This window comes from Schistosoma haematobium, chromosome 1 (assembly GCF_000699445.3).
Source record: "Schistosoma haematobium chromosome 1, whole genome shotgun sequence".
Lineage (NCBI taxonomy): Eukaryota > Metazoa > Platyhelminthes > Trematoda > Strigeidida > Schistosomatidae > Schistosoma > Schistosoma haematobium.
In genome coordinates, this window is record NC_067196.1 from 66,114,393 (window position 1) to 66,186,481 (window position 72,089).

General features: G+C 32.3%; 1 protein-coding gene across 2 annotated transcripts; it reads left to right on the plus strand.

Annotated features, from left to right (window-relative positions):
- Positions 1 to 29,691: 29,691 nt before the first annotated feature.
- Positions 29,692 to 41,134, plus strand: PIM1_1 (ATP-dependent Lon protease pim1; the record flags this gene model as incomplete). Of its 2 annotated transcripts, XM_012939057.3 has the most annotated exons (5): positions 29,800 to 29,884; positions 30,753 to 30,919; positions 33,547 to 33,913; positions 35,252 to 35,450; positions 37,007 to 41,134. In XM_012939057.3, the coding sequence occupies 5 exons, from the start codon at positions 29,800 to 29,802 to the stop codon at positions 38,301 to 38,303; spliced, it is 2,115 nt and encodes a 704-aa protein (XP_012794511.1). In that variant the 3' UTR covers positions 38,304 to 41,134. The 2 variants fall into 2 exon arrangements, with proteins under 2 accessions (XP_051074854.1, XP_012794511.1); XM_051209400.1 differs by having other exon boundaries at positions 29,692 to 29,884; positions 30,753 to 41,134.
- Positions 41,135 to 72,089: the final 30,955 nt, after the last annotated feature.

Genomic DNA, 72,089 nt, shown 5'->3' on the forward strand with positions numbered 1-72,089 from the left:
AGGGATCAATCAATTGTGATTACATCGCAGTCCTACAGGAGGTTAGTCACGGCTCGGATAGCTCAGTGGTAACGACTCTGACTGTGAAGCTGGGTGACACGAGATCGAATCCGCCAGGGAGCACCAGTTCCCTCAAGATTACAGGTACACCTTGCTGACGAGTGCCAAGTAGCACGAAACCCGGGTCCAGGGTTTCCTGTTGACTACCTCCAACCACCATCTAATCTCAGTTATGGATTTCATAATTCGCTCAAATCCAAATGAAATTTAGGCTAGATTGTTAGATTCAATTTTTGCTTGACATATCATTTGTATATTTATTGCAAACTATATGATAATAAACTTGATTATCCTAAATTTCAATATATTCTATGAATTTGTATTCGATGGGGTAGAGAAAATATATAGATCAGGTGGATGATTTTTATGGAGTTTTGTCCTCTCAGCTGGATAGTTTAATTATGAAGCTTTTAGTGTCCTTCTGGACGATATCATCAGAATAAACTTCAGATAAAAGTGAGCTATCTCCGCAATTTGTTCTGTCGACTTTGATCTTGAATCATTCAAGATCAGTTGCTTATTATTATTACTATTATTATTATTGTTAATGATAGTACCAATAATGTTGGTCTACTCTCACAGGCAAATAAAACAATTATAATCGAGTTTAAACTCAGTAAGCAATGGATATTTTGTGATCCATATGGTTTCATGAAGAAATTTCTCCTAGTACAGTCTAGAATTTTTTTTATTATAAAGACTAGATTCATATTTTCAAGTGATAAATATAGAGTTGTGTTTTGTAAAATACATTTTTAGTTAAAGAAGAATACAGCGAAAAATCAGATTACATATGTTAGTAACAAATTTGGCGAAAAGGAGAGTATAATGAATATTTTGCGTGGGTGGATTGTAAGCCTACGCAAGTTGGCCGGATAGCGGTTAGAGCATGTTTTATCTCTCTCGTCGGTATGTATGTATGTGCGTACGTGTAAGTACTCATAGCAGGAATCAACCAGTAGGTGTAATAAAAATAAAGAAATTACTTTTTTTATGTTATAAATTATTGCCAATTTGTATGTGTTTTATATATCAATATTATTGTTGTAGATAAATACTTAACTTACTGTTGTAATAATCAGTCGGTCATTTAAATTTACAAGAACATTGTACATGAATTGAAATTCAATATAGACAACCATATGAATATATCTTCATTGACGTATAAGGTGTAATGATCTAGAGATTCCTAATCAGTAAATATTCTTAGATAACGCTTTGATAGTTAAGCAGATATGTGTTGTTTTAATTTTTATGAAGAATGAGTCAATCAGTATATTGATAATAAATGATAGATATATATTTTCATCCCAACGTTTATTTTCAATAAGTTTTCTTAGAAGAAAAATTGTCTGATAAACTTAATAACTTACAAGTAAATGGATAGTCAAATGAACTGAAAGAAACACATTCTGGTATCAAATAGTAGGTTTGAAGTGTTTCACATTATGTGCACAGCAAGTTGATAGTCAGTATTTTAAACTCAATTAAACGCTTATTTATACCCTAATGACTGTCACCAACAGTACATAAGCCCATTTCAGAAATCAATATGACTTCCGAAAGTTAGTAAACTTTTGGAGTTGGATGTTTTTGCCCCAAATGATGAAGGTATCTTTTGTATATATTGTATATTACGGGAATTCGTCACCATTCGTCATCATTATACCCGTTCAGTTAATATAATCCATGAAGGTGACACTCAGATCCATATCTCGATTAAACAATGTTAGATCTTTATTTCTTAAAGATCATTTAATTGTGTTCTGTTTACAGTAGCTATTTAGTAGTTAATTATATAATAATCTAATATTCACAGTAATTAACAATCATTCATATTTATTGTTTAAAATTCATTTCTCATATCATAGTCAAGTCACATATATTAATGATTAGGCTTTTGAACTGAAATTATACATTGAGTTTATCAATTGTTCTTGAATTGTAATAGAAATGTGGGCTTAGTGACAATGTTTACGTTTACAACTTAAGGGAATGATAAAATAACCACATATTTTACAATAGATATATATGTAATTTTTATAGTTGAATTCATGAGTCAATTGAAGTTAGACCACCATGGAACACCTGGACATTAACACCATTGGGTGCCGACTTAGTGGTCTAGACGTTAAGCATTCTCACGCGTGACTAATTGGTCCTAGGTTCGAATCTCGTGGGGCGGGATCGTAGATGAGCACTGTTGAGAAGTCCCATAATAGGACGAAACGGACTTCCAGTGCTTCGAGGTTTTCCATGATGATCTAGTTTCAATTGACTCATGAATTCAATCATAAGATATTTATGTATTGAATGATTATGAAAAAAATTTAGTAAATAATATAGATGGAAAGATTATTCGTTTTATTTGTCAAATTACTTTTCTTTTGATTTCTTAATAAATTTCTTTAGTTATTCAAATTGTACTATCTATAATAATCACTTTAAATCGATGATAGTTTTTCTGAGATACAATATTTGTATTCATGGTATTTATCAGTCAGAAAGTTTACTTAATAACAATATTAGAATGAAGTTATGTTCAAAGATGGATAGTGGCTAGCAGTGGAATCCAGGACGCGCCACTATCCATCTTTGCTTATAACGCTTGTAAATTAAGGTAATATCGAGGCATACGCACAGTATGCGCATATGCCAATAAGAGACTGATCAATTTCGGTCCTAAAACATCAATGGGAAGATTCAAGTAAAACAATACCAAGTGAAGTTATGTTCAATTGAAAATTAACTCATTTATATATATCTTATCAGATTAATGATAATCTAGTTGTTAAGTAAGAGGTAATATTATTTCATTAAACTATCAACTGTTTCTAAGTCTACTTTCATGATGAATTATAACTGTAAATCAGTATATAACTGTTGTGACGCGTGTGTGAGACTGCAGGGTTTGATAAGCAGCGTATTTATCGGTCGCCTCTGTGACAGTGGACACGTAAACACGGACGGACGACCTAGTGCCCTGATTGGTCCCGCTTTACAGTCTGTCCCAGCCAGTTGAGTGAAGAACGCAAGTCACAGCCTCTGAGTTATGAATCATTATATTTCAAACATACTTTGTTTATATACCAATCAAGCATACCACATCGTACCATAAAATAGGAAACAACATTTACAAAATATTTAACAAGTGAAATAAACATCGGCCAACAGGAAATGTACATTTAAGGTCCAAGGACACCATAGACTTAACACGATAATTATTGGTATATTTTTCCGACTATCCTAACAATAACATTTTATATCAAAAGAATATAATAACCCCCCCCCAAAAAAAAACATTATCTTATTAATATTAAATTTTTAAATAAATCTGTTTTACCAAACATAGTAATTCATTTGATTATTATATTTAGATTTAAAATAATAAATAGTTCATTTGAACAGTCTAATGAAGATCACATGAATTTAATGCATAGGTCTAATCAGACCATGGCCCGAAAATCATTGTTTCTATGAATGATAGCAGATCAGTAAACTTGTCTGAATTTATTCTGTCTGTCTGTATTATAATTATTATTATTACTATTAGTAGTAGAAGTAGGAGTAGTAGTAGGAGTAAGAGTGGAAATAAACAACCTTGAACTTAAAAACTACCTGATAGATATTATTTATATCACACTATTTACAAAATAAATTGACTTACTGTCTTATAAACTTTAAGGTTAAAATAGCAGAATAATTATAGTTCCTTTTTTGTCTAATTGAAGGTAAATTCAAATTAAATTAAATTAGACTAATTATAATTAGATTACAGACTATCTTATTGAGACATTATAACATTTAATAGGTTCTTATGAAAAGGAGGAGATTGAAATGTTGTAAGTGATGATAAGTTTGTGCGTTAACATTTATTTATTAGAGTTTGCACTATACTCGACTATAGAATTTGACAGTTTAATATATAGCAGATGTTCCAAATAATCAGTAATGTTCAAGTGCTATAACTGTTGATACAATTATTGGGATATAGTTGTTCTTATGTTAGACGACTAAATTCCCTGAGTTTTATGAAAAAATTGAATATTGAACAAGTTGACAGTGCCTGTCGTCCTAACATTCAATATCATATGCATTCATACATAATACAATTACATTTTATGCATAATAAAAACACCCTTGTACTTGTGTATGTGCTGACAGGCTATATTTAAATTCTTATCGAATATTTCTAGGATTGGATAGCTGGATATTATAATATGAACTGAGTTTAGTAAGGCATCCATTGAAAACCAGGTGCAACTGGACATACTTTACGTCCTTTATAGCTGATGTTAGTTTTAAGCAAAGAATCTCCATACATACATAATGATAATGATAATAATCATGATAGTAAAATATACTTTCTAAACTTAACAAGATCCTGGCAATATTCCTATTAGTAGTTCTTGCACCATTATAACTATATTTTTATAACTATCCTATGACTTTCGTCTTCATTTTTTCACATTATTATTTCAGTTTTGTATCTCATTTGTAGCTATAAATAAATAATAATAAAATAATAAAGAAAATAATTCTTTATCTTTAAAAATTAAAAAAAAAGAAATAAGAAATATAGTTTTTGTTATCGTCAATTTAAATAGCTACAATGAAATTGTTTTGATGACCGTTTTTTTCTTCTGGTTGGTGACTAGTATTCATTAATGTAGATAATTTACAATTACCAACATTTGTTAGTACTATCGTATGAGTTAAACTATGATAATTTTTATACGTCTGTATATGTGGGTGGACAAATGCGAATCAATTAATACTTATTCAGGTGTGCAGAATTCTGTTCTATAATGCATTTTGAAATTTTTTACTATTGCGAAGGTATAATCAAAATAAAACACAATAAGGCATAATCCTTTCCATATTATAAGTAATGGTCAGTAGAAATTATAAATTGTTAATCATATATCATTGTTACTGTCGATAATGATAATGAGAGAACCTCATAGAGGGCAGATGTTTGAATTGAACAAGTTTTTTTTCAAATAATATCACGTGTAATCGTTATGTGTAAGGTCTAAACTAAGTAGTGACCAACAATAGAGATCTATGTTTCGAATTCTTTTATTTAAAACTTAATCATTGATTTTATAAATTATGATAAGTTTTATGGAGAAAGTTAAAATCAAGAAAATATAAAATGCATCTAGTTACTACTGTTCAAAGTACTTTTTTGTGGTGTGTTTTTAGTTTATTACTGAACAGACGAAATAAAAATGATGAACCCTACAATATGTTTTCAAACTACAAATTTATTCGAAAAAAATAGTTATCTTCTTAGTGCAGATTATAAACAACACTGAGTATTCCAAACTCCGACTGCATGCTTCGAAATGTGAAATCAAATAAAAAAAGAACTGAGTTTATAACGTACAAAGATAGAAAATGTAGACCATCAAATTCTGGTATAGTGTTTAAATGGCACCATGATTGCTTCGAACCCTGAATTTCTTTAAATTCTTAAATGTATACTATTATACAATTAATGATATCTTAGTCAACTATTAATTTCATCTTGATGGAGTTTTGTCCGTAAGTATGGTATGTCCTTTGCACCTTCGAAGTGCAAAGTACTTCTACAAGACTGGCAGCATCCTAATCTTGTACTCACTCTGGATGGTGAGCAGATAGAAGTAGTCGAGAAGTTCGTGTATCCGGGTAGTTGCATAACTGCTGGTGGGAGTGTGAGTGATGAGATCAATGCACGTATAGTGAAAGCCAGAGCGGCTATGCCAATCTGTACCATCTTTGGCGCCTTCGCGATGTCAGTCTGGCTGTTAAAGGTTGGATTTACAACGCGTCGGTGAGAGAAGTTTTGCTCTATGCTTGGGAAACCTGGCCTCTCCAAGTTGACGATGTTAGATGACTCTCTGTGTTCGATCAACGTTGTCTCCGAAGGATTGCTGACATCCAGTGGCAACACCATGTTAGTAATGCAGAGGTTCGACATCGTGTGTTTGGGCACAGCGACGATAATGCAATTGGTGTCACCATCTTGAAACACCGACTTCAGTGGCTTGGACATGTTCTACGAATGTCGTCCCAGAGGATTCCACGTCGTGAATTATTTGCCAACTCTGGGACTGGTTGGAAAAAGCGGAGAGGTGGTCAGTGTATGACATGGTGTCGTGGTATGAAAGAAAGCTACAAAGGACTGGCCTGTGTTGGTCGCTCACGACTCCCTGGTTGGGGTCCGAGAGATGGTGCAACATAGTGGCTAGAGACGTTATCAGATATGGCTCAGAATAGAAGCCAGTGGCGATCCTGCTGTAACCTTCTTTTACTTTCTTTGTAAAAAGTGGTTGTATCTTCCTAAACTGAAAGAATTCTTCTGATTGTATCTTTCCGTTCCCCCATTACTATTATTATTATTATTATTACTACTACTACTACACTACCTTACACCAATCTCTTCGTTATAATTCTCTTGTTTTTTACGCTCCTTTTGTTTTTCCCTTTTCTTTAAATTCTCAATGTTTTGTGTGGCGAATATATATTTGGCGCACTCTTGTACCAATATTTATGTGCTCAAATAAATAAATAAATAAATAAATTTGTTTTCTGAGCTGAATGGTTTGGTCATGAAGCATTCATCGTTCTTCTGAACGACATTATCAGCATAAATTTTTATCTAAAGTTTGTGCTGATGATGATGCTGAACGATGAAAGTTTCATGACCAAACCATCCAGCTCAGAGAACAAAACTTCATCAAAATAATCCACCTGAGCTACAAATCTTCTCCACCACCTCATTATTATCTATTTTTTCAACTATAAATTTCTTGAAATAAACCTTCATTTTAAATAAATAATTCTGAATGTCAAACATATGTATTCAAGAATTTTTTATAAAAAAAGTTTAAATATTAGAAAAATCAAACAGAAATATTGTACTCCATTTTTGTTAATATAATTGAAATGAACGATTGTAAAATTCACATGTATCTAATATATGATAAATAAAAAAAAGAATAACTATAGTAACTAAATTGGTGGAAAACTTTATAAGTTATTGATTATTGAAAAATATTCATCAAAAGATATTTTCTTCAATAGTTATAACATAGAAATCCAATTAAAATCAATGTATGATGTTAATCATGAGGAAGAAAGGTGACCAAATACTTCATAACTAATATTATCCTAAAATGTATAGGATTGAATAGAAAAAAATATTGTGGTTATTATTACAATGATCATTAGTGTGAATTTTTTTTAAATTATAACATAACAACGATAATTATAGTAATAGTAATAATAATAGTAGTAATGACAATAGTAATCATAATAATTATAATAGAATTAAATTTAAATCAAGGAAATAAGTAGTATCTTATTTATACAAATTCATAAACATTCATTTCAATAAATATAATATATGTAGGCAGTATGAAATTAATCTTTCAGTTATTTGATGAATTTAGTTATTAGTACAACATCTTATTTTATATCTTCAGATGAATATCGGTTTTTCATATTAACCACCTAAATTCTATTCATTTTATTTTGTTAGTTAATCTTTTTCCTAGTTTTAATTACATAATCTATGATAATGAGTTTCTATTCCTAGAAAACTATTTTGCCTTTATGTATTTCATAACTTTTGATGGAGTTTCACTCTCTAACCTGAATGATTTAATCATTGTTTCTCAGATAAATGTCATCAGCAAAAACGTCAGATAGAAAAACTTTTGCGTTACAAATTTTCTGTTTTATTCCCTGGCTTATTTGTTATTTCGAAATATTTACATACTAACATTTTCAACAATCAATCAACCGTATCAATAAAATCTACTTAAATAATAACTCCATCATCAAACAATAAATTTATCTGATTTGTTACGTAATTATTATTAGTGTTTCAGGTTGTAAGGAACAAAGTAGAATCAATGAAATAAATGAATTCAATTTTTTCTATGTTATGATTATTATTGTTGCTTTGGTTGAAATTATTATTTTCTTTTTTCGTTGAATAAATTTTCGAATATGATGGATGGAGCATTGAATATGTTTTGTTTGAATACCATCATCAGGATTTTTTTAATATTTATTCACTATTTGTTTCAATCATTTTGATAATGAGAAATTATTGATTTGTAGTGAGTTAAAATATGCTTTAAAGTATTAGTTAACATAAATCAATTGAATAATGATTTATTCTGTTCTATCGAATAGATTAGTTAAAATAATCGGTTAAATGATTACTAACTGAGATGATTAGTTGCTTTGGTAAATTTGGATAATGCGATGAGAAGACGAATCTTATCAAAATTATGTAATATATTTGTGCCACACATTTCAAACAATCTGATTATACATACTTGTTAAGACATCATATACAAAAAATAAGGGGTCAACTGGACAAATCAGGAGGTAAGGAGAGACGAAGATAATAGTAATTAGGTTAACTATACAATTGAATGATGTAACTCAAAGCCTAATATAGGTACTTGGAGTTACAGATCAAATGTTTAACGGTATATATATTCAATCGTTTGAACAACTTTTTTAATTCTGCCAAAATCATTTTCTATCAGTTTACATCTACATTTAAAATTAAACTTTATTGTAGATTTTTCTTACATAAAGTATGTATACCTGTTATCTCGTCAGTGGTTTATACTATTATTTCTGGGTTAAAGGTGTTATATTTCGGTATTTTGGCTCACAATACTTAGTGAACCATTCAGCTATTCTAATACGACTGATTCTATGGTGTAGATGGATAACGGCGACAAACGCACAATACATCAAAACTTGACCGATCAAGTAGGGAAAAGATGGAATGTGAGAAGACATGGTATTCAAAGTAGAACAAGTAAAATAAAATGAATTTATACAACTCCGTCTATTTAGTAACGAAAACATGACCCATAAACATTCAGATTTAACGAACGAACAGCGATGAGAACCAATCAGGAAAGGTAACGACAGTGAATAAAACTGAATTAGAAAAATAGATATTTGCATATAAGGTTAGGGTTTTGAGTAAGATTTTAACATTGTTAATCAAATCCGGGTAATTTTGTGTTCACCTTAGCAGTAAATATTTAGGGAGAATCCATCTTATTCGACTACCATCTTTATTCTTACTTCCTTCAAGTTCAGAAATGATGGAAGACTGAAATGTTCAGTTCATGTTTCAAAGTATAAGTTGTATCACACTGAGAATGAAACTTACTCACCAGGTCTCAATTCATTGATCACACATTTAATAACAGATGTGAAAGAATTATATTAGCTTCTGGAAGTAACCATTTAGCTGAAGTACTACTACTACCACTACATACATACGTACATTTCTGTGACTTTTATTTAGACGTCATCAGATAACATCAGGATCATATTCAACTAATTATAAGTATTGTATCGTTCATGGAGTCATTGAAAATTAAACTGATTCATGTAAATAGGTGCAGGTTACCTGGTTAGGGATCACTCTGCTATCTCAATCATTTGTAAAAGACTCGGGGTGACATGATTCATAACTGTTCAGTATAATGCAATAAGAATCACTCTTTGATGTCTCTTGGATCCCAATCCCTAAAATCTCCCTGTACCTAGAGTTTCCTACTACTACTACTACTACTACGACTACTACTACTACTACTACTACGCTGGAATTTGATTTGAAACAATCTAGCTTTACTATTATGGTATGGGAACTTGAACCTATTCACGCATGCCAGGTTCTCCCTTGCATATAATGGACTGAGAGATTGGGTATTTCTGCTGTCTGAATAGTTGGTATTATCATCTCCATGCATTTCAAACTTGGGGTCATTTTATCTGATCCTATGAAATAAAATAAACTCATGAAATCGAAAAAAGGTGACTCTTTATTTAATTTATAATGGTTTAAAATGCTCTGCTGTAAATATTTTGACTGAAATTCGATCATTCTTGTTTAATAAATATGAATCCTATGCATACTGACTCGATGCAGCCATTATGTCACAAGGTTATATATAAAGCAAATAAAAAGTGAATAGTAGTGGAATCCAAGATATGAGTTTCGTTCACATTCCATTTATTCTGTAGAAAAAAGTTGATTGTTAAAGTTTGTCTTATTTTATTGGTCCTATTGGCTGCCTGTGTTGAATTTCTATGATAAGTGCTTGGAAAATTTTCGATCATTTTATTGACATATCATTTTGACTATTATTGATCAAAAAGGGTTACAGATTTGTTATTAATGAGTTTTAGAATGCAATTGTATGCCAGTAAATTAGATAAAATGCATGAATGTCATACAGTCAAATTATTCTTTAATATCTACTTAGAGAAGGAAATTACTATTAGAAGCTTTTGCACATTTCACCTAAGTAGGTATGACACAAATACAACATATAGATAGGGGGGTTAACGACAAATCGTCCGAAATATTGTCCGATAAGAAGAATTGGAATAGTAACAAAAAATGTAATGACTAGAACCGGATCAATAAAACAGATTACCTACTGTGTGTACTTGTGCGTGTGTATGTGTAGGGTGGGGTAGGCCAACATTTATGTTCCACAATATAAAATAACATTTTTTTCTGGTTAGAAATAATTCACAATGGAATTTCGAAATTGTAATCAATTTCTAAAAATAGTTTATTCTGTACTAGTTTTAATCAATCAATTGATTGACTGATTAATCAATAAGCATAGATTTGAACTAGTCTATACAATGTTTGTAGATCTAATTTAAGAAAATAATTCGTCAAGAAAAGAATTAGTTTAAATATTGAATCATACATATTGAACTTGAACAAAACATTGGGATCATATATAAATCATTTTAATGTTTAATACATGAAGGTTATAATTATTCAAGAGTGTAAGCATTGAATATGAAATTATATAATACACTTTAGAAATATACCTAAGTTTTAATTCATCAATATCTAAACTACAAAACTTGATTAAACTTCATTCCACCTACTAGTGGAATTAGAAATTTTGGTCAATCATCATCACAAGAAGTAAACTGCACTCGTCAAATACTGGTTTGTTTGCACTTCTTTTAAGAGTAAATGATACCGATAACACTAAAAGACGTGATATTATTTCGATACTATTCATGAAAAATATTCAAAATGTTTCAAATTAAGGTAATATTTGTTTACTTTTGCAGGTACAAGTTACTGACAAGTGAAAAATAGCACGAAACCTACGTTAAAGATTTCCTTTCGATTACCTCCAACCACCACCTTACATTTCAACATAGTGCATATGATGTCGAGTTGCTTAGACTAATACTCACATTGCAACTCGATCGACAGAATTCAATCAGAACTGAAAAGACTGGACTAATGTTACGCTGGTTACAACTAGGTGATTAATTAATTGTAAATATATCAGTCATACAAGAAGTCAACCATAACTTGAATAACTCAGTGGCAACATCTCAGGCGGTGAACTTGGGGTATACAGAAGGGAATTCATCAGAGAGCACTAATTATCTCAAGATAACAAGTACACCTTTCTGACAAGCGGCAAATGGCACAAAACCAAGATCCTTGGTTTTCTATCGATTATATCCAACCATCTAACATGATTCAGTAAATATTTAATTTAGACCTATAAAACACTAGAATGTTATATCATCCTAATTGAGTACACACTACCCATGAAATCTTTATTCAATGATATATCACTGTAGGTCAGTTCACGTTGATCTTGTATATGATTGTATTGTTGAGGAATCGGAAATTAGTATGATAAAGTTTTGCGATTCACTATACCTCACAATGTTTATGATTATGAAAATGATAATTGAAAGATTAAACAGATTTTCAATTAAATTATTCGTTAAAATAATATAATAGTGTTTACAGATTTCAGTCACTTTTTAAAAGTCATCAGTTGTGTATGTGTTTGTAAAAAAAATACCGGTTATACTGTTTACTAATCAAATAATGTACTGCTAACAATCAAGTGAAGTATAATTTTTTCAAAAAAACATGTTGAAGAAAGGTCAGTTGATTCTTAAAAAAATTAACAGTTCGATTATTTCAAGGAAAAAAGAAGAGGATCTGTATAGCAATTTTAATTTGTTTCAAACAAATTATTATCGTAATGTTTTATTTATTAAATAGGAGATAATAACAAAATGATTTAAATTTTCGCGGATAATCCCCCGTCGTCGTCGTCTCTTCGATGATGATGTTCTTACTATTTCAACAACAGACTATTTATATTAATTTGCTTTCAAATACTTACTTACATACACCTGTTACTCCCTGTAGAGGAGCATAGGTCGTCCACCAGCACTTTCCATCCAACCCTGTCCTGGGCAATCATTTCCAGTTCTTTTCAGTTGTTATTCATTCTTTTCATATCTGCTTCCGATTCCCGACGCAGTGTATTCATTGGTCTGATGATTTTCTGTTTCCCTCCAAGATTCAAAGTTAGCTCTTGTCTCGTGATGCAGTTTGATGATTTTTTCAATGTATGTCCCATCCACTTCCATCGTCTTTACCTCATTTCCTCTTCATCTGGAAGCTGGTTTGTTCCCTCCCATAATAGGATGTTGCTGATGGTATCCGACTAATGGACAGTGAGTATCTTGTGTAGACAATTGTTTAGAAATGCTAGTGCATTTCTGATGATCGTTGTGGTAGTTCTCCTAATTTCAGCTCCGTACAATATAACTGTCTTGACGTTCGTGTTGAAGATTCTGACTTTGATATCGGTTGAAAGTTGTTTTGAGTTCCATATATTGTTCAGTTGTGGCAATGCTGTCCTTGCTTTGCCAGTCCTCGTCTTCACACCTGCATTTGACCCTCTTTGTTCATCGATGATACTTCCCAGGTATGTGAAGGATTCTACATCTTCCAAAGCTTCTCCATCAAGTGTGAATGTGTTGGTGTTCTCCGTGTTGTACTTGAGGATGTTGCTTCTTCCCTTGTGTATGTTGAGGCCTAGTGATTCAGAGGCTACTGCTACACTGGTTGAATTCATTTTATTTGTTCGTGTGTATGGGATAGAAGTGCCAGGTTATTTGCGAAGTTCAAATCTTCTAGTTGATTCTGAGATGTCTATTGTATTCCGTGCTCCCACCCAGATGTCGAGGTCTTCATAATCCAGTCAACCACCAGAGGAAAGAGGAAGGGGGGAGTAGACAACATTATCTGACCTCGGTCCTTACTTGGAATGCATCTGTCAGCTGTCCTCCACGCACGACGTTTCATTGTGGTCCGTCGTATGAGTTCTGGATATTGTTGACAATTTTCTCAGGAACTCCGTAGTGTCGAAGAAGTTTCCATAATGTTCTCCTATCCACACCGTCAAACGCTTTTTCATAGTCAGTGAAGCTGATGTACGGTGACGAGTTCCACCCAACTGATTGTTCGACGATGATCCGTAGTGTTTCAATTTGGTATGTGCAGTTTTCATATATAAAATGTTGAAAAAAATATGTAATCAGCTTCTTATTATTTGGTTATGAGATCACTTTCATATATCTACCTCCTATTCGACATTCGTCGCATGTTACATCATTCATAATGAAATTAGATTTTCTACCAAGTAAGGCAATTACTAATACTCTTATCACTATTTTTGTATAAAATTATATCTAATTAAAAATGTGTTAATAATAATCATAATATGCGAAGAAAAAAGTCAAGACATTGTTACAAAACGTTTATGAATAGATTCACTCAGACTGATTTCTTTTTCTTTCAGATATCAAATCGAAAAAAGCCAGAACAACAATGTTTGCCGACAATAGAGTGAATAATATTAATTAAAGCGATTGTTTTCACATCTGATCTCAATGGATATAAAAAAGTTTATTTAAATCTCTATTTGTCTTCATTTCGATCTTGAGTTCCAGTATTTCATTGAAAGTGAATTCACATTCTGTTTTCTCGAACCATACTTTCATTATTTAAACTATGATTATTATTCTTGTTATCATTTAGACGTTTTAGCTACTCAGTTTGTTAGTTTCATTTTGTCATGCTCATATAATATAGCGATATGGACTAACGTATGTTTGTCAACATCGCTACTTCGATTATAATCTTAGTTAATTGTAAATATCGACATATATGAAAATGAAACAAATGAATAGCTTATTAAGTCAATCCGTAAATTTTTAGAAAAAGAATCGTATAACGTAGAGTTTGAAAACTGGAAAGTTTTTGAGACACATAAATTTTGCCAGAATGGGTTTTGTGGAGATTTTAACAATTTAATGGTTGAATTCATGAGTCAATTGAAGCTAGGCTACCATGGAAAACCTGGAAGCACTGGACGGCCGTTTCGTCCTAGTATGGAACTCCTCATCAGTGCGTATCCACGAAACTCGAACCCACGACCTACCATATATAATTTTTTTAACGAAAAATAACGTGCTAAACAAAAAAGAATTGTTAATAAACAAGAGTTCGATACCTGAGAATCAATAAAGAACATTCCCAACAAGGTGGGTTCAGATATTTATTGACAACTATTTCGGAAACCTTTCCAAGCAGACAGTTGGAGGTTAACAACCATACCACGTCATGACCTTGAGTTTAGTTGAACACAACCTTATTGTTAATGGTCCAGCAACGTGCAAACAGTAATATTAATCAACGTAAGGTAAATTTTTAACTAAGACCACATAATAAAGCTCAGACAAGGAAGACTGAAGAATATAAATTGCGGTTAACAGAGGCCTAAATAAAATTTAAAATACAAGACAGGGAGAAGAAACAAATAAATGATAATACTGTCCGATAAAATGCTCTGGAGGGACTTTCATAGTGTTCTTTCCGTTACAGTATGTGTCTGTAAATTGGCATATATTTTGTAATTATTCACAGTATTTAAATTTATTTCCTTCTTACAAAGGTAATCATCATAAGAAAAATGATATCACTTGTAGTAATAATCTTCAAATTTCATAAGTAGTATTTCGTAACAAACTGACTGAAGAAGGAAATATTTTTCTATTGAATTCAAACTCAATGATCGTACTTGCATATCACTTATATGTTTTAAGCATAGCCTAATATCACATTGTGTTAATATTCAGTTTATTTAATCTTAAATAAGAAGAAAACATTAGTGTCTAGTGTTTCGCTGCTTTATTCATTTTTCAGCTGAAATTATTTCATAATGAAAAAATCCCTGTTAAATGTACAATTTATTTTGACATATATTTTATTGGTTATAATCGTTAAATTCACTTAACATAATCATTATAACGTTAGGGGATGCACATATATACATTTATTAAATATGTATTCAATATAACAGATCATAATGCAATAAATTTTTTGCATAGTAACTACATAACCTGATTTGTCATTTTGTAACTAGTTGGCGTACAGTAAATGAAATGAAAGAATATTATTCCATTGTATGAATCACTGATGTACATTTGGTTTTATTCTTTATCATCAAATAATTATATATTCCGATGATCATTAATATTAATATTATTACTTTAATCTTGTTTTTGTAAGATTTATTCTTTTATTATAACAATAGGTAACTTAATTATTGGTTTAAAAGGGATACACACACACACACCTAAACATGCGAATTATTCATTTTCCTAGACATCATCATCGTCGTCATGATGATGATCATTATCGTCCTCACTGATAAAACTAGTAATAGTGGTACTACTACTACTACTACTACTACTACTACTACTACTACTACTACCCTATTTAACGAATTCTCTAATGTTTATCACTTAACTAGGTTCTATTCCAACATAGGCTGTGAAATAACTATTCAACCATTCAGTCAACTAGTAAGTCATTCAGCCAACTAGCCACTAAGACAACTAGATAATTAAGCCATGACTAATAAATTGGAAATCTTGACATTACTGTCTTGATTTTTTAAAAAAATTGACCCAATGAAAAATAAAGGATAAGTAATATATGTGTCTGGTTCATGAAAATAATTAAGAGAAAAAAGTGTTTGTTCATTTAGCCTTGGGGTTAAGTTGGTCCGTCAGTCAGTCAGTCAGGCAATTAATCATTTAGTTTATCGGTTGGTTAAATTGTGGATTACTGTTTGGCTCATTATTTGGTTGATTGATTCATCATTCGTTTTTATTTTTTACAAACTAATTACAATGATAAGAAAGTAAACACTTAGATGACAACCAATATATTATTCTATATTCAACCATTTTTATTTACTGGCTGTTATATTGTTTTAAACATGAAAAAAGTCGTAATTCTTTTTTTCCGAATATTATCTCAAGATCAATTTTATCAATGTTGTTTATTTATTAACTTCTGAAGTGTTAATATGAAGTAATTTCAGATACGATAATTGGTAGTAGTAGAAGTAGTAGCAGAGGCATTATTATTATTATTGTTATTATTATTATTATTAGTGGCATAGTCGTGTATTTTCCCATATTACTGACAGAAAGTTTATCAGTTTCTAAATTCACTTGATATTATTTGTTTAAATCTTCCCATTGATGTTTAGATTTGCAATTGATCAGTTTCTGATTGGCATACGTGCATCATGTTCGGATTGCTTCGACATTGCCTTAAGTCACAAGCATTATAAGCAAAGATGGATGATGGCGAGTGGTGGAATCTTGGACGCGCATTTCGTTCCGCTTGGGCCTCGTCAGACGGACGTACCTGAACCCCAGAATTGATGTTCACCCTGGGACTCGAACCCAGTACCTTTCTCTTCAAACGCCATCGCATTATCCACTTAGCTACTGAGCCATAATAGCCAGTAGCTTGTGTAATAATGTGAAGTCCAGAGATGAACATCAACTCTGGGATTCGGGTACATCCAGCTGACCAGTCCCAAGTAGGACGAAATACACGTCCTGAATTCCACTGCTAGCCATCAACTATCTTTGCTTATAATGTTCATCAGTTTCTGTTGAAATATGAGCCAAGTGAGTGAGTGCTTTCATAGTGCTCTTGGCTACTAGTTCCAAATCCTTTGAGTTGTGACTCACAGAGGAACCCAACACATGGGTTTTGTCCTATTTCGTATTATTTTCATTAAGCACTTATTTCATTAATTTTAATGAGTAAATAAAGGAAGTAAAAAATATTATTGAAATAATTTAAGAAGTTTTATATCTATCAACCAAGAAAGAAAGATAGGGTAAGTACTTTAATGAAATCTCTTCCATACTTAGTTTAATTGTGATAAACTCACAACTGTATGAACGAAGAATATTCTTTTCGAAAATTCTCGTCTAAACACATAAAGAGTTGGATTGGGATTCCCTTCATTTTACTAGCTCATGCCAAGTTTATACCATTTCAGAAAATACATAGCCTTTCAGTAAATATTTAATTTGACTTGTAATTACGTAACCATTTACTTGCCATTATCAAAAGAATGAATAGCGCTTGAGAGAAACCAGAAAAGATATTCCAGGATAGAGTTGGTTGGAGAATCGTGGTGGACGGCCTATGTTCCGCCACTAGGGATAACAGGTGTAAGTAAGTAAGAAGTAAACTGTTTATCATTGAAATAACGTTTGTATTTCTGCTTTACACTTATAGGACACTAAATTGTTTAGGACGAGCAATGAGCGTTTTATCTGAGTATACGGTTTCTTAGCTCTTTACTAATCATCCTATATTACCTAAGTTTATTTTTTATGGATAATAATCTATCTAAAGCACAATTTGTTTGAAATTATCAAATCAAACCTTGGTAATGACATTTAAATTTATTTTTACTATTAATCTCATAATTTCAACTGATATATAAGCTTATTCAAGTTAACACAATGTACTAAACATTTCAACTCTAATAATTTCGAATATATTGTATTAACATTCCTAAGTTCGTATGCTACGATTGCAAACTACTGACTTGCCTTAAATTAGATGAATCTCTTTGTAACACTAATTTAGACTGGTCACAGTAGAATCTGATGAGAATTTACTTAAAAATAAAAATAAAAATACTTCATCCATATATCTTTGTTTTCATATGATGGGAATTTTTTTTAAAACTGAGATATTTTCTTTCATCAATCGTCAGAGAGTAACAAATTAGGCTGAAATATCATTTGTCTAATTTTCATACATTTTAATTACATGGCAATAATTATCTTGAAAAGAAATTCACCAATGGAATATTATTGATTCATACTATCCTTATATATATAAATCATAATTTTTTATTTACATCTTTTTCATTTTGTTTTAAAAGATAGTTCATATCAGAAACTGTTATCTGTTGTATGAAAGTCGATAATTAGAGAGTACTAGGTAATTGTTTGATTATAACTTGTAATAAATGATCAATATACATTTACAACTTTTAGATATCATGATAAACATCGAATTATAAAGTTATCTAGAGACAGAATTCACTAGTTTACATTATCAAATTATTAGTGTTGTATAATGAATCTTCATTTAATGTTATGCATGTGAGTAGCTATTTTTATTTACGATTTACTTGATTTCAGAGCTTAGAGAAACCCATTTTGAAACTAGTTGTTAGTGAGTATAAAATTCAGTATTAAAGTGAATATCTTCGCATATACATAGATACGATTTAAATGTAAATATCAAATACAACATGATATCAACTAGTATACCTGTTATTTTATTGTACCCTGTTATTTATCACGTGATTAAATCACCAATTAGGACACCGACTTATATGAATTGAACCCTGTGCCAAACCAATGACGCATTAATTAGTACGAGCAGCTTAGAGTCAACTCTGAGTTCTTATTAGACCTCTGAGACAGTAGTTTTTCGTCCAACTCAATCCAGAACACAAATATCAGCCTCCGCTATATTTATCATTTATTTCAGACAAACGCAGTTTATATACGAGCAAATCAGACCGCATCATACCATAAAATAGAAAATAACAATTATAGAAAATCAAGCCAAAAGTGGCTGTGAATGTGAGATACTGTAACTAATAAACTGGCAATAACTTCAGAATATTAAATCGTACAATAATAGTTTATAGGTTAGATGTAAGCTCATAATAAAAGGAATATGAAAATACATACAATATGGTTACTTAACAGTCATATAATAAGTACATATGTATAATAACAGCCCATAAACAGTTCCTAGAAGTTACCCGTAATTTAATCTTCCTCGAACACAACAGTACTATTGAAGATCAACGTATACTAGTCAACCGGGTTACTCAAATATAATGAATTATATCAAAAGAATAACTTCGAATTATTTCAGAGAATAGATGGGATGTAGCTATCAGTGAAATCCTCAACCTAATGTTGATGATGAAATTAAGACTTGAACTCAGTACTTTTCCTTCCAAACGCTAACGCTTTATCTACTGAACTACGGAGTTCAGTTAGCAGCTAACTTGTCTAACGCGTATGATAATGATATCAATATTAGTAATTATGATGTAAATCTCAAATTAGCTAGAGCATAAAATATAAATCAATAAAATAGGTTATCAAATTAACTTCATTCTCCAAAGTTATCGTCATCGAAATTATTTGATCTAACTTTAGGATTCATATGTAAAGAATGTGTTTAATTTCATAACACCGTCGTAACTGTGATGAAGAATAACTTACTTATTATAACTCAATAAGTTAAACGGATTCTAATCGTTTTACAGCTTCTCACACAAGACTTTGATTTGATTAAGAATTTTCCGGTTCGTAATCTCTCGTTCATTTTAGCTTTAGACTGTCAATTATTTTAAACACTAATAAGAAGTAATTATATTAATTTTAGTATTAGGAATGTAGAGTTGATTTTATTTAGAAACGTAGGCTACTCACAGCAAGACATAGATATTCAGGGTTTGATTCTCATTCAGGTCGTGAATATACATTGCTGAATAGTCGTACAATCGATACAAATAAGTATCCAGTGCTGTTTGACTTACAACGATTATCTCACTAAGGTCAGTCCGTGGTGTAAACTATTACGAGGAATATATTTTATTAGCTTCAAAATATATACAAGTTGCAATCCGATCCACGTGTTCTAAATGCAATAATTATAAAAACAGAAAGATATTTAAACAGGAATTACGTCTTAGGATGGATGAATTACAGCAACTATCATTTATAATTTTATGTTTATCTTTTTTATACAATAAAAGTTAGAAGGGAGTATTGATCTGTCTCTTAGTACATACATCTTTTATGGAAACTATTTTAAACTCCAAAAGAGGTATTTTTATGAATTTTTAGCAAATATAAAAATTCCAAAGTAGTTAGCAGACCAACCTGATGATCAGATCAAGGCTCAGGCATTATACTAACAAACATATCCGACTACATTGTTAAAAGTTGATTTCAAACGGCAATCTGAGATTCAACGTTGATAAATACAACAAAGACTTAATTGACTTAGCTGAAAGACCAATCACGAGCGTATACAGGGAGCTACTGAAAAAGAAATTAACTAATAGCTCGACCTAAAATAATGAAACCTTGTGGATATTGTTTATCGCATATGTGCGACCTACTGAAGAATCATTAATATGACGTCTCACTGACGGTCATTTTGTCTATGGTCACTTCACCTAACCATGAGGTTGCGCGCTGGTTAACAGAAAAGTTAGAACCAGTTCGTCACCGCTTAGCTACCCATATGCTAAACAGTTTCAATCACATAAAAACTGTTGTTAAGTCTTTGGATTTAATATGTTTACGTACCAAAATACTGCTTTTTGATACAATAAACAAAATTTGTGAGGTATTTAGACACCTTCCTGTGGTATTTATATGAACTAATGATTCCTTTGTACTTGATTACCCGTTGATTTTGAATTCAAAATACAATACGTTCGTTTGTGCTCATCTAGCTCTGTCTGGCTTAAATTGCAATGTTTTGGGAATTCCTAATTAGTATAATATTTTATGTACTTCTAATTGGGGTCGGAAGCAGGATCAAATCTTGGACATTTGGATATTAATTCATGTGAGGACAACTTTAAAGACAACATGGAACGGTTCGAAATCTGGTGCATGACTAGAAAAGATATCAAAGATGATAAACTCACGGCTTATTTTCTGACATTCATCAGCAAGGAAGCTTATAACCTGCTAAAAGTTCTGGCTTTTCCAGAGAAACCAATTTCATTGTCATATGAATTTCTCAAGTAGTTACTACATAATCATGCGCAGTGTGCTAGCTTTGAATGCAGAGAGAGATCGTAGTTTCATAAAGTGATGCGACGAAATGATCAGAAAGAAACTTTATACTTGAACTACAGAAATAGGCCACAAAATGCAATTCTGGAGACCAATTGGAGATCCAACTTCGTGATCGATTGATTACTGGTATAAATATTCCTAATTTAGAAAGGGAATTTATTCATAAGCCCAAAAGTTCATTCCAAATAGCACGTATTAACTATGAGGCAGTAAATGAGCTTGATTTTTAGTCAGTGAAAAATTCCAATACTTTGCTTAATTGTCGTGATCAGCCACACTTTCAGGGTTGCTGAAGCTCACGTTTGTTTAATAATGGTTTTTCTTCTCGTGGTAGTATGAAAAGTGATTCAACAAGGAGTTGCAAAGCAGGTCACAAAGGTGAGCACAGGTTCGATAAATATTTGTCCTGTAGCAAATTTTACTCACGGAATTCATGTGTATTTCGTCATGCTGAATGCTTTAAATGTAGTAAAATTTGACGTAGTGATCGACAACAAGATAAACACTTACTAAACCCTTTCAACGACGCTCATAAAAGTATCCAATCCACAATGGTAGGCGAAAAGGATGATAAGTTTCACTTTTTCGATCTCTTCATACAACGGAGGGAGGATGGTACAGTTCGACGTCTAGTTTGACGAAAAGATACGTAGAGTCATTTCAATCTGGATTTGAATAACTTTTGTTTAATTAGTTACAAGAAGGCTCTGTTCCACAGAACACGTGGCATATGTACTACTAATACACTAGAAGCATAACTAATGAACGCTTATTCAGAGAAAGCTTTGATAAATGTGGGATAAGAAAAGACAAAACGGTTAAAAAACTACAGTATATAAGAAACCTATTTTCATCCAACTTAGATCCAAATGTGATGATGTTGCGGCGACAATAAACTGAATATTAAAAACTACATTGACTAAAATGTGTCCTTCACCAAGTTGATTATCTTGGATAAGAATATATGTTCTTTAGTCTAATAAACGATGTTACCACCAACTAAATATACAAATTTACATGTATCTTCCAAAGCACTTACATTGGTAGGACAGAAAAACGGCCTACATTCCGATTTCAAGAACATATTTCGGAAATTCTCAGGTCAATTGAATTAGAGACTTTTAGCGGTTTTACTTCTAAACATCTCTGTGACGATGGGCATCAAGTTAATAGATTGGCATCATTCAGCATCATTAATAGACAGTCAAATTCCATTCTCCTCAAATTCGCCGACGCTATAGTCATCAAACAAATCAAGGTGGACTAATATATCAAAAGTCGGTCAGTCAGTCAGTCAGTCAGCTACAACGTAGAACCAGGCACATATATGCGTCGGCCCAAGTTGCCATACCTCATTAACACAACAAGATGGACACCGGATTCATAAAAGTAGTTAATTCAGTGGTGGTAATATATCCAAAAGGAAACAGTTGCTAATTTTTACTTACCAATGGTCACTTTATCGTCAGTTTGTTCCATCATTCTTGCAATGTGTTATCCCTTACTTATTTTGATTTCATCACTTCTCCCAAATTCATTACTTTATTTTTAACTGACTGATCTCAACTCCCATTATTTATTGTTGTTATTGGTTTATGTTCAACTATTTCATTATGTATTTAGTGAATCATTTTATTTTGTTGAGATCATGAACCGATCAATGTTAGAACACCACTGAAAACTTGGAAACACTAGACATCCGTTTCATTCTGAGACTGAGGGTCTCGGGGTCGACTCCCGCATACGGGGTCATGGATGCGCACTGCTGAAGAGTCTCATATTAGGATGAAACGGCCGTCTAGTGCCTCCAGATTTGCAATGGCGGTCTAAAATTTATAGGTTCATAATTTGAATGAAATTCAACAATCTTCACAACCCCAATTGTTTTATCTCTATTATCTCTTGTTACGTTTTCTGCTGATGTAGAACCTTCTCTCACATATATTTATTTACACTACTCTTTATATGTCGTCAATATAATTACTCCATCATGATGATACATATCCACTTTCATTGGAATAAGTATGTAAGCTTTACAATAATCCCAATTTTAAGATATCATTGGGTTCTAAGTACCTGATTAAAATCTTATGAAATAAAATGAATCCATGTTATTCTGTTCAATTCTTTATTCTTGCTCTCCTGAAGATGATCAGTTCAATCAACTGATATCATTGAATATTTATTCAAAGATAATCCTTATCGTTTTTATGATGTAGAGTGTATCTAAATTGATCAACAATATCCAAAACATTCATTAAATACCATTGAAATAATGAAAACCGACCTAAGTTAGACCACCACTGAAAATCTGGAAGCACTGGACGATCGTTTCATCTTAACATGGGACTTCCCATCAGTGGTTCTCTGTTGCGCATGCTAGGACGTAACGATCGTCCAGACCTTCCAAATTTGTAGTAATGGTTTAACTAGGATCAGTTCATGATTTCAATGAAACCCAATAATCTCCATAACCCAATACTGAAAATTTATTCAATACAGTGTTACATGGAATTAGAAATTCTAATCTCAACTACTTAAAAATGTCTGTGTTTAGAAAAACAAAGACAGTATGAACTGAACGAAGAATATTTTTTTCCAATAAATTCTTATCAGGTTTTATAACTTTAATTTCCTAATAATGTTTTCATTATGACTATGTGCTACAATAAACGTTCTCTATCCTATAACAGTGCTTATATATATGAGTAGTAATAAAATCGAATAGATCACTTCAAGATAACACATTCAATATATCAATATTCGTATCATAGCGTCAGATTTAAACTAATTTACTACATAGGTTAAAGCAGAAAAAAAGGCTAGGGATAACCAGACAATGATATAATATCTTTAACATCATTAAACTAAACGGCACGCACATCCTGGATTCCACTGCTAGCCACTATCTATCTCTGCTTAAAATCCTTGCGACTTAATGGAACCATTCAAAGAGGTGTGAAAATTTTGTGCATTACTTATAAACCACAGAACTAAGGCGTTTCTGTGATACGATTTAAAGAAAACCATATTCGCGCATACGTATTCAATTTTTATTTCCGATAGTTCTTTCAAACTACACTACATGGTGTATTTAGCTTTCGACAATTACTTCGATTTTTTTCATTTTTAACTTAGATATGATTATTAATATAGGGGATTTGTGGAGATTGTAGAATGTTCATCCTAATAAGGGATTCCTCAACAGTGCATATCGATGACTCCACATTCGGGAATCGAACTCAGGAATTTGGTTTAGCGTATGAACGTTGTAGACCATTGAATCAGCAACCAACCATGTCAATGTCTGGCTTCAGCCAGTTCAGGATATTGTGCCAGCCCTATCTACTGCCTGCAGTGGATAACTGTCTCATACCTGAAACGGATTGAACTCCACTGATTACGGCTTCTCACCAGAATTCCAGAAGTTACGTCCTGAATCTCGCCACTAATGAGCACATGATTAGTGTAAGTATAGGGAACTTGTGAAGATTGTAGAATTATCATTATTAAGTGTGAATATAACAGTCATACAGTTCCAGATTTAGAACGATGGGTTTATGTATCCTTAATACTCTAGTGATATCATGTCTTTGTTTATGTGTAAAATAAAAACTGAGGCGATGTTGTTCTATTGTCTGATCATGTAACTATTAAAATTCAGGTCACGTATTCAAATCTTACTGTACTGAGTCAGGTCTGTTTCGCAGTTAACCTTTACTCTAAATAGAAAGCATAACACTTTGATCATTCTGTTGGAATTTTTTATTCATATATTTTCACACTTCAAACAGTTGTTTTTCTATGGTTGGTAACATTTCTTCGTTGTATGACGTTTTCAAATCAAATTTGTGGATATGTTTTTTCTCGATAAACGTTGAAAGTAAAGAGCTTTTTAGGGCGTTATCACCTATTGTTACTCTATATAACTCTGATTGACTGTAGAGTTGAGAAAATAAAAACAAAAGTCGTCTGTTCATTTTGAAGTTAATTGGCGTGCTTTGGAATCCACACCCACTATTATGTTATCCCTCCTAATTGAATGTGTTTTGTATGTATGTTTGTGATAGTATTTTCTAGTGGGATGGTTGCGATGTTTCAACTGAAATTGGGTAAATATAGTCGGTGAACAGCTGACCTCTTACAGTGACCTTGAACTTGTCTATCTAGTTGTCCATCATATCACGTGCATTTCTGCCTGTCTCTTAACACAGCTTGACAGCTTAGTAGGCAGAATTTCATATGAACAATTGAGATTGGTTGCTTCAATTGAACCTTGTCCTTAAATGTTATAATTTATGGGAAGAATGCGTAATCCAACTTATTCCCAAATGAAAAGCTAACATTTTTGTCCAATAGTAGCGAAACTATCTAAACTTCCAGTAAACATTTCTCTGGTTGGAAAAAATGTTAATTATTCAAGGAGAAACTTGACTGGTTCTTATGATTTATAATGATAATAATAATAATAATAATAATAATAATAATAATGTGATAAGTCAGTAGCTTCTATTTCTGTTATTATACACGTAATTTGTCCTCACGATCAGCCTTAACTCTGACCTTATCACAGAGGAATTGTTGATTGAGGTCATTATATTAGTAAAATAAATATTTTTGAGGTCACTACTGAAGTTCCTGTCTTTCGTTGCCTTTCGGTTACTATAAAAATACATCTACACATAAATAATTGCAGCATGTGACTTACTAATAATAAGTAAACTGAAAAAATCATTACTGTACTCGCTAATCTGATATTATAATTTATTTCCTACTTGTAATTATTATTGTTAGTATTAAACTTTCAAAGATAACACTTTTTTTCTAAACATTAAGTAAACTTAGACAGTGAATGATGAAACAAATAATGAGAGCATAAGTAAGCACTAACAAGTATCAGATAAACGAAATGGCCATTTCCTGTTCATGGCGTTCATTATTGAACATTGTGTAGGTTAACTGAAATGTTTTCTATGTTTGATAAGTGTGCTACATGTAGTAATTTTGATGGATTTCTCATTCATTTAGTGAGTAATCTCTACATGTTGGAGTATGAACGTCACCAAAGATTTCATTTGAAATTTCCGGAATTACCTTTAACCGTCTGTTATAAACATATCACTGTAGCACATCTCAATATGCTGAACGAAAAACACAAGTAACTTTAAAGTTAGATCATTAAATCAATCAGTTATTATTTACTGACAAAATGAATTAAAAAATTCGCCTGAAAGTATTTGGCACAATATACTTCTTAATCATTAAAAACATTGAGAATAACCTTAAGCATTGGACAATTTTGATATAAGGTAAATATTTGAAATGATTAGTTACATGAGTGCAATTTGAAAATTTTTGTAATTATTAATATCATTTATTTTAGAGCATATCGAAGTGCACATTAACTAATAAAATTACAATGAAGTTGAACGAATATACTTACCGAATTGCTTACTTTTGGTGTATCTACTTATTTTGATAGATATAAGTGGTATGTAACACAAATCAGAGGTGGCATGCCTGGGAGCAGAAGATTAAGAACATGGAATTGAAGGGAATATGAATGAAAATAAAGAGTAATTGTAGTAATCATAGGAATGAAGGAACGATAAACTTTGTAAGAGACAATTGATGGAAGATGTGCAGATGAAGGATTTAAAGTATGGTTTTCAAAAATTTTTCGAAGACAATCAGTAATTTTGCATTCAACAATAAAACAGTTATCGCCACCAAATATTCGATTACAAAACAATTACTTACTTACTGATTTACGCCTGTCACTTCTCATGGAGGAGAATAGGTCGCCCACTACAATTCTCTAACCAACCCTGTCCTGGGCAATCCTCCCTAGTTTTTCTCGAATGCCATTCATCCTTTTGACATATGCCTCCAGTTTCCGACCCAATGTGTTCATTGGTCTGACTCTTTTACTTTCCCCTTCATGATTCTTAGTTAGCGCTTGCTTCGTGATGCAGTTTTATAGTTTCCGCAATGTATGCCCTATCCACTTTTATCGTCTTTTCCTAATTTTCTCCTCAGTTGGAAGTTGGTTAGTTCTCTGTCACAGTAGAATGTTGCTGATGGTGTCCAGTCAACGGACATTGAGTATCATGTGTAGGCAAGTGTTCATAAATACTCATACTTTTTTAATAATAGTTGTGGTCGTTTTCAAAGTTACAACTTCGTACAGTAGAATTGGTTTGACGTCCGTATTGAAGATTCTGACTTTGATGTTGATTGACAGTTGTTTTGAGTTTCATATGTTCTTCAAATGTAGGAATTCTGTCCAGTTAGGTGAAAGTCTCCACCTCTTTCATATACATATTATTATAAGAGATTAGTGGAATTTGCAGAGTTTTCACAGTTTAAACTATGAACCGATGTTAGCTAGACCGCCAATAAAAACATGGAATTCCTTGACGACTAACTCGTCCTCGTCTATGACTCCTGAGGAACGCAGATTCATGACACAGCATCACTGAATCGAATTCAGGACACAAAGTTACATCCTGAAGTTATTAACTAGCGAGGACTGCTAAAAAATACCACTCTTTGACGAAACGGCCATTCAGTCGTTCAGTGTAGGGTGGAAATCTAAATGCTTCAGAATCATCAAGGCATCCTTCAAATCAAAGGAGAGGATCACAATGAGTGTTATTCAGTGCTATTCACTTACCAATTATATCAATGAAGATGATAAAGATCAGTTTTACGAGAAGCTACAAAGTGCTCAGGAAACAACCTGACCATCCTGATCGGAGACTGGAACGCCAAAGTCGGAGTGAACGACGCCGGACTGAATAGGTGAAGGGAACGAGAATGGTGAGTGATCTGCAAATTTATGTCTGTTCAACAAAATGTTAATAGATGGCTTTATATTCCCCCCGCAAACGCATACATAAAGTTACACGGGTTTCATCGGATCACACTGCACGGAACCAGATAGACCATATTTGCATCACTAACAGATCCACAAGGTCAACGGAAATACGTGGAAGACTTGGCAGAGACAGTGGAAAAAGCTGTAAGGGAATAATATATGAGATGCCGATATGATACGACGAATCTTGTAGGGAATTAAGGTAAACTAGAGACAACAATCAAGAACAAAGAAGGTCAGCCAATCACTGAGATTGAAGAACAACGAACAGGTGTGTCATACACTTTTAGAAGCTCTCGAATATATATATATATATACTTTTACCAAACATTTTGGTACTCGGCTTCAAATTGGTCTCAGGATGAAATCAAGCATTTTTTGACATGGTCATTTATGTAAAAATTGTGTTGTCAATACGTAATTAAAACGGGTTTACGGAATCCTGAGTATTTGATATAAATGAGTATTAATCTATGAAATCAAAACTAACTATGATATCCTCCAAATGGATCTAGAAGTTCTTGCGTAGATAGTTCTTTACAAATACCTTTTCTTTTTTGATGATGGTTGTGGTATATCTACAGCTGGAGTCTTTCCTGGGTTGCTGTCGTTGGATAAGGGAGGGGGTTTGGGACGAGGTTATCAACACTATCCCGTAGGAAATAACCTTGCTAAAAAAACTAACCAGAAAAATTCATTTGAACCATAATGAGGTGTTAATAAATTTCAGCGTGGAAATATAAACACATTCACTTGCCATCGATTCCTAAGTAGGCATGTTGCAAGGATTTAACATCCATTCAAAAATTCTCACTTAGCTTATGAGTTTTTATTTAAATAGAATGAAGACATTTCAGCTCAGAAAAATCTCTTTTCAACGATATAATTTTCTGAAGCTATACAATCGTCTTTATAAGTAATTTTTTACACGTAGCAGTTCAAGTAGTAGTTCTCATTTATTATTCTGGATGAATGTACGAGATTCGTTTAAAACAAACGTCTTAAAGCTAGCTAGTCGAAGATGTTGTGGATTATTCAACGGAATTTCCACGTAAGGGTTATTTCCATTTTACAAACACTACAAAAGTATCGTTAAAAATCATCTCATGATGATTCACTTGGGTTTAATTTTCCTGACCTGTTTTAAATACCATGGTGTCCAAAAATAAATACCAGTGTTTGTCATCTGCTTCAGACACACATGTACAAAAACACGTGAAGAAAATATCAAGTGATCGAAGGGTTGCTTAAATGGTTGACCTGAAGAACAGATGAATTGAGGACAGTGTATGTACATAACAAAAGTGGTGGGAGTACAGATAGTCACTAGAATATCTAGAATAGATAGTCCAATGAGAGCCATTCTGCAAATTGATTGGTTCATTCTACAATTAGGCAGGGACAGGTCAAGGCAACATATAAATGAACCAATGAAATATTAAATAAGCATTCATTGCTATTTTATTGGCTATTGGATGTTGCTAATCTAAAGTTAACGGCTCGTAGGTGATAGTTCATACTGCGCCATCTCATACTAAGATCAGGTTTATGCGAATTTAAAATATACGGTTCCTGTTTTCGATTAGTTCTTACTAACTTCACTATTGTCTTGGAAACCTTAGAACTTTAGTAGCTTAGTCAAATTTGACTTTGCACTAATTTTTGTATGGACTGTCTACGTACTTGTTGCCTAATAGGACCTAATTAATATTTGGATTACCTATGCAATGGCGCATACAGCTCTGCAGAATTCAAATAATCCTTATGCAAGCGGAAGACTCGTAAGACGAAGCTCACAAGACCTCGGTTTGCGTAAGTGTTTAATTAATAACTCCATGTTCATTGATATTTTGTCTAATGTACGGTATTTCAATACAAAAGAAAAGTTTTTTCGACTAAACATGAAGTTGTAACTCACAACTAAACATGAAGGGGAAATTTTATTTCGTCTAGTTTAAGCAATGCTGTAGTACTACTAGCTACATGTGAATCCTGAAGCCAAGTACAATAATTCGTACTAAGTTGAATTCAATTGGATCTTAATTCTTTTCATCACCCCACATCAACTTTTATGTTACACAAGTCTACAAAATGTCTGTGTGACTACAGCACTTTCAAAAATTTTATTTTACATGGAGAATACGCCAAAGCTTGATGTCATTTCGTTCAGTTTGCTAGATTGTGGTTTGTTGTCAGTTGCTGGCCATTTGTGTATGTGGTGATCTTCCAACAAATAATGAGTACTACCTGACGTAAATCTGCCCAGATATGTTTAATACGTTTAAGTTGAGGTTGAATTTTAGTCATTCCTTTCGTTTAGTAAACTGTTTACATACTCTTGTCAGATAAAAAGGTTCTTTTGACCGACGTACGGCGCTTTTTTCGCAATGAACGTTGGTACATAGATTCCTACAAGTGATATTTTCATTTGTGTTCTTGTTACTGCCTTAGCGTAAGATATATCCCTATTTTTAATCATCCATCAAAAGTATGATAGTAATTCACTATGACGAAACGTAATTAGTACTTGTCTCATTGCATTAATCTAGTCAAACCTTGTAAATCAAATTGAGTTGTGAGTAGTTTCTACAGTAGCTAATAATCATAATTAATTTTGCAAAATCAGTTTATTGGGATTGTTAGTAATAACTTTCGATTCCTGGTTTCTTATTATGTACAGAGATTGAGGTTTATGAAGGTTATTACGAATTCCTCCGACGTTATACACTTGGTGAACGTTTTGGATCAGGTGGATTTGGTCATGTTCATCATGCTAGGCGTACATCTGACAATAAAGAAGTTGTAGTGAAAGAAGTCCGATCAGATAAAGTTCCATGTTGGTGTTTGGTAAGTAAATATGTTTAATAAAGTATATGGATCCTGCTTCACCATAATTATTTATCAACCTGGTCGAAATGTCTTGCTACATTTTTCGTTTTCCTTAACCACCTGTTTTTAATTTGCTTGAGTTAGTAGTAATTTCGTTTTAATCCTTTTGTATTATTATTCACACCGATCCATCCCTATTTTGATGTGCTACGTATTGGTGTATCATTTATAATGACGATAGATCCACATTTATGGTTGATATATATGTAGTCAACTGCCAATGTGGTCATGATAATTATGTAAAATTTGTGAAAGAACTGCGGTACTTATTGAGATTTATTCACTGGCTCTCATACAAATAGTATAGATCAAAGTCAGGTATATAAAACTGGACTTGATTCATCATTTATTGGTAAACTTTTACTTTACGTATTCCACCTTTATGATCGAATACTCATTCGTGTATTTGGCTTGTACGCTTATTTCCGCATTGGGAATAATGTTATCCTTCTGCCTAAAATTAAGCTTCAGCAACGTACAAACAGTTTCTCCTGGTTAAGATTTGTTTATTTTCTGAACTATGTTGCAGCCACAATCGTAATATCTCTTCGCTTATTTTCAATTTCTAGGTTGTTCGATTGCTTTTTGTGAAGCCAGCACTTGCTAGAATATCTAGTTTGTTTGGACCTGCTGTTTTTTGATACAATTCACTCATTAAATTAACATACATTTACCTGTCATGAATTAAGATTGAATGTGCTAGTCCCAGATTGTTATTCCATCGTGATAGGCATACCCCAATTCATTTACATTTGACAGTTCAGTCAGAGTCGTGGGGATTTTGTAGTATGTAACATGATAACTAATGCCATCATATAATATTCTAATACATTTCGTAGGTTATCAGTATTTTGTTTAGGATATTAATGTAAGTGAAATTCAGCCCTTAAGAGTTCTAAATTTTCTCCAACGGGTTATAGATAAAAGCATTTGACTTTGTTCTTCTGAGTACATAAATTCAAGTTCTCAGTCCCGCCAGGGAGAAAATCACCTATGTTTTTAAATAAATCATATTCTGCTATTTATGGAAATTATTTTGAGAAACCATTTGTTTTTGTGGTCAAATTTTCATTTAAGTGATCATGTAAGAAGTAATGCAAGAACACTAAATGAAGTTGAACAGTAATCGATCGGTGTTAAGGCACAATGAAAATTGTAGTCTTGAAATAGACACGTGAAGTGGTGGCAGATGTGGAATCCAAATTCACAGAGAGCTTCGACCGTTTAGTCATAAGATCCGAGACCATTCCATTCACTTCTGTTTGAAAGGACATGTATTATCACTGTTATTTACACTGTAACTCAGAACCGTGTAAACGTGAATGTGCTATTGAAATATGGAGTATCCAAATCGCAATACATTCGACAAGTTTGCTCCTGGGACCTAATAACTGAACGTCCAGTACATCAACTAGAAAGCTAGCATTTTACAAACAGTTTAAGCACTTAACACAGCATACTCCGGTCACTTTAGTCCATATAAGTTCGCAGTTTGACTTACAACCTTTCGTAATCTTGTGTTAGAACTTGATTTTAACTGTCTAAGAAAATGCGCTAGGGGCGTGTAATCGTTACTAATGTATGGGATTCTACTCGAATCGTCAGTTTACACCTCATTTTAGCACCCTATTTCAAAAGATTTTACATGAAACTGGTTTTTATTAGGATTTCGTCATATTTTAGTAAACGCAATTAAATAAACAGTAGTAATTTTCAAACTTACGTAACTAGCTACCATTAGCTAATTACACTGTTACCTTTTTTAACCTCTAATGATTAGTGGTAAACCACTCGATTCATTTTGCTTGACCTATTTTAGACAGTCGAATTCATTGACTAGTCTGGTATATTGATGATCTTATTTCATAAGTGATTGTAGCTATTAAGGTTTTTGTTCCCTATCCTATGACCTCACTAATGTACTTTATCATTTTTGAGACTTGTTAACATAGGAGTTGAATTATTTTATACATGACATCTAGCAATTTTTATTAAAATATTTCGACTCGTTGATCTTTAAGATTTTTCATATTCATTTTCTAGTTAATATCTAGTATATAATTTGCTTTATTATTTATCTATTTTGCAAGTACCTTAGGTGGTACTAAAACTACAAAAATACTATTTTATCCCTGTTCCCTTAATTCTCAATGAATAATTTACTAATGTTGTTCTGTATAAGCTTTGTCTGATTCGAAGTAGTATGACTAAAATTCAGACTGCTCAGAGTTGTAGTTGTAGTATTGTTTTGTCTCAATCTCTGAGTATTCAAATTCTTTGTTGTCTTATCTGTATACACATAAATATGTAGTGTTAACTACTTGGTTAGTTGGTGAATTTTTGCTGCTCTCCCACCATAATCATTCATTAACTATCACTGACAGTTCACCGTTATGTTTGTTCATGTATGTGAATTGCTCGTGTCCATGTGCTAGGTCACAAGACCATTTGTCTGATAATTAAGTTGTATGTATCTCAATTATGGCTATAGTCAAAAATTCAGTTATTCTGCTATTACTATAATTCATTTTTTAAAATTATCTTGTTAATTCACTTATTTTCTTTTTGTCATAATATTTGTTTAGTTGGACAATCAATTAATGCCAATTGAAGTTGTACTTCTAGTTATGTGTCAAGGTTTACCTGGAATAGTTAATTTATTAGATGCCTTTAATTTTGGTCAATCTTGGGCAATTGTTATGGATCAAGTCTCTAGTACAACGTGTGATATGTTTGATTATATTGGTGAACGTGGAATGTTATCAGAAAGTGAAGCTGCTTTTTATTTTCACCAATTAACTGGTATATTATTATCATGTCATAAAGTTGGTGTATTACATCGAGATATTAAAGATGAAAATATTCTGATTAATCGTACAACAAATGAATTGGTACTTATTGATTTCGGTTCTGGTGCATTCTTGGAATCACGTTTGTATACAGATTTTGATGGTAAGTTTAGATGGGAGTAAAAACAAAAAAATCTGTCCTAAAGTTAACTTTATTTGTTGGGAGAGGGAATCTTGCTTTTTTTAATAGATGAAAAGTCCAATGTCCTGTAACTAGAAAACCTATATGTACCACGTTTTTTTATAGTTAGTGTTTGAATTCTTGTTGACGATGATGTTTTATGGAGAAACATCAAGGATGCAGCACTAGTTAATCTAACAAATCACGTTATTTTAATGATCTTTTTTTGATCACATTTACTTAATTGGTTTTTATAGTGACTTATAGTCAATCAACTTGATGTAGAACTTGTGAACTAGTTATAGTCAGCCAAATTTCTGATTCCTGATAACTTTCTTTAGGCATGGAAATTTACTTCACTTTCAAGTGAATATGAGTATGGTGAGAAAGAATATTTTACTGTTACTTATTGCCTTTAACGTGTGCTATAAATTATAATTGATTGGAAAAAGAAAGAACTATGGTTAACCAGATTAAAATACAATACTAGTTTATAAAGTTATTAATTGTTAGTCTGAGTTGTTTACGTAGTTATAGACTAGATCACATGTTTTAAGCAAGTCTCGATGGCCAAAATACTTTTATTTCTAAGTTGTGAATACATTATTGTTTTCATTGTACAGTTTCATCTCTTTTCATTTTTATTTATATTTTGGTTTGATACTACTGTTACTTTCAACGTTTTCACTATTTGGCTTTTGTCTGTTAATTTCATTTTGATGTGTTGATATGATGTACAGCAACTTATACTGATACATATTTATCCAAGATCATTTTATTTGGCTATTTCTCTGTTTCATGTCCAACTTTATTTTCTAAGCATGAAAGTAATGGATTAGTTGTCTAAATGTTTGTTTTTTCTACAATTAAATCTCAAGTTAGGAATCCCTTTAATCTATTTCGGGATGCAGAGCCTGATAGTACTAATTGATACTCACTGCAAATGTGATTATAAGCTACATGTACATACTTGTTAAACAAGTAGTCATCTATAATTGTGGAAATGTAAACATTAAAGTAGTTGTTATAAGCATAGATGGATGGTGGGTAGCAGTGAAATCCAGGACGCGCATTTCATCCTGTTTGAGACTGATCCTTGGCAGTCCTAAATGTCTATGGCAAGATTCAAACAACCAATACAAAATGAATTAAATTTCACCTTATAAGAGATTGACAAATAAGTCCCAAACGTCAATGGAAAGATTAAAACGATACAATATGAGTTAAAGTAGAAAATTTAAATCTATACGTTATATGAATACTGTTTCCTATGTACTCAATATTCTCATCTTTCGTTACATTCCATGTTTTTCATATTAGGCACCCGTGTTTATAGTCCGCCTGAGTGGATTTTAAATAATCGATATCATGGCAAACAAGCTGAAGTTTGGTCTTTAGGTGTACTACTCTATGATATGTTATGTGGTGATATCCCTTTTGTTAATGATAAAAGTATTATCGGAGGGAAATTGCGATATCGTAGAGACAATATAAGTGAAGCAGCAAAACATCTTATTGCGTAAGTCAAATTTTAATTTTTCTACCCGAATCATTTCAATGCCTAATCTTTCCTATTACCACTGATGCTGTTACTACCTTTACTATTCTTACATTTGTTCTGACAATTTCATCAATCTATCAATCAATGGGATAGGACAACTTGGATTGATGTATATACATACCAGGTTCTACGTTGTGACTGACTGATTAGTTTTTTTCAAATACATTTCTCAGAAATGGTAGAAATTTAATTCGAATCTTTTGACTAGTTATCCAAAAAGTTTACTTGACTAATCCAAATATTTGATGAGAAGTTTTACAAAAATTACCAGCTATGACATTTGCATGAGAGATTTATGCGTGACTAGCGTGTATATTTGTAGTTGTTATTTGTAATAGTCAATATTATGTAGTCTAAATCTATCATAAATGCTGTGCTTGTAATTTCATAAGTAATCATAAAAAAAATCTTAAATAATCGTCGCTAATCAAAAAAGTACAGATAAATGGATCTTAACGATTGGGAGGCGGTAATCAGTCGATTATATCTACTGAAAATAATTTACATCATTTTTGAAGCAGCATTTAATAATGACCAGTTCTGTTTCAAGAAACTGGTAAAAATTACATACTAGATAAAGTGTATCAAATCAAATAGGAGGGTTAGTCATGGAGATAAGAGAGGTATTAGGAGGAAGGATTTGAATGTGACCAACTTGGTCTCATGTGCTGTTACGGGTCTCCTTATTCCTCCTTGTCTCTTTTTTTCTCTTCCCAAATTTATTTCGCTGTATTATATTCTTTAAATAACATCTCCAAACACTAATTTTCCTGATTACTGCTTATACTCTTATTACCTCTACCGCTACGGGATTCGAATCGACCACTTCATCTCTGTGCTAATGTGGTGTGGTAACTCGAACTGATGTACGTACGTACGAGTTCTACGTTGTTACTGACTGACTGACTGATCAAATCAAATTTCTCAGATTCAGTTTAAATACCTAACTTCTGTGCGTTGTATTCGCGTTTACATTTCCACTGACATATGCTAGTAACAAATGTACCTTAAACTTTTCAATTTATCCTCCTAAATATAGTAGCATGATTCCAAATGGTATCTAATGTTATAATTAGATTGATGTGCTATGTAACACCATAAACACATCATTGCTTTTTGAATGGTGTTAATGAACTTTAAATTACATTTTACGAAGTTTATTTATACAGTCCAACCTTATGCACGTAGGCTGGATAATTTTTTGTAAGACCAATCACCATACTATTTAAAAAATTTCGGCATAATCTATACTTTCCAAGCTTTCTTAAACTATCCCCTATTAGTGTCTTTTTTAGTGTTGTGACGTAATGGATGACAGATTACTTGGCTTACTCACTATATGGATATAGTTTTGTTACAATTCAGTGTTTACTATTACAACAAATTCATTATGACAATTATGTTTCTAAAAAATCTTAATGTTACTTTTATTTTCTTCATTGATACTTATTATTCATTTATTATAAATGGATTCGATTATTATGTATGTATATATACTTATTAAAAATTTTTAGGAGTTGTTTAAATATGGATCCTTCTAAACGTCCATCTTTGTTGGAAATCCTTCAACATCCATGGATGCAAGCCCATCGACCTCAAACTGGTGCTAAAATTCCACTAGCTTCTCAAATAGCCTTGGATGCCTTGGAGAAGGGATCAAACTCGGACGCTACTCTAAATATTTCAAATTTATCTGATTTACATTCTGTAGAAGTGCAAAGTTCAAGTCTATCAAATCAAATGATATCTGGTTTTCCACATTCTTGTTCCTTTACAAATCCTTCCGTAGGTATTGATGACAAGCATAAAAATAAACAAACTAATAGTATTGACCACTCACAAACAATTTTAGATTCAAATTCTTGTTCTTCCGGTATGGATAATCGCTCAAGCCTTCATTTTCATATCCCTTCAGGTACCACTGAATTAGTAGGATCAAGTATTGGTTATGCTTTCCATGACTTTCTTAGAGATGAGGTTTCGATTGGTGAATTTTCTCAATCTCCTGTGTCTAGTATATCTCCTCAACTTGAAACAGCATGGTCTATTCCAAATAGAAAAATTGATGAACGAGTTGATTTAAATATTCAGACATTTCCTCCAGATAGTAGATTATCATGTCAACAAACATCATGCCCTGAAATTATACCGCGTCTTCATTCCAATGAGTCTGATTCTAGCTCTGGCTATTATTCACGCTCTGATTCTTTGTCATCGAACGACGGGAAACAGCTCATTTCAGCTGTAAATGTTAGTAACTTACGCACTTGTTCAACTGCAAGTCATATGGCATCTGTTATGTCAGTTACTAAACCTGTCACAACAGCTGTCAATGATAAATCTCCTTGTTCAACTGCAGTATCCTCTTCATATTCCCGACTTCAAAATATAGATCTTCCTGTTCATTTACATTATTGGCGTTCAGGTAGTTCCAGTAAAACATCTTCTGATTCATCGTCATCTTACTCATCTACGAAATCTAATTGTCTTGATAAACAGCTCCGGCAAATTAGTGAAAATACACCAACCATTCCTTACTCATCTTCATATCTTAATCCTTCTTGGTCCGTAATTTTAAATTCATCTAAACCTACATCCCAAATGTATTCACCTAATACAACTCATTCCAGTGTACCGTGTTCAGGTGTGACTGCATATTCCCCAACTACAAATGCTATAACAAGCTCAAATACAGATATGGTAGACACATTGAGTAGTCCGTTATCATCTTCAACTTCAAAATTAAATTCTTCTCTATCAACTCACGATTGGTTTCTAAGTGGTAATAATGTTGACATGGATCACGTATGACTGTAAACTTTTTTTTAATGTACACAATCATTATAGAAAAAAAAGTAAGAGAAGTAGTTAAAAGTCAATACATCCTAATCTGTAATGTACTCTTTCAGTAGGAAATAATCAATACATTGATCTGATTATTTTATATTCACAGTACATCATAGATTTAAATGTTCCACGCTTTAATTATTGTTCTTGTTTTGTTTTTAAATATCATAATTATGTACATTTATGTGTATAATGTACTATGTGGTTGGTAACTTGTTATCTTTATATCATTAAAATCAAAACAATATTTACAGAGTAATGATTATTATTATTATGATTATTATTATCATTATTGTTTTCAATCAATTTCGTGCTGTAGAAAATCTTCAAAACTGTATTGTTTTCCTTTTGTTTAATATTATTACTGTTATTATTACCCATTATTATTACTATCATTAATAATTTAATTGTTAAATATTCTTTAAAATGTATTTGTTTGGTTTTTGTTCATGTCTTGAGAATTTTAATTACTTTGACAATTTGTCACATTATGATTATGATTATTATTATTATTTTTGACAAAAATGGACTAACAACATGTTTCTGATTTTATTTCTGATATTTTTCTCTTGTTCTTCTCATTTACTATGTACTTGTTTTTGTGTGTGTGTGTGTGTTTAATGGCTTTATGTACTCATGAAAATTGCTCACACTACTTAATGGCCTTTAAAACTTTATATGCATATATATATATATGCTGTAGTTTCAAATCACTTTCGTTTAAACCCACTCTGCAGTGTACTCTTGATTTCCAGTTACTTGTTTGATACAGTGTGAAGTGTACACCAAAAGTTCTGTACATATTAGATCTGTTTTTTTCTTGTACATACTTTGAGTATTTTGATTTTTCATACACGTAATTAAATAAGGATTGAAATTCAATGCATAATTGTAATGAGATATCAATCAGTTAGTATGGTGAAATGCGCTAAGTAAAAAATGAGCCAATATGTTGTGACCATAAGTTGCATTGTATATAATCCACTATTAGATTTCTCACATCAATTATTTCGTTAGCATAATGGATTGAATATGGCATGTATTAGTTAAGTACAACATAAAATATGACAAACTATGGCTAATTTAACTCTGTAGAAAACGTTTTGCTTTAGTCATATTTGACCTACAAAAGGGCGAATACTTGAGTGTAATATATAGAGATTGGTACTACGTAATAGTTGGTCTGTCATGTAATAATCGATCTATATTCTAGCAGTTTTACCTACAATATTGAGTCACTGTTTTTGTTTCGAAGGCACAAAATATTTATGTCTGCGACGTATGGTTTTCGCCTTTTCAATGATTCACTCCATAAATAAATGAAGTGGACGAATAACACATGAAATAGGTATGGTGATCATCTTTTGTGTACGAGATTTACTAATGTAGTTTTGATAGATAAAATTTCCAAGATATAAATGTCAGTGCGTCATTGGATATTTCTCAAGGTTTGATATAGAGATAGATTTATTGTGTTCTAAATCCTGATGATAATCTGACTCGAATTATTTATGGGCTTTTAGCCGTCAAACGATTGATAAGCAGAGGTTTAAGTAATTTGGCCTTGGAATAGTTTATTGACATATGTATTCGTTCCTTTTCTGTAATTTTGTTTGACTCAACCGATTTCTACAGTTTCTTAATCCTCATATTTGTTTAAGATTATCATTAAGTCCATTAATTAACCAATCAATCATCATTTATATGATACAAAGCTCTTAATATTTATCTGATTACTCGTTTGTATGTTTAAAAATTACTTCTTATGCAACGGAAACTATTGTGAAGAGAATCTATTTTTTCAGTCTTATGAAAGAAAACATGCTTTCGATTTGGCTACTAAACAAATGTCTGACCGCATAAAAAGTTTTTTTCTTGAATGCAAAATACACTTTAATATCACAATAATGATTAAGTTCAGTCTACGGAGAAATTTATAGTATGTTTTTAAGGAAGTCTAAAACTATTTTTTTGTATAAATTCACTTGATATTGTTTGTTTGTTTGAATCTTCCCATTGAAGTTTTTAGGACTAAGATTGATCAGTCTCTTATTAGCATATGTGCAGACTGTTTATTGCCCCAAGTCAAAAGCATTATAAACAAAGATGGATATTGGCTAGTAGTGAAATCCAGGACTCGCGTTACGTTCCACTTGGAACTCGTCAGCCGGATGTACCTGCATCCCAGAATTGATGTTCACTGTGGGACTCGAACCCAGTACCGTTCACTTCAAACGCCATCGCGTTATCAATTTAGCTATTGAGTTCTTATAGCCATTTTATTGTGCAGATACATCCAGCTGACGAATCCCAAATAGGACGAAACGCACGTCCTGGGTTCTATTGCTAGCCACCGTCCATCTTCATTTTATATATAGTTCAGAAGGAACTACATTTCCAATAGATTGTTAAACATCATACAATATTGGTCCCTATTTTCAAAATACATCTTAATAGATTTAAAAACAACAGGATGCATAGTTGTATTTAAGAAAAAGACTTCACAGAATGGTAAATAAAATCTGTAGAGCTAATTACCGATGATCGCAACTTATCGCGGAAAAAGAATTGTAAATTAACTGCAGGGAATTCCTCGGAATGTCTTCGGGATTTTAAGCAAGTTGAAGATTATCTTCAGTATACAGTTTGATCAATCCCAAAAAAATATGTAACCTATAAGTGTATAGGTCAAGTTTACACTTGGAAATGGATTTTACCATTCACATTTTCTTCCCTGGGCTGATATCATTGATTAGCGTTGAGAATAAAACCGATTCGTAAGGAATAATCGTTCAAGGAATGGATTCTCACTTAAAATTATAATCTACATAATTCATCCTAAAAATTAATTTTTATGAACTGGCTGTTAAGCTATTTTTTTTTAAATTGTCGAATTACAAAAATTATTTGAGGGAAAGCTGAGTGAGCTAGTCTGTGTCCAGACTGAAATGATGATTGGGTTATGTTTTTTTAATCTAGGAAGAGATTCACTATTGAAAGAAAAGTTAGATTAAAGAGTGTGTTATTTGTGCATGTATGAGTGAGAGGCAGCAAAACAATTATGTGCACACTTCGCTGTCTACTCCAGATAAGATTAAGTTAGTACCATTATATAACCAACTCTTATTTTATTTATGTTTACCTAAGCAACAAATCTGAATTCGTTATCCTGTCGGGATTTCTTAAAAGGGGAAATATTCAAAATGAACATTATTCACAAATAAATAAACAGTTCACATGAGATAAATGTCTAATTTTGTTTTATTTTTAAATATTAACCTAAAAACTAATAAATATATTTATATTTACTCTAATTGTCAATAATATGACCTTGAATCTGAAGATAAGTCAAAAATATTGTCACATGTGGGTCAATACACAAATATATGTTTACGAAACACTAATCATCACATGTGTACATATAAACATCTTAGAAAGCACATATTGAATATTAATATAGTATAATGAGATAAGTTGTTAATTTTGCATATTATTATCATTAGTATCAGCATTCCAACATGAGTTTTGGCTCATCTCCAAGTCAAATCCAACCCAGCTTATGACTCATCTGGCATTGTATCATATATACTATTCTCAAAGAGCATATATATATATATATATATATATATATATATATATATATATATATATGTAAAAATACCGATGTATATATTAGTCATATCAGATGGTTAGAAACAATCTATAGCTATCTGTATAATGAAATGTAGGGCCTCATGTCGATGAATTTACATGAAAGTATGTTTAGACTTAACAATTTATGATACATGAGAAAAATAATGGTCAAACTCTTAAAATGATTCTTTATTGAGAATTAATTTTCCGATTAACTTCACATATTGTTCAAGAATACAGTTTTACAGTTGTTTATTTATAAACTATTAGATACTTGTTTAATTTAATCTGTTCAATATATGATCAGCTTATCCATTTTTAGGAACCATTGAAATTGAGCAGTAAAATATTATTAAAACTGGATAGATTATTTAATCAACAAATATTTGGATGAATCTAATTACTGAATTTATCGACAGAAGTAATCATAGCCACTAAGGTAGTAAATATCCTCAATATTTTTTACATAGCATTAACATATGTTAGTGATTGGCATCCCGTCATTCTCACAGATTGTTTCGCTCATACCAGACTTCTTGCTGCCAGTGACTCGGATGTGTTGAAAGAGCTTTCGTTAGTTAGCAGATGCAGCTGCTGCTTCTAACTCATTAGCACGCTCCGACCACCAGGCTTCTCGGTCCTTATGCAAGCTTTGCCAATTTCATTACGTAACAGTCGTCATTTGTGGTTAAACTCACGGTCACCCAGAGTAGACTGACGGGCTTTGATGAGTTGTAAGGAGCCTGCTTATAAGCGGGCTGTTTCGCGAAACCGCAAGCGGCTTTACTCGCCATTTTCATGGCGTCACGCAGTTGCAACCAATGCTACACTTTTCGGTGGGATGGTAGCTAGCCCAGAAGCTAGCTCGATTCGATACTTACTTGCAACAAAAGTTGCAACCGGTTTACTGACATCGATCCGTTTACGACGATCAATTCGTTGGCCACTGAAAAGTAAGATAAGGTTGGCGCAAACAAGGGGATGATCAGAGTCCAGATAGGTACTCCAAAAGGAGCGGCAGTCTTGTACACAACCACGCCAGCGGTAGCTGATCGTGATGTGATCAATCTGAGTCCAGGCTCGAGATGCAGAGGGAGGACGCCAGGTGGAACATCGGCGATGACTGTACAGGAAGTTAGTGCTAACCAGAAACAGGTTGTGGTTTGTGCACAGTTGCAGTAGACGGTCCCCATTATTTGTCCTGCGACCAAGAAGTCCCCATCGGCCACCTAAACGACTCTCTTCTGTGCCTAGACGCCCGACCTGTGCATTCAAGTCTCCGGCTAGTACTACAATATCTGTCGAACGCACTTTGTGGAGAAGAACAGTTAACTGGTGGTAAAACTCATCCTTGATTGCATCCGGGCTGCAATCTGTCAGGGCGTAGACGGAGATGACGAAAAGACATCGTTTCTCACACCGATTTCTTCTCACTTTGATGGAACTTTCTAATCTAACAGCATATAACCGACTGTTAATGGGGATCCAATCGACTAGTGCTGCCTCAGCTCTAGCGCTTAGTGCGACACCAACACCAGCAAGACCAGACGAAGATGCCACAGGTTCCCCGGATAAGCGCACGTGAAACAAGTTTTTTGAAGCGACAGATGGAGAGCGAATTTGTAGTGCTTCACCAGTCTTGAATACGGGTCTCGGATAGACAACAAACATCAATATTAAGACTTTCCAAAGACATAGCCAGCCCTATCTGTTGTCCGACCTGCAGACATGTGCGAACGTTGAAGGCAGCCAGTTTGAATGGCGCACGTGGTTTCAGAAAGACTGCTTCAGTATTCGTATTCGGTAGTAGCATACACTTTTCATCCAGGCAGTGATTCGAGAACATTTAGATAGAGCCGAATTTCCACCATAGGCGAGCTGCTGTATAAGTCGAAAAATAAGGATAGACAGAGTGGAAACAAAAGAGAGTGAATAAATGACGTAGTAAATAATAATAATAATAATAATAATAATAATAATAATAATGTGAATCGTTTGAATGTTAATCGAAGCAAGTATAGTATTTTCCGTAAGTATCGTCATTTCATTCTGTTTGTGTGTGGGCTGTGATAGTGCCCGGGTGCCCAGACTGAAGCAGGTGATTTTTCTAGGGGGCCACACCCCGAGCCTTTGACTTAAAAAGTCCCACCCACAGGGCAGTGGAGCATCGTGAGAAGATTCAGTCCCATGGTAGCTGGTGACCAACAATTGGTTCATACCGGAGCCCATGTGTACCATTGGTTTGGAATCCGGTTAAAGCGCCTGACATTCGCTTTTCATTCTCTCATTTTCGTAAAAAATATCCCCGCCACGAGAAGGCAGTGAGTAGGACTTCCATGGCAGAGGCTGTATACGTGTGGCCGTGTGAGAGCATTTCGAGAGGGAGGGCGGGCCCATACCAGGGCATTTGGGGGCAGAGCGGCTTATGCCAATCTGGGCCATCTTTGGCGCCTTCGCGATTTCAATTTGGCTGTAAAAGGTCGGATCTACAACGCATCGGTGAGAGCAGTTCTGCTCTATGCTTGTAAAACCTGGCCTCTCCGAGTTGAGGACGTTAGACAACTCTCTGTGTTCGGTCATCGTTCTCTCCGAAGGATTACTGACATCCAATGGCAACACCATGTTAGTAATGCAGAGGTTCGACATCGTGTGTTTGGGCACAGCGACGATAATGCAATTGGTGTCACCATCTTGAAACTTCGGCTTCGGTGGCTTGGATATCTTCTACGAATGTCATCCCAGAGAATTCCACGTCGTGAATTATTTGCCAACTCTGGGAGTGGTTGGGAAAAGCGGAGAGGTGGTCAGTATATGACATGGTGTCGTGGTATGAAAGAAAGCTACAAAGGACTGGCCTGTGTTGGTCGTTCACGACTCCCTGGTTGGGGTCCGAGAGATGGTACAACACAGTGGCTAGAGACGTTATCAGATATGGCTGAGAATAGAAGCCAGTGGCTATCCTGCTGTAACCTTCTTTTACTTTCTTCGTAAAAAGTGATTGTATCTTCCTAAACTGAAAGACTTCTTCTGATTGTACCTTGCCGTTCCCCCATTATTATTATTATTACACTACCTTACACTAATCTGTCCCTTTCTTTTTTTTTCTCTTACGCTTCTTACGTTCTTTTCTTCTCTTCCCATTCTCATTGTTTTGTGTGGCGCATGTATATTTGGTGCTCCCTAGTACCAATATTTATGTGTTCAAATAAATAAATAATTGATTAATTAATTAATTAACATGATATCGATTAGTGTGACTCATAGAGATAACTTATCACTAACTACTCTATGGTCTTAAAACCTTAACAGTGGCACTAAAACACGTACAGAAATGCACCTAACAATTTTATGTTTTCACTTCTGTCATTAAAAACCATGTTACTGAAATAAAGAGAACATTAAATTCTTATCTTTGCCCCCAATATGAATGGGGAGTTCTGTTTTTTATTTTCTCAGAAAGATTTCAAATGTATGTAATTTTGAAATAATATACGTTTTATCAATATACCGGTTCAATGAATTTATGCTGATGAAATGAAACAGGATTTTATTATTTTAATAATGAATTTTCGATTGTTAAAATGAAGTGAATAAAATGTTGAACGGTAGATTATATATAATACACTTGAGTATTAGCTACTCAAGAGACCGACTTATTGTTGAAAGCCTCTGAGTGAGTTGAGATCGAAGATAAGACCACTAGCCAGAATAATCCGGATTTTTACCCGATACATGGTTTTAGTCGAAATATTGACATAAAGTAAACATGGATATATGTCATAGAGAGTTGGAAAGAATCGGTTCGTAGGTTACCTCAGTCAATAAATACCTTGCTCATTATATCAGTTTACTCGTGCTATGGTAAATAAATCTCGACTCTGTATTAACTATGATGGATTTTGGGTCCAGATTTGAATTTGATAATCAAATGGTTTATCAAGGGGCCACCAATTGGTTTGGAAATTTTATCTATGAGATGGATTTTGACTGTATTGTACAAAGCTAATACTGTTGTTGTGTTTTTGATTCCCAATAAGTTTTATTTTTGATGGGTTTGTTCGTCATATGGTGTTCTAAAAATTACTTGTAAAGATTTATATGCTACCTAATATCTTTAAAAAAAAGTAAATTTCCATTTTACTAATCAATTGTACAGTTTTTGTTAAATGTAATCTATAAGCGGTTATTACTCGAGAACATTTTGTGGAAGTTCATTTCCATTAATTCTGTTATTTCACCTATGACATATTTTCATGATTAAAATACTCATGAAAAATCCGACTAAAGTTGTTCGCACCGTTCTAACTATTCAGTGTGTCGTATTCAGAACATTTGGCGACTTTTCCTTACATTCAGCGGGTAAGTATTGTACATTAGAATGTTATTTTCATTTTAAGCCTTAAGTTTCATTACATCCATGTTTTTCATCCAGTATGTTGGGCTGAGCTGCATTAACAAGTTCACAGCACATAGTCGAGAATAATTCAAGATACTTAAGATAAAACATCTGGTGAAAATTACACACCAATATATAACACTTATTAAACAAACAGAAAGATAACTGGAAGTGCTAGATACGAAAAACTTATCGAATATTAAGAACATTATGATTAATATCACTCAAAAGTTCTCGAATGTATTATTTCGTCTATTTTAGAATTCAACCTAAATTTAATACCATTGTGTATATCGATTAGCTGTGTATAAATAGATTAATAAAAGTCTAATAATTAAATTGTGATTATGGTTAAAAATGTTTACAGTGTTATTCTTATGTCTAAATATAAACTAGATAAACATTTAATGAAGTTTTTTTTATCATTTTATTTGTATTTTGTAAAATGATCATCTTGTAGCAACTATAATGACATACTTTCAAATGTATGCATAATAATTATGGATGACTGTACTGATATAGGTAATTAGTTTATAAGAACAAACAAGAAATTCCATAATTAGTCGTTATATATTTATAAACAAATCTGAGTTCATGTTGTGATTTTAACATCTCGTAATATCAAACCATTGAATTTCATAAGTATTTTATATAGAGGAAGGAAATCTATTTGTTATATCTTAGTGAAAATTAAATTATGGGTAACTTCTGAGAACTATTAATGGACCAATATTATATATATATATTCTTATTGTATAACTAGTCAGCAACTAGATTGTATGTATGCATATTCCTCTTATTATAAGCTTTGTTTTGACTTATAAATTATTATGCTATGATTTACTATTCTTAAATTATACTCAGTTTATTGATTACAGTCTCCTACGTTCACAGCTACTTTTTGGCTTGATCTTGTATCAATGTTATTTCCTATTTTATGGTGTAATGCGGTCTGTTTGGCTGGTATATAAACAAGTATGTTTAAAATAAATGATTCACATAATGGAAGCTGTTATTGGCTTTCTGGTCTCAACTGGAAGGGCTAGAAGAACTAAAGGACCAATAAGAATGCTAGGCTGCTCATACCGGTCGAACGTCATTGGTTTGGTACAGTACTAACATTGAATATATCGTATTTCGATTAGAGAATAAATAACATGATAATTAGCTTGTCTTAAAGTCACAACACTATTGTATCACAAAAAAAGATAATTTCATACATAATGTATACATAAGAGAGGATTTAACCATTCATCTATTTCAGTCTGTGTTCAAAAGTAACAAATTTTACCTCTCATTCATTTATATTTCCAAAACCCCATTAGAATTTTTCATATTACGTTATAATTAATTGTTATGGTCATATACATTTTCCCTCAACTGTCTTTATGTTTGTCGTGTAAGGTATTCACTTGCATTTTTTTCATCTACAAATTATTTTAACGTTATTATTCTTCATTCGTTCTTATATTATTATTATTATCTTTATCATTATTATTGAAGGGATTATCTCACATTTGCAATTTTTATACACCTTATTAATAATCTAATAACAATCGAATATTTCACAGATTGAAATCATGAGTCAATTGACAATAGACCACCATGGAAAACCTAGAAGCACTGGACGGCCGTTTCGTCCTAGTATGGGATTCCTCAGCAGTGCGCATCCACGATCCCGCACCCCGTGAGATTTGAACCCAAGACCTATCAGTCTCGCACCAGGCGCTTAACCAAATAGGCCACTGAGCTGGCCGGCATCCAATGGTGTTAATGTCTAACTTCGACCAATCCACGAATATTTACACTTTAAACTTTGGGACAAAACAATAAGATAGTTCATTATTATTACTACAATAGTAACTACTGATCAGTTTACTGACATCATTTATCTCCTAATTCTTTCCCTTAAGATATACTCTCATCAAAAATGTACTGAATTCATCTTGTGATTACTTATTTAAAGTACAAAAAAATATACATGAAACCGTGATAAATATTAATTAATTTAAAAATGTTAGTAATTAATTTGTAATTTCAATGAAATAATAATCAAACCCATTGGAGTGCACACTGTAAATTATACAATACTCATGTATCGTGTGATATATGTATATATATATATATATTTGATAAGGAGATATGTAAATACTATTAGTTGCCGATATCACATGTATACAATATTGTTTAATGAAATATTCCTTGGAAAATAACTTCATAATTGAGAATATTAATACAAGTTAGTTGTTAAATCTTGTAAATAATAATCCTTATTTCAAAACAAAATTAGAAAAAAAACTGCTCCATAACATTTGTAGCTGGTTTGTAAACTTTCTCAAGTCGAAATTTTAATCAAAACAAATATTATCTATAAGGTATGAATAAGATTTCATTCTATCAAGAAAAATCATTTTCAAAAAATTATTTGAATGTTAAATAGTGATAACAGTCATTGACAACTCAGTTTGCCGATGTTCGATTGATTGAGTAAGAATATTCATAAACCATTGTTTCATAATCAATTCTGATGTCATGCATAGTATAACTTCATAAGAATTTATTCTGAATTAAAACTTGAGGTTTCTACGTAAGTTTACAGAACAGTAGAAGCTACAGTTGTATTAAAAATATATTAGAGCATTACAGGGAAAGATCTTAAACCGTAAAAAAACTGATTGAAACCTGGTTGCTCAGTCAATGGATATCGACATCTGATGCATTATATCTGGCATCTTAATTGATCATGAAAAAGCTCATTAAAATGCACAGTTTATGAAATACTATCAATTCGTTATTCAAATTTGGAGATGAATATATATGTATTAACTAACTATTTAGGCCTGCTATAATTTTAACGGCAAAGGCAGATTACCAAAGATCTAAGAATAATTCTTTCAAGGTCTTAACTTTCCGGCCGATTACAAATGCTGTTCATCCTATTGATGTTGGCCTCCAGTCCCTGACGCAATGTGTTCCTTGGTTTTCCTCTTTTTCTTTTCCCTTCAGGATTCCAAGTTAGGGCTTACCTAGGCATGCAGTTTGATTACTTCCACAAACTTCATCCTATCGACCTCCAGTATCACTTCCCGATATCCTTCTCGGATTGAAGCTGGATTGCGCTGTGCCACAGTAGGTTGTTGTCAATGCTATCCAGCTAATGGATATGGAGTATCATGTGTAGACATATGGTTAAAAATACCTGTAAATTTTTGGTTGTAGTAATTATTCAAGTTTCAGCTCGGTACATTGGAACTGTTTTGACGTTAGTATTGAAGATTCTGACTGTGATGTTGATTGACAACTGTTTTGAGTTCCATATGTTCTCCAGATGTAGGAATGCCGCCCTTGCTTTGCCAGTCCTTCCATTTATATCTGCACAGATCCCTCTTGTCCGTCTCTGATACTGCCCAGATATGTCACATTTTCCACTTCTCAGAGAGTTTCTACATCAAGTGTGGTTGAGTTGATGTCCTCTGTGTTATATTTCAAGACCTTGTTTCTCTATTTTGCATGATAAGTCCTGATGATGCAAAAGCTTCTGCCACACTAGCTGTCTTAACCTGGATTTGTTGCGGCATATAAGATAGAAGAACTAAGTCATATTCAAAGTCCAGATTGTTCAGTAGCATCCAGGCTGTCCATTGTCTTTTGTGCTTCCTCTGAAATGAGAAGGTCTTCATAATCCAACTGACCACCAGAAAAAAGTGGGAGGGTGTGTGTAAGAGGCCTTGTCCGATACTTGTCTTAACTTGAAATATACTTGTAAGCTGTCCTCCCCACATAATTTTGCAGTGTCCTCAGCAGTAAACCTGTTACTGTTGTCGTTGGTCGACAAATATAACTGAATGGAATTGATAGGAGTCAATCCCTCCTTCTTCTCAACGATGCTCTGATCATTCTGGAATCATCAGATTACAATCTCATAAGCGATTCATGTGTTACTTAAGAGGGAATCAGTGCAACTGGTTGTGTGTGGGAAAAATTCTCATCCTCACTACCAGAATGCAATAGTGGATGTTCTGGAGTTGGTCTTATTGTCCCTGATTGTGTTCAGTCAATTTCACTCATGTCAATCACATCCACGTTGTATCTCTTCATTTCTTTCCTCTCCTATTCATTGTATTTTGTGTTTGGTGAATTGATGGTGGGTTTTTATTAGTTAAACTTGCTAACCTTCAATGCAACATTGATGCTTTGACAAGTTATGTAACTGATAGTAACTCTGGATGGGCTTCAGGAGTTGTTATATTTATATGCTATTGGAGAGATGACTTATAGTTTAATGTTTTCAGCTTCCAGTCAGTAAATTTAAGGTTTACCTGTTTTAGTTTTGGCAGTGCAGGATGATGACTGGGCATTACAGGCTGTGTGAACTAAAGCCAAATGCATAACTTAATCTTGTACAAAAATTGTAGTCCTGTAAATCTAAATACGGTTTACATTACGTTTCACTATAATCGAACATACCACTGAGCATACTCATTAGTTTAGTGTGTCTGTGCGTATGACTAGCACATTGTTTATTGCATCTTTCTCAACATAATTCAATATCATAAGGCTGCAAAATAACTATAACACTCATTATTCTATGTCTTACTCTACCAATAGTTGTCAATACTTAATATATCTTCAATTAACAGAATTGTTTATTCATAATGCAGAATGGAAAATTGAAAGTGTTTTATTCTTTCGTATAGATTTTCATTCTATTGAGATGGTGAAGATCTGTATCTCAGGTGGGTGATTTTGATGGAGTTTTATTCTCTGAGATTGTTTATCCAATAAGATTTAAACGTATGCAGTAAGTTATCGTTATCATTATTTCAAGTCTTAAAAAAATGTGCTTGAACATTTCAAATAATGAAATAAATAAATGAATATAGAATTACAAATCATTGGCTTGTAGGGGAAAGTTTGGTAATTTTTATCTATGCACAATAAATTTGTATATATACACAGTGCTTCATATTGAAGAAATGACCAGATGAAAAAATATGCAATGATGTAACGCAAGTAATCTAGACATTTGTAACTAAAAAAATCTACACTACTCATTACGAAAATAAACTCCTTCTCATTAAATATACAGAAAAGCTAATGAGATAATAATAATAATTCGAGAAAGATATCAGTAACTACTCGAATGAGGCCTGTATAGCTCTGTGACAGTGTTCCAGATTGTGGAACTGGGTAGTAAGAATTCAAATCCAGCAGGGACCATCAAGACTGCAAGTGAACTTTTTTGGCGAGTGCCGAGATCCTGCAGGATTTCCTGTAGACTACTTCTAACTATCTATCATTATTGATAAAACTATTTAAATGACATTTTATTATAAATTAGTCTTTTATGAGTAGTAATAAACTGGCGTTATGAGAATGATAAATTAATGGATATAATGGAACGATCGATGAATATTATACAATTACAAAATATGACCGAATAGTAGTTGTTTATAAGACTAAATCATTAAATTTAGTTCCCAATCAACAAAATAACACTAACACATAAGAAATCGACGACCTTTAAACGATATTGGCATTACAAAAACATTCATTCTCTAATAGAATTAATATCCAACTATTATAAGGCTTAATTATTACCAAGTCATAACAAATCTCAATATAACAAAATTATCAGTAATATGTTAGAATATTACAAAAAGTTAAATACATTTTTTCTGAATACATACTGGTAAAACTTAATGATTGGACAAGTCTGAACTAAACATTTCAGAATTTATATTACAAATTATATATTTATAAGCTAATTGTTATCAGGATCATATGTACATGCCTCTTATTCAATATTTTGTTTCATTATTCTATTGTTCTCCTTATCATATTAATTTACCCAAATCATATCAAGTTAAATTGACTAATTAGAATAGAAATTCTTATATAGTAATTTTAATATTGTCTTGTTATTGCTGAATCATTAAATTCTTACTATAAGTACTTTTAGTAATAAGTAAGTACTTGTCTAGAAAAAAAAAGTTATATCACGTGAAATCATTACGGGAATATGATAAAGACATTAGTAATTTGTTTCCAGTGTCTAATTAATATCTCTTAGTATAATGTTTCTTTATGTTTTCTCACATTTATACATCCTTTTCTACACACACACACACATACAGACGCATACATAAGTAATGAAGTACTTGAATGTTAACGTATTATGCGATAGAATGAAATCTGTTAAATTATTTACACTCAACAAAAATTCTGTCAATGGGAAGTCTTTATTAGAAATAACTTTATAAGTTAAACATTTGTAGGGGAATTTAAAGAGGAAGACAAAAAGGGGATTAATATCAGATATGTATTTGTATTAAAATAAGAAGTACTGACAATATTCTACTTTCAAATTGGTTTCATTTCATGTATACTTTATCAACAGTGTGACTAAATAAAATGAAAAAGTAATATGATTAATTGTGTGAGATTTTCTTTTTTATTCACACATAATCTGCTGATTTCGTTTATTTTGATGTACAGAGATATTTTGAAACTAATTAGTGTTTCCTTTAAAAAGCTTGGATTAGATTACCTGGGGAAACGTTGGATTTAATTCAAATTCATTCATTGAGATTTTACAAATACATTTTTCTCCTTAAGTAGTAATTAGTTACGCAGCTTTTGTTCAGAATGAAATTCGTCGACTTGGAAACGGTTAGATATTATGGGGTATTTTCTCAATCGTTGAATATTAAAAAAAATCTTAAACATTTTATTTATATTTTTATAGGAAGTTTCCTAATTTTCCATTAAAAATGATCGTATTCTTATAACCACGTATAGTTATTATACAGAAACTGAATTTTAATGCAATGATAAGCATACACTGTTGGATATAATTACAGTATTATTATTCACCTGCTTCAAATTTTTTCGTCTCTTTATCTTACAACTTCTTCCGTTAGTATCACAGATATAAATAACTGATAGATTAGTTTAAAAGACAATGAATACTAGAGAAATAATTGCAGTATTAGGTTTATAGTACAAAATAGATTAAATGCCACTGTTTTTATGAACTTAGCTACCTGGTGACACACGGTCAGACATCCGTAACATTTTTTGACTTCAGCTTTACAATAAGGCCTTCTTCTCATCTTATCAATCGACTATTTAATTGTCTCAAACTAATTCACCTCCTCTCAATTAGTCGCGTATTTGAATAATGGATACTATTTGAATTTAATATTCCAAGGAGTTTGGTATTGTTTTCTTCTGCTTGTTCTATAACAAGAATCTTGTATTAGTGAGACCAGTGAAAACTAAAATTTTTAGGCATCTTCAATTCATTTTAATAACACATAATATGTAATATTTCTAAAAATATATCATATTGATTACACTAACTGAACAGGATTCATTTCTACAGGTTATCTTATTCTCATATAAATCACCATTAAAACTGATAAATAATTTGACGTTAATATTGATGAGAACTTCAATTCAGATCCAATAATGAATGAACTAGTACTATACAGTCAAAAAAAATTTTATTTAACAGAATAGCCCAATTTATCGGCACTTCCTCAATGTTTGTATGATTCTATTTAATTTACAAACAATAATAATCACATGTACAAGTTTGATTTGAATTGTCAATTCATCAACAACTTAAATGTTACAATTAAGAAATTAAAACGAATAAGTAGTAAATAATAAATTCAGTTCAATGATAGAAAACACATATAATTTTTACTAATAATAAAGGCTTAATCTGTGGTAACACATGTATAAATAGTTTATAAAGATATCTAATTAAAAAATCCCTCAATATTTCTAATATACATTTTTCTCCTTTTATTGTGTAATGATCAACTTAAAAGATAAGATGAAAAATGAAATCATTCAGTGGTAAAGATTTACAGTTAATACAAAGTGTAGCATGTGTGTAGCACAGAGTCCTTGTTACCTGGGTTGAAAATCTGACTGGCTTATCGGGAGAAAAACTTACGTTGACTATAGCGCAGATGCTACTTTTGGAATGCAAAAATAATCGGGAAATAAATAAGAACCATGTCCTTAAAACATTGTGTCAGTTGTGGGAGAATGTAATGTTTCGCAGTTCAATATCCAGCTTAAACCCTTGCATCTTCCTAACATGATAGAATGTCGCTTATTGACGATACGGTAACTTGGCACTCATATTACAATGAATTAATGGTGACCCCCGTCCCCCAAATTATGATATACGGTTTATTACCATCTCTTTGACACTAGATTGGATGTAATGGGCTTTGCAGACTCGGGCACTGGGAGTAATATGTCATCTGTCATCGGCCATACTTTGGAAACAGAGGATTTTCAGACTTTACCAACGATACTAGTCATTGATAGTTTATCAGCAAGTATACGTAAATACACAAGTCAAAAACCTTTGCATTAAATGATTCACACATATGTACAGAAACAACTTCCATTGTTACCGCCTCGGAATGAATTCTTGAAACCGTAGCATTATTACGTTATCAGATGAGTTTTGGATAAGCCAGGTTTACGGCAGATTAGATTAGTTCAGTCTCTATAGACCTTTTATGTTGGTTTATGAGACACAGCTCCATTATTCCCCAGGTAGCACCTGAAGGTATGGATCGAATTTTCACCTAAGAATATATATATAAAAGCATTTTTTTCACACTTTAATCTTGTTTCCATTTGTGATCATTTCTTTACCAGAATTCATACTTTCATCAACAGACCTTATTTATTTTATATAAATGGAATTAATGAAGTTGAATACTTGATAATTTTGATCCATTATATATTTGTTAAATCTTGAAGGTCAATCAAAAGTTCTAAAAAAAAGATTCATGAATAAATCATTAATAAAAAGCTTACGTTATTCAATAAAGTAAATGATGATAATTTTATACAGAATGAGAATAGAAGTTTCATAATTAAGAAAATATAAAATTATCACAAGTATTCACCTTAGCAACAACCAAAAAAAATTTTTTAAAGTTTTTCTATATAATAAATAGTTTATCATTTATTATCTATAATTTTCATGTGTTTGATAGAATTTATTTAAATAGGTCTTGTACTTTTTAAGATAGTTTTATTTGTTTCGTTTTTTTGTTTGTTTTCTTTTTCTTTATTTGAGAAATTTATCCATTAACTTTATTGAATAAAAGTATATTTATTCATGTGATTAGTTTGATTTACACTATCAATGTATAAAATAAATGAATCGAGACGAATTAAATATTTAACTAAATGTAATGTACTTATTGTCATTCATTTATTTCACTGATTGAAATCATGAGTCAATTGACAATAGACCACCATGGAAAACCTAGAAGCACTGGACGGTCGTTTTGTCCTAGTATGGGATTCCTCAGCAGTGCGCATCCACGATCCCACATCCCGTGAGATTTGAACCCAAGACCTATCAATCTCGCACCAGGCGCTTAACCAAATAGGCCACTGAGCTGGCCGGCATCCAATGGTGTTAATGTCTAATTTCAACCGATCCACGAAGTTGCGCCAGCGTATACTAGGTAGTCTAGCTTCAATTGACTCATAATTTCAATCTGTGAAATTTCTAAATTCTCCACAAACCCCTTCTGATGATTCACTTTTTTGTTAATTATTAACTCTTCAGATAAAACTGAGCTTTTTTTGGGAATTGAATAACAACAAAGTGATCATTTAACTATTGTGATCACTTACTGATTCAACTTTAATCATTGTAAGGAGAGGAGGATGATAGCTAGCAGTGGAATCTAGGATGCATGATTTATCAGATTTTGGGATAGTACTAGTATGTACTAGTATGCTAGAGTTGATATTTACTCTAGTAGGCTAATATGTCCAACTGACGAGTTCAAAATAGAACGAAACGAGCTTCCTGGATTCCATTTATAACTATCATCCATCTCTGTTTATAATGCTTGTAACATAGAACAATATCGAAGCAATCCTGTGTGGACTCACATATTAGCCAAAAGAGACTGATCAATTGTAGTCCTTAACATCAATGAAAAGATTCAAACAACTAATACTGATGAATTTAATCATTTTTCTAGTTTCATCATCTGGGAGGCAATTATAACATCAGAAACGTGTTAAACTCATGTTCAGTGACAAAATTATGTTACATAAACTAATTCATGATTCAATGTTATTTTACACAAACAACCATAATCATATTTTGTTCATTTAATATTTAATTTCTTTTGAAAGAATCTCAAATTAAACGAAATCAATACCTTATTCTTAAATTTATTGATCAAATGCACCATTCTATTCCTATGTAATGGAAAGAAATTTTTATTAATAAGTGATTATCAATCAGTCAATCAATCGATCAACTCTAACTGATATCATCAATTCAACTGATTACATAAACATTAGACCAATGAGTTATATATCAGTAAAATGAAAAATATAATAACAATTTTATTGCTTGCTGTTTGAGGATGGAACAAGAGAAGACAAGGTAAAGTTAGTAAATTCATCAAAGCTACTGCTTATTCTATGCTATAATTATTCATACTGAGAAAATATTATATTTCCAGCCTACAACACAAGAAAGAATATCTTCTATGGTAGAAAAAAATTATAATCCATCAATATAAATAATCTTCATAGTGAACTTTATATATATATATATATTATGGGACACTTTCAAAAGTTCTGAACAATTGCCGAAAAAATCTAAATCATGTCATATAATCTATACGATCTAGAAAGATAAATCATAATTTGGTCTTTGCTAACCAACTCTTTTTGAAGCCCATCCAGAGTTACTATCAGTTACATAACTTGTCAAAGCATCAATGTTGCATTGAAGGTTAGCAAGTTTAACTAATAAAAACCCACCATCAATTCACCAAACACAAAATACAATGAATAGGAGAGGAAAGAAATGAAGAGATACAACGTGGATGTGATTGACATGAGTGAAATTGACTGAACACAATCAGGGACAATAAGACCAACTCCAGAACATCCACTATTGCATTCTGGTAGTGAGGATGAGAATTTTTCCCACACACAACCAGTTGCACTGATTCCCTCTTAAGTAACACATGAATCGCTTATGAGATTGTAATCTGATGATTCCAGAATGATCAGAGCATCGTTGAGAAGAAGGAGGGATTGACTCCTATCAATTCCATTCAGTTATATTTGTCGACCAACGACATCAATTAAAGTGATAATGATTAGCTTCATGAGATGCTGTAGTCCGCTTTGGTGAACTGATCAGGAAAACACCTGACCATCCTGATGAACGATGTTTACATCAATGTGGATATGAATAAGAATGTATATGAAGGTATTATGAGGCAGCGTGGAATGTGAGAGAGTATGGAGAATGTTTGAGACTGATCGACCTATGTGTCTTTAACAACATTGTTATAGACAGTACCATCTTCCCCACTAGTGCGTATATTAAACTGTGTATATTTCACCATCCGCACTATTAATGATCAGATAATCACATGTGCATCAAAAAATGCGTTTATAGGATCGATGGGAGGCGTGAGAACAAAGGGAGTATTAGGTTAACTTAATATCATCATCTGACGACAAGGAGAAATCTGAAAGTAAAGCTAACCAAGCATTAGATAGTCGTTCAACCATATTATAATAGTTTTCTACACCTTAACTTCTAGTCGTTAGTGGTCTCAGGGAATTCCGGACAACTCTCATTAGCAGGTTTACTGTCTTGCAACATTTTCTAGAAGATGAGGAATTCACCATGCAGAATTTTTGGAAAGAGATTTAAGAAGCAATAACTGAGTTAATAAATGACTTTCTGACTATCTGATAAGTTGAATTCATTTTAACTGGGTATTTAAAACGTGAATGATAAATTCATGTCCTTCTTTAGAGCTTGTATAAGGAGAAGATGGTAACGCTTAGAATAATGATTTAAAATCAAACTATGTTAATTTGTCGGATAACTAAGGAATTATTGAGAAAATTGCTGGAACGATTTTAGATGTCTGCCACTATAAAAACACACCTTAAGAGGGAAGAAATTAACTGGAATGCATACATTCTGAAGGGTGGTCAAAAAGATGTGATACCTGAAAAAAGGGAAGTCATGCCTAACCGCAAAAACTGACTGAAGTTTAAAATTCGATGCCTTGAATTTCAATTAAACATACTACTGACATCATTCTTGTAACATAACTGAAACGTTATGAGCTCCATTTCATGCGTAATAGCTGAAGAGTCCCATTATTAAATGAACAGGTTATCCAGTGTTTTCTAGTTTTTAATGACTTAATAGCACTTGTAAATTTCTAATGAAAATTATCTTCACAATGCAGTGATCAAATTGATTATCATTATCTTTAATGGACCGATAAATCGTAAATTCACATATTTACTATTCATCACATAACACAGTCTATCAGTAACAAAATCTGAGCACATTGAGGATAACGGATTAGATTTTATGTCATTATCTTTCATTACGTAACTGAATAGACAAGATAAATGAAACCATGATAATAATAATAATCATAAATTTGTGTTCGGTCCAAGCATCATTTTAAATGTAATAATCTAAACAGGTAGAAAATTTAAATTTACATAAAAATCTTGGTTAACCAATAGATAAAGGTATACAATATTCAAGCAAATATATCGAAGAATAGCAAGTTCAGCCCTTGTTTTGTTTCGATTCAAAGTAAATAAATTCATGAAATTGATATTCTATTAAATAGTTTTCATAGTTTATATATAATTAAAAGCTATTTGTAAAGATGTAAATTATCTGGTTTCTACGATAAAGGGAAAAAGATGAATAACCTTTTATTTTTTCTCATTCTTAAAAATGAATTTTTTACGTTTCTTCCAGTAACATCTTTAACGAGACATTCAATAATCACCATCATAGTTGAATGTACTTCACGATTTTGAAGTTTCTTTCTCGTTTGTGAGTAACTCTTCTGTATCCTGCGGTGTCACTTTGAACTTTGGTTATGAACCTTTTGATTGAGATCATGAATCAATCAGTCTTAGAACATCATTGGTAACCTGAAAGTACTGGATAACCGTTTCGTCCTAACATGGGACTCCTCAGCAGTGTACATCCGTGGTCCCATACGTGTGATCCAAACCCAGGATCTTGGGTCTCACGCGTGAACACTTAACCTCTAGACCACTGGGCCGGCATTCAACTCTATTAATATTTAAATTTAACCACAATATTGTGCGACCATCTTCCGTTGTCTTAAGTGGGTAACTGTCTGACAATCGATGCGGTTGAACTGCACTGGTCATGGCTTCTCTCCGAAACTCTGAGAATTACTTCTCAAAGCTAGTCACCAGTGGTCACATGATAATTTCCAGTGTGGATTTGTGGAGATTGTTGAACTTCAATGAAATCATGAATCAATCCTCGTTACACCACCATTATAAGCACTGAATGGTCATTCTCGAAGTTCTAGTGAGAAGCCATGATCAGTGGAGTTCAACCGTTTCTCCACAACCCCATACTGACATTTATGAACATTTGTATTAATTACTCAGACAGTTGTTTATGATGCCCCTGGGGCATGTTCATGTGACAACTACACCTTAATAAAGATGGTGTACTGGTATACATGATTGTTTACAAACTGAACAAATGTATACGAGCTTTTGGAAATATGTAAATTACTCTATAATATAGTTTACATGTGTAGAGTACTAATTGGATACTCTTCATTCACTTTTGAGTTAATGACATGAACTATTATTATAGAACTATTACCTATGATCTTTTACGTCTAAATAATCTCCTTTTTCATTAAATATCATTATACAGAACCATTTGTATTCGGATATGCAGACAAATTTAAACATAATTGTTTACCAGCAGATAAAGGATCAGATTTTTAGATATTTATTTGGAAGGGGGAACTAAAATATTTTTTTTTACCGATTTCTGTGTTGTACTTACTAATTCTTTTTATAATAATAATAATAATAATAATAATAATAATGACTTGACACATATGACATTCATCACCACCCAGCGATCAATCAATTGTGATTACACCTCAATCCTACAGAAGGTCGGTCGAGGCCCGGATAGCTCAGTGGTAACGTCTCTGACTGTGAAGCTGTGTGGCGCGGGATCGAGTCCGTTAGGGAGCACCAGTTCCCTCAAGATTACAGGTACACCCTGCTGACAAGTGCCAAGTAGCACGAAACCCGTGTCCAGGGTTTCCTGTTGACTACCTCCAACCACCATCTAAATCTCAGTATATAGTGCCCGCAGTGTCGAGTCACCTAGACTGGTGGCCACATTGCAACATGACCGATAGCATTCGATCTGCACTAATAAGGACTAGACAAGCATGAGATTGATCACCACCCAGTGATCAATTAATTGTGGTGGAGCAATAATATTTAAATCACAGTTATTTATGCACTGGAATGCCTGTAAATTATTTTACAATAGTAATGATAATAATAATAATAATAATAATAATAAGGAATATGGTGAATCCAAACAGGTCACTCCATAAATATTTACCGTTAGAAAGAATAATCATTTCTTTGAATAAGATCTAATTAGTCAAATAGTTTATGGATAGTGTTCATTACCTGTCGATTATATTTAGAATGCTGTTGAAAACCAGGGGGAATTAGATATTTATTTCATTAACGTATTGGACACTCAGTCAGTGTGCTCACATGATCAAGATACGAATCGAAACCAAACCCTTTAAGCTGTTCTGACAAGTCTTTTCCTAGGACAAAAAATCTATTCAGTGGTTGTGCAGTGAAAGTCAATTCAATGTAATAAACTGTGTTCTAATATATATATCGCATGTATTTCTTCATAAACACCTTATTACCTAATTTATCAGTCTAATAAATTAATTCATGACATATAAGCCGAAACTGATTATGATTAAATAAAAAGTCAGTCAGAGATATTCAATGAAAATAATCTTTTTAAGGTTGTTTTTTTTTCTAAAAATTTTTGTTAGACATAAAAAGAATTCATAACCTCCTACCTTTCCACCCTTCTTATCCGCAATTTCTAATGAAATGATTCTATTATTTTTCTTATAAAGAAAGTTTGTTCTATTTCAGACGGACTAGGAAACTAAAAAGAAGAAATCTTTATGGATATATAGGACACCAGAGTAAGATTATCTCTATTTTGTTTTTATAAACATGACAATATTCATTGTAATGAGATTGATTTAATTTCATTATTTATAGTAAAATGTAAAGTTTTTTTATTCTTTTATTGTTTATTTTTTAAAATTTAAATCATGTTTCAAAACTTACTGACCATCAACTATCAGATTTATATAAAGCAAGAAAAAATATTGGTTCAGAATAGTATGAATTCATATTATTTCGAGGTTTCTCGTCAGCCGGTTTGTAAGCAGCTGAACCAATTGCATGAAATATCAGATTTATATTGAAATAGTTATTAAATGAAAAACACTAAAAATGAAGAATTTTCGTTGTATTATAATAATGAATGAATGAAATTTCTTGAATGAATCCCTTATTTGCAGTGATTTAACTAACTTATGTTGATGAATAAGTAATTTCAGATCTTTTCAATAAAGAATGAATAAAAAATGATGAACAGAATAAAAGTGTTGAGTCTTGATGTACTTACATAACCAAAAATTATTTCATTGTCTTATCAGATGATTAAGTGAATAACTCGAAACTTTATTGAGATAATTTCAAAGTAAGATGGAATGTTTAATGACTGTGTACACAGTGTATAATATTCGTCATTATATATATTAAGATTACAATTACCTGACAAGATCAGATATCATGTCACCACCATTCCTCACTTAATGGAAGACTTTAGAGTTCTTTCCTTATAACGCTTTTAACGTTCTGATATTTTTTTGATTGGTTGTTTTATTTTCTTACGCATCTATGTGTCAAAGTATCAGTAGTGACGTGTAATGCGAGACAATTTTCTATGTGATTGTATAAATTTTATGTAAACAAAGAATCGGATGAATATTTATTTTCATTCAGTTTTTCTTTAGAATTTATTAAATTAATTGACAGGTGACATTATGAATCATAACTATTCGCCTTTTGTTTAGCTTATGACAACAATAGTAGCTCCTGTGAACACGCTTCTTGTTTAGATGTCGAAAACTGATTCTGTGTAACAGATTCTTAAAGATACCATGAGTTATAAATGGAAATTTTCGACTTCAAACAAACATTTCTACCAGATATTGTGGTGATCATTCGACGATTTGATTAGATTATTTATGATTTCATTCACTCTTTATCAAAAGAACAGTTTTTTTTACAGACACTTTACATCAATAGCCATTTTGTAAATTTCACGTATTTGTTTGCTTATATAACTATCTATCCAAACATCTTATGACTATGATTAGTTGACGAGATATCTATCAAGTTAATAACAATTAATTAAGCATACCATATTGGTTTATTTATTATACAGAACCTCATTATCTGCCAACAATATTTTTATTGATGAACATTATTATTATTATACTTACAGAAAGTATTGAGTAAGGTAATGAGACGAAATCTGCATAAATTAGTCAGAAGCAGAAGTTGTAAAGTGATATACAAATGCCATTCGTAAAATTAATCCTTTTCAAAGTTAAGCAAATATTTTTGAGTAAGGAAAGAAACCTTAAAATGCCAAAAATGAAAGTTAATGTCATATTATCATGTAATTCGAAATACTATTGCATAGTAATAAAGTGAGTATATCTCGGTAAAGAAGAATAAGTAATTAGAATGTCCACTGAATCTGAAAAATGGAATGAACGAAATAAACTATTGTACAGTTGAATACTGAAAAGTGAGGCTTATTAAGGTAATAAGTGGCTTAAAATAGTATCCTAGTGAATACAAAGGTGATCTTGACGATTTTGATGGCAATTTCCTTCTGAAAGTACGGTAATATATAGTTTGTTTGTTGATTGAATACTTTGAATGACTTTAGGAGGTTATTATTATCATCATTATTATTGGCTTTAAAACTATATTCAACACACAGAATCCTGGAAGTTAAGCATCAGTTCCCTCGAGATTCCAGATATACCCTTCTGAGGAGTTAAAACTTTCATGAAACCTGGGTCTAGTATTTCAAGGCGACTACTTCCAGCTACCTACTGACTAGGAGACATGTGATCACAATTTATTAAAAACAGCAATTTAATTGAAATTGTGTTTTAGCACGTACACATGAGGTAAAAGACAAATATATAGTAACTTTTTAAACTTATGACTAATTCAACAAACGAAGTCTCATACAAGGACGTCAACCAGTTTGTAGAACACTTCGGTTTCATCTTTGTTTCTCATCTAAAGTGAGTTCTTTCAATAATTTTATTACCCTTAGAGGAAATTTTACTAGAAGAAAAAAGAGTTGAAAATGAAGAATTTCTAGTCACCTTCCTTGTTTAATTTATGACAAGTATACTAACACATAAATATATCAATCCAACTGAAACTAAGAAAGTATAATGGTATGATCTCACTAACTTTTCATTAAAATTTTCTTTTTAAGGAAAATCAAAGTAAATTATCCGTATACAATGGGTATAAACAAAGAAAAACACAATACTGTTATATTATGCCAATAAACAAAACACTAATGAGTTTACTAATCAACTGTATGACCAAATAATTAAAATGGACAAATATTAAACTATTACAAACGTGATATATATTTTTTTAATATCAAATAAGTCAGACAATTAACGTCTGGTATACAAATAATCTTACATAATTCAGTTTTAAATAACATCATGTCTAAATACAAATCATTGAATATTACCAACGATTTTTGTGTGTACTTGTGTGTGTGTGAATGAGTCTAATGAACAGCACGATATTTTTCTCCATTTTATCAAATACACACGAACAACATTGAATTGGTATAGATTTTTTGTTGTTACTAGGACATCTAGTACACATTATTACTGTAACACCATTATTCAGTATCATGTTTTTATTTAGTGATTATTTTCAATGATTACATAACAAGTTTTTTTAAAAGCTAATTTAGTGATTGTTCTATTTTTTTCCATCTATTTATCTGATATATATTTTGTTAGATAATTTGTAAAATGGCAACTGATGAACTGTGAGATACATAGATATACGATAGGTCATTACCCACTGAGTTCGTAGTTCGTTTGCACATTAATTTGAAATTTATTAAAATTACCGGTTACATTGTTATGTAATACAATGTTTACGCGTTCTCAAATATTTTCATAAGTTAAATAAATACATGATAGATTGATACCATGAATGGATTAATGCTAGAATATCATTGAAAATCTAGAAGCACTGGATGACCGATTCGTCTTTGAATGGGACTCCTCAGCAGCATGCACCCCCGATTCCGCACGTGGGATTCGAAATTATGTCCTTCGATCTCGTTCGTTTGACCAGTGGAGTTCAACCCTGTCTATTATGAGGCAGTTACTTACTGAAGACAATGGTGGACGGTCACACAATATTGTGGATTAGTTGATGTAAAACATTAACACCGCTGGGTGCCGGCTCAGTGGTCGAGAAGTTAAGTGTTCGCGCGTGAGACCTAAGATCCTGGGTTCAAATCACGCATACAGGATCATGGGTGTGAACTGTTGAGGAGTCCCATACTAGGACTAAACGGTCATCCAGTACATCCAGGTTTTCATTGGTGTTCTAACATTAATCCATTCATGATATCAATCTAAACTCAATAATCTCCATAACCCTAATCTGAAAAAATATAATATATTGGCGCGTATGTAATACATTAATAAGTCCTCTGATAATTGTTGACCAATCTTTAAAGGAGAAACGCATCAAGTTTAAAATAACACAACAAACAGTAAACACCAAGCAGTAGTAATTTAATCAAACGGATAAAAAAGAACACTCGGTTCGTTATAAGCCATTGTGTAGTCCCATAAAGAGATCATCAATTTAACACCTCAATATATATTCTTGTATGATATATATTATCACAATTGATTGATCACTGGGTGGTGATCAATGTCATGCTTGTCTAGTCCTTATTAGTGCATATCGAATGCTATCGATCATGTTGCAATGTGGCCACCAGTCTAGGTGACTCGACACTGCGTGTACTATTGTGAGATTAGATGGTGGTTGAAGGTAGTCGATAGCATTCGATCTGCACTAATAAGGACTAGACAAGGATGACATTGATCGCCACCCAGTAATCAATCAATTGTGATTACATCTCAGTCCTACAGGAGGTCAGTCGCGGCTCGGATAGCTCAGTGGTAACGTCTCTGACTGTGAAGCTGGGTGACACGAGATCGAACCCGCCAAGGAGCACCAGTTCCCTCAAGATTACAGGTGCTGACGAGTGCTGATGAGTGTCAAGTAGCACGAGACCCGTGTCCAGGGTTTTCTGTCGACTACCTCCAACCACCATCTAAATGATATATATTAGCTTTAATTATTCTGATTATACAAATAAAACAAACTCAACTAATTGAACATTTTACGCTGACAGTAATCAATAATATTTTTTCATATTTATAAACTATGAAGTTCAGATAATGATCTACTTACAAACAAACATAAGAAAAAAACAATAAAAAGAAGTTAACTCAAGCAAATCAATTTGAGAATATAAAATCTTTTATAAGCTATATATATCGATTTATTGAACTTGAATTATATTCGAACAAAATCTATAATAGTTTGACTAAACAAATTTTTCAATGATTAAATCATTTTATATAGAAATTGGTTTAAGTTTTTCGGTAGATCCCTTAAATTTCAATTTGATAATTTACTATTTAAACAATAAAATTTTCAAAGATCTTTTCATGAATATGTATTAATAATTTACTCATTATGATTTTATGGCTAATTTAGTTCACTATTAGTTGATGTAGAAATTTATTATTGAGAGAGTTATTTAACGTATGAACTTTTTTTGAGTAATAGTTAATAAAGATATTTGTAAATATCATGTTTATATTAAAGAGGAAGAATGTATTTGTAAAATGTCAGCGAAAGAATTTGAAGTAAATCCAACGTTTCGCCTGGCAATCTTGTTCAAGCTTTTTCAAGGAAAATATTTTCGCTGAAATTTTACAAATACATTTTTCCTCTTTAATGTCTCATATTAACTCAGCGCTCAAATATTGTGAAACTATTCGTTCAAATTTAGATGAAAGTTCTTATTTATTATTCTGCAATTTGATATTTTCCTTGAAAAAGCTTGGACCAGATTGCCAGGCTAAACGTTAGATTTACTTCGAATTCTTTCGCTGAGATTTTACAAATGCATTCTTCCTCTTTAATGTTTTGTATTAATATTGTGAAACTATTCGTTCAAATTTAGACGAAAGTTCTTATTTATTATTATGTTTATAGTCTAGTTATTTTTGGTTTATAAGTCAATCATCTTTGTTAGCGTTATTTGAATGAGTTCTTTTAGAAAAGCAATTTTCCATCTTAAAATGATTTCCTTGAGGAAAATACCATCAATTTTACTTGCTTACGACTGTTACTACTCGTGGAAGAGCATAAGTTGATCACCAGCATTCTCCATTAAACTCTGTTCTGGTTAATCCTTCCCAGTTGCTATTCATCCTTTTCAGGTCTGCTTCCAATTTTCGACTCAGTGTGTTCTTTGACTTTCCGCTTTTCCGATTCCCTTCAGGATTCCAAATTAGGACTTGCCTCCTGATGCAGATTGATGATTTTCTCAATGTATGTCCTATCCACTTCCATCGTCTTTTCCTAATTTCCTCTTCAGCTGGAAGCTGGTTTGTTCTTTCCCATAGTAGAATGTTGCTGATGGTATCCGACTGATGGACATTGAGTATTTTGTGTAGACAGTTGTTTATAAGTATGTGTAAATGTTTGACGATGGTTTTGGCAGTTCTCCAAGTTACAGTTCCGTACAATAGAACTGTGTTGACATTCGTATTGAAGATGGTGACTTTGATATTGGCTTGCAGATAGTTGTTTTGAGTTCTATATACTCTTCAACTGTACCCTAAATGTTTAGGAAACGAAATTTTCTTTGTATTAATAAATACGGAAAAAAATATAGAAAGCTTAAAACTATGATCTTAAAAAGTTTTCATTAATTAACGTTTGGATTCATTTATATATGTGTACCGTTAAATGTCTAATTCAGATGACTTAATCATTATAGTTTCTAGACTGAATTATATTTTAAATCATTCACTAATATTCATTAAATGAAATAGTTTATTTTTTAACTGACAACATTTAACGATGAACACGGAATAAACAAATTCATTAGGTAGTTAATATCATCCACACAATTTAAAACTTCCATAACACCAGTGTTGTTAGATTTTCTTAAAACGAATCGTCAATCTTTAAACTATCAAAACGAAAATAACTTTTTTAAATAAGCACAGATGGATGGTGAACGCGCGTTCTTGATTCCACTGCTAGCTATCATCTATCTCTGCTTATAATGCTTGTGACTTAAGTCAGTATCGAGACTATCCTCTCAGGATGCATATAGGCCAAAGGAGACTGGTCAATTTCACTTATAAACACTAATAGGAACATTAAAATAACCAATACAATAATGAATTTTTCTAGTGGTTTTATAGCTTCTGTTTTTAAAACGAAATTATTGCAATTTATAAGTGTGGTCAAGACAATATAAATTAAACAGCTTTATCTGCTGCAGGACAAATTACTTTAAATACGATAGGTGATTTCCCTGACAGGGTCATATATGTACGTTGCTGAAACACCCTATAGATAGACGGAACAGTTTGTTTCGAATTGTACTTCAATTTGTTGTAATTTATATACTAAAATTATCTAAAAATAATTTTACGATTGTTTTCATCATGAATCTACATCAGCTAGATATCATAATTGGGAAAACAGCTTGGAACCGGAGGAAACTGTTATTGCACGACTCAATGAAGGCGAAAAAAAGTACTAGATTTCATCTCCCACGAGGTAGTGGATGTACACTGTTTAAGTACACTCTTTAAGTTTCATATTTGGACGAAATAGTTGCTCGATGCTTTCTGACTTTCATTTGTTTTCTTATCAAAATCAATCAGTTGTGTAAAAACTCGGCAGTCTCCATAAACACCCGATTACTGGAATAAGTGTCTCAAAAATCTACCGATGATGAAATGTTTACAAAATATTTGTTCTATTAGTATTATAAACGTATAAAGTTAATTAATTGATAACATCTTTGATTATTATATGAATGATTCTACTTACTGAAATACCATAAAAAAGTGAATTAAATATTTATCTAATTTAATGATCTAAATATACTAAATCAATGTATACACATAAGAAACATCATAGTTAAAAATAATTTACAACAGACATAATAATAGAATAGGTTTTTATACTGAAGTATTGTTGTGTGTATATTCGTATTTATTGTAGGCAGTATTCATTGCATATTTATCTCATTTGGGATAGGGGTATGAAACTGCAAAATCTCTTTTGTATTTATTCACCAGTTCTACATTGTCAAACAACGTGTTTACAATTCTATTGACTATATCTAACTTCACCCAACTTCTATGGTAATTTATTATTGGTATTTGACTATTATTTTCTCTCACCCTTTCTCTTTCTCCTGGTGATCGACTGGATCATGAAGACATCAACATCTGAAGGGAAACGCGGGATACAATGGACATCTAGGATGCAGCTAGACGATCTAGACTTCGCGGATGACCAGGCTCTCCTATCGCAATCGCAACAACAAATGCAGGAGAAAACGACCAGTGTAGCAGTAGCCTCAGCAGCACTAGGTATCAACATACACAAAGGGAAAAGCAAGAATCTCCGATACAACACAGCATGCACCAATCCAATCACACTTGACGGAGAAGCTTTGAGAGGTGTAAAAACCTTTACATATCTGGGCAACATGATTGATGAAGACGGTGGATTTGTTGCAGGCGTGAAGGCACGGATCGGAAAAGCAAGAGCAGCATATTTACAACTGAAGAACATCTGGAACTCAAAGCAACTCACAACCAACACCAAGGTCAGGATTTTCAATACAAATATCAAGACAGTTCTACTGTATGGGGTGGAAACCTGGAGAACTACGAAAGCCATCATCCAGAAGATACAGGTGTTTACTAACAGTTGTCTACGCAAAATGCTTCGGATCCGTTTGCCAGACACTATTAGCAACAACCTACTGTGTTACCTTTAATTCAATAAGGAAAGAAAATACGTAAAAGCGGTTTTACCGGGGTGTTTTTTAACTTCAATCAGATGAATTAATCTTTCCGTATCTAGAGAGAGATAATGATTAAGTTGGGATTTTACTAATATCTATTTCCTAAATGAAAAGATCCCTTGGATACTTTGGAAAAAATTATTTCATTTCAGTTCTTGATGCATTTTAGCATCTTACATACAGTACAAATAATGAAGGTTTGATACTTTTCTTTTTGGGTTGACCTCAGTTGGAGAATCATTAAAAACTAGAGAGGAGTATACGCTCAATCTGTTCTACTTTGATAGTAATCTATCAAACACTAGACAATGGAGAAAAATACCTTGGAGGTAAAGTAATCTGCACAAGTCTCTGCTTGAATAATGGCTTCGAAATAGATTTCCTATAGTTTTAGTTAAGAATCATGCGACTTGTTTTGTTAAAGAAATGAAGTATGAGATAAATATCGATTAATAGAGGCTGTCTGACGGTCAAAGTATAATGTCGAATGATCAAAGTTGTAGGTATACTTCAAAGAATTATCAGTCAGTGGTCTGAATTTCTAATGGTAACGACAATACAAAAATCAGTATGAACATTGACGAGGATTTTAAACCAGAAATAAACACCTGTCTACTGATCCCTGGTTTTTACCATTTATTTAACTGATATCAATTCATAGTGAATTATTTCTAGAAAGAGAATAAATTGGCTCAAAAGATTTAATACAATATTACTTTAATATTAGATTTGAAACTGTGAGTAATAAATTTTTTTTACATGTAACTCACTTGTCAACAAAATTCTTCATTGTTTTAATTGAAATAATCTCCATGATACCTCCCCCCCTTCAAATAAATTTACTGATTTAGTTCCATTGTATACTTTCATAGTTATTTTGCCAGCTTGTATACTAAGACTAGATGAAAGTAATTACAACATAGATCATTTTGTCTAGTATTTTTATGAACGAAGAGTTCTGTTTTAAAAGTAATAATAATAGAGAGTTCGTTTCAAGTGGATTAGAAATTGCTTGATTAAATATAATAAACACGTACAAATTCTACTGCACATATTATCTAAATCACTTCTTCTCTTGAAATTCATAAAATATGGTGTGAATCTATCCCAGAGCCTCTAATTGAATCTGAAAAGTCGTATCTATTTCCAGGAATGGAAGGTGATGTGACAGGATAAAAAGGCAAAATTACATTTTTAACTAAATGTGATATTTGTTCAACATTACTTCTATTTTTAATTCAATACGATAATTGCTCAGTGTGATATTTCTTTTATTTTCAGTATGATATTTTTTTTAGTTTAACATTGACTTATTCCCATGTGATGTTTATTCAAGATTACATTCTTCGCACTAATTCAGTGTCATATTCATTCAGCATAGTTGGTTAAGCGCTGGTTAAGACTGATAGGTCCTGGGTTCGAATCTCGCGGGGTGCGGAATCGTGGATGCGCACTGCTGAGGAGTCCCATACTAGGACGAAACGGCCGTCCAGTGCTTCTAGGTTTTCCATGGTGGTCTATTGTCAATTGACTCATGATTTCAATCAGTGAAATTTCTAAAGTCTCTACAAAACACTTTCGCATAGATATATAGCTTAGGATTTTGTAGTAATTCAGTGTATTTACCCTATATGTGATAATTTTCAATTAATCATCAAGTGTGAGTAAAATCAGTACATAGATGAATTCATTCATATAAAGTTTAGATTTGTTTTGTGAGTTTACTACGTGTCATCAGATTTGAAGTTTTAGTACCAAGCACAATTCAGTTAAGCATTCTGCAGAAATAAGATGGACCGGCATAACGAGATATAAATTATTAAAACAATCACATGAAATCAACATAACATTTCATTCATCACGTATTTCATTCTTGAACTTCAATCGCTATCATAAAACCATATAATACTATCTTCTTGAGATATTTATATGGTTTTTTAAAAATATAGAAATTTATTACTGCTAAATTTAAGTTTCTCTTCTGTTCAATCTTAATGTCATAAATTTATATTATAACTTCATAAACTCGGCCTAGCGTTTATTATTAATTACTACATGACTATAGTTTTCATTGGGTTAAGCGCTTGATGTAACTCCTGAAGAACTTAGGTAAGCTCTTTGATAAAGCAGGTGTGTATTGTTGAGTCCTATACTAGAATGAATCATCTGTTCAGTACTCCATGGTTTTTAATAGTACCCTAGCTGATATCAATTCATGGTAAATAACATTTATGAAATAAATCTGTTTTTTACAAAAGCACTTAATAGAAAACCATATAAATTCATTTATAAAAGTAACTATTCAGTGGTTAATCATTTTCATAAAATCAAATCAAATTCATTTTAATAAAACTGATGATCACTACAAGACATTCATTTACTCACGGTATGCTAAGTAATGGTATATAATGATAAAAAATTTCATCTCGTGATCTTATTTCTCACCATATATATCACGAGTTCGTTATATTGTAAAGAATACTTCTCTCCTGTTTGTAATTCCCTCTGTGTTTTT